The following is a 69,326-nucleotide window of genomic DNA, read 5'->3' as shown; positions in this document are numbered from 1 at the left end:
TAGTTCGGCGCCTCCATCACTCCATCTCAAAGTCTCACAGGCGGTATTTCGTTTGAAGCTTCGAACGAACTCTGGTAGCATTTTCCTCTCTCCGACGATCTTCCTCTCCCCCTTAAGCTGCACACCTCCCACCTCTCCATCTATGCACTCCACCATCGTCGTCTCCGCCACAAGCGCCTGACACGCCACCGATAGGCTGGCCTCCATCTCTCTTCTGACCATCGGCCCTTGTTTCTGAGTTCTAGGTCGTAGGCTCGTAGGCTGTGAGGTGTCTTCCAGAGAATTGATACACTAATTACCGCAGCAGGCTGATCATCTAACTCTTTCCTGATTTCCGATGAAGCTACGGGCATCATAGACAAGGCATCGAGAGAAGAGAGAGAGAGAAAATCTTTGGCTCTCACATTGCTACGTGGTGATTGGCATGGCGAGGGACAAGCGATGCCACTGTGATATCTCGGTTCCTGCATTTATACTCGTCTATCCTCCTAGGTCAGGCAAGGGCAGGACTCAGGAGGCTCGACAGTCGGCAAGGAAAGAGTCCATCCTTTTCCCCTCTGCATGCCTCGAGCAATGATCGATAGACGCTAGTGGGGGCTTAAGCACATGATCTTGTACAACTGGCACATGCCATAACTACTACAGGACAAATTAGGTTCAACCAAAGTAAAGAGAAAAAGTAATCTGTTTATGTGACGCGTTACCATTGCCGCCAATTATCCCACACAACGGCTACATGCTAAAAAGTACGATTCCCCATATCTCTCTCCCCTTCTTTTTGTTGCTTTCGAGACCCTTTTATTTCCTTCTCTTTTTTTTGTTTCCAGTTTTTCGGTTTTTCTTCCCAAACGCATCCCCACTGCCCAGCACCAACGGTGCATGGTCAATTGGTCCATGGCCCATGATCCCGCCGGAGCCCATTATCCCAATTTCGTGCCACGCTCCCCCTCGGCCTAGCATGCTGTTTGCATTTTCTAAAAGTTAAAATACTTTGGCGTTGACGAGGGAAAACATTTAATTTGGACCAGATTAGGTCCAATCCGGCCCATTTGCATTTCAATTGGATTGGACTGGGTCTGATTCGTATGGAGTTTAGACCAAATTTGGTATAGTTCATTTATAAATGGACCAATATTGGTCAGCTGGTTCTTACTTTTCATTGTTCACTGCCGCTGAAATTTCTCCTCTCTTGCTCAAACGGACAGAGGTCACCCAGAAATTTCTCCCTTCTAGCACAAAGGGATCTTTCCCCTTCTCAAACGAAAATTCTCTGCAAGGTTCACTCTGGAAAGAGAACCTTTGTCGAACATTAAAGACTTTGCGCGGGAGAATAAATATTTTGCCTCCCCATGTTAGACCAGTTCGTTGTAAAATCCACCAAATATATTAGTATAGACCGCCGTGTCAACTATTAAAACCAATGTTAAATATCCTTATAGTGGCGGTCACATAGACCGTCGGCTCTAAACCACCGGGTTAGACTATTTTTCTTGTAGAGTTTGAACACTAATGAAAACCCCAGTTTTTTTTTCAGAAAATTGAAAACCCCAATTGAAGGTGTAGGTATTTTTTTTATTTCTATTAACAAATGGCAGTCTCTAGGCTTCTTCCATGAAACTACAAGTTGGTAAGGTGAACATTAAATCATAAAACCTAACGCATGGAGCATAAGGTGGGCAATGGATTTTGATCCAATAACATAAGAGCATTCTGCTCGAGTCCAAATAAAGAGTACATATCAAAGAGACTATATGCATCCAATGTTCAAGACAATTGAAACTTTCTATGGAGATTTGGATAGTGGAGTATATTCAATATTTAGATAGTTGCCTTGATAATGATGAAGGAAATCTCCAAGTTCCGTGTTGTCATTCTCTTGGAATTCGGAAAGCTTCACCCATAGATGTTAGTCTTGTCCTTTAGGGAGCATTTGGTATAAGTAACTTTCAACTGATTATCAGTAACAAAAATAAACAAGAAAAAAAAAAGTAACTTTGTTTTCCCATTTCCCATTCATAAAGTAGCTTTTGATAAAGTAAATCAGCCAAGAGCCTAGTGAATAAAGTTATCCAATTAGCAAATAATCACTAAACTTTAATATAAATATGATACATCCACTTTTATCCTTTGAGTAATGCTATTTTCACACTTACATGTATAGTCGTGTATGGACTACTGCTTACGTGTTTATTTCTAATTGGGTGTACCGGCCCATGAATTATTATCATTCATTTGATGCAAAAAGCAAGACGTCAACGATTTTTTGTTGTCAAAATTGCAAAGCCAATGACTTGTGAGCGATTTTGACCATTTATTAATGATAATGTGCAATTTAGATGCTCCTACTTGCAGGGCAGTTTGGACGTCGGTCACTTAATTGGCGGGTTGAACCGCAAAAGAAGAGATGCTCAGAGGATCTGGGGTGGCTGATCCGTTGTGGTCGCTCCAATGCTTAAATCAATGAATGTCATTTATATAAGATGGAACATAAATAAAATACTATTTTATTTTAGATAACATGAAACAATTTTATGTCGTAAACTAATATCTGTTGCCTTTTATCAGAAATGATACATCGACAATTTGCTAAATTGTTGGATGACAACAAACTTAAGAAACCTAATTATGTTGATGGGTACCGTAACCTTAATCTGGTCCTTACGTTCGAGAAATTGGACAAGGTTGCCAAGAACCCAGCTCCGGAACGTCCGGATGACAGGGCTTCTAAAGCACGTAGGAGAGAATATCAGGAATGAGAAGAGAAGAATTCTTTGGCTCGTTGTTACATTGTAGCATCTTTAGATAATGCTATCCGGAGACAATTCGATAATATTGAAGTTTGTAAAGACATTCTGGATAGTCTAAAGACTATGTATAAAGAGCATAATCGTTTTGCCAAATAGAATGCCCTCAAACTGTTGATGACCATGAGGATGCCTGAGTGCCAACCGATTCATGACCACGTCATGCAGATGATGGGGTACATTAACGAACTATAGGCACTTGGGTCCCAACTCGACAATGACACAAAGACTGATGCCACATTCTAAACTCTCTGTCTCATTCTTTCAATCAGTTTGTCATGAACTACAATATGAACAAGCTAAAAGTTAACTTTCAAGAACTCAACAATATGTTGCAGATGGCTGAAAAACTGATCAATAAGGATAAGCCGGTAGACGTGCTTGTTGAAGGTGGAAAATCGGGCAAAAGAAAGAGGAAGGGCAAGAAGAGGTCTCAAAAGAAAGCAGGCAAGTCGAAAAGGCAGAAGAAAGACAAATCATCTGATGAGTGTCACTTCTGCAAGCAGATTGGACACTAGAAGAGGAACTGTCCTCAATATATGGAACCCAAGAACAAAGAAGGTAATTTCGAATCTCTTGTCATAGTGACCAATTTGTTTGTCACTTTTGCATCCTAGTGTATTGACTCTGGGGCTTCTATTCATGCATGTAATACATTGCGGGGGTTCAGAGAAAGCAAAATGTTGAATGACGATAAGGTAATTCTTTACATAGGGACTTCTACAACAGTTGTAGCTATATCTATAGGAATTATAGATCTAATTTTCAGAGAAGGAATTGTAACTCTTAAAGATTGTCTTTATGTGTTGTTACTAGAAGAAATTTGATTTCAGTTTCAAAATTGTGTAAGGATGGTTATTTTGTTTTATTTAGTGATAAGATTACTATTAAATTGAAAAACAAATTCCTTACTTATTGAGAACTTGGGAATGGTCTCTATGTCCCCTGTCTGTCTCTAGAAATGAACATAACTGAAACTATGTTGAAAATAATCCCCAAGAAAATATCATGTGATACGGTTAATCCCATGTGCCTATGGCATTATCGACTTGGTTATATTAACATAGATCGTATCACAAGATTGGTAAAGGATAATCCTTTAGATTTTCTAACTATAGAAGATCTTCCAACTTGTGAGCTTTGCCTTTAGGGTAAGATGATGAAGCGACCATTTATAGGTAAGTCTGAAAGATTTACGGGAACACTTGACCTGATACATACTGATGTATGTGGTTCCATGAATGTTAGGACATACAACCAGCATTGTTATTTCATAACTTTCACTGATGATTATTCTCTGTACGACATGTACATAATGAGACATAAGTCTGAATCCTTTGAAAATTTCAAGGAGTTTAGAGAAGAAGTCGAGAAATAGTTGGAGAGACACATCAAAACCCTTTGATCAAATTGAGGAGGTGAATATCTCTCTGACAAATTCAAGGACTACCTTAAGGACAATGGGATTATATCATAGTTGTCTCCTCCTACTACACCACAATTAAATGTTGTGTTAGAGAGGAGAAACCAGACTCTATTAGATATGGTCCAATCACTTCTCGTCCATTCAGAACTACCTATATCCTTTTGGAGACATGCATTGGTGACTGTTATATACGTGTTGAACCGGGTTCAAACCAAATCCATTCCAAAGACTACCTATGAGCTATATACGTGCTGAACTGGGTTCAAACCAAATACCTTTTCTATGACTCTAGAAAGCAAAAAACGTTTTGTAATCCAAATCCCTACTTCTTAGAAGAAGATTACATCTTGGATTATCGTCAGGAAATTATTCTTGATAAGGAGAGCTTAGAAGTAGTCGGAGATGCCCCACAAGTTCTAGATAATGCCCAACTTAGAAGATCTACCCGGGTATCTAGGCCTCTAGTTCGTTACGACTTTGATCAAGAAAGTTACTTGATGGAAGTCAGGAACAGTGAGGAAGATCCTGTGACTTATGCGGAAGCTATGTTGGACATAGATTCCTTGAAGTGGGTAGATGCCATGAAAGTTGAGATGAAATCAATGAAAACCAACAGAGTTTGGACTCTCGTAGACCCACTCTTTGGGGTGAAAGCAATTTGTTGCAAATGGATCTATAAGAGGAAGAAGGGCCCTGGTGGAAAGGTTGAGACCTATAAAGCTTGTCTTGCAGCGAAATGGTACACTCAGAAACAGGAAGTCGATTATGAGGAAACCTTTTCGCTTGTGGCCATACTTAAATCCATACAAATCCTGCTAATTGTAGTAACACACTATGATTATGAGATTTTGAATATGGATGTCAAAACCGTGTTCCTGAATAGAGATCTTACTGAAGATATATCTATATGCAACAATTGCAATGATTTATTGCAGTTGATCAAGAACACATGGTGTGTAAACTGAATAGATCCATCTATGGATTAAAGCAAATTTCTAGAAGTTGGAACATCCGATTTGACTCTATGGCCAAATAGTTTAACTTTGAGCAGAATACCAGATGAACCCTATGTTTATAGGAAATCAATGGGAGATAAGGTTACGTTCCTTGTTCTGTACGTAGACGACATTCTATTCATTAGGAATGATGTACGAATGTTGACTACGGTGAAGATATGGCTTTCACAGTAATTTTCCATGAAAGACCCTAGGGAAGTCTCCTACATCTTGGGACTTTGACTCTATAGAGATAGATCGAAGATAATAATAAGATTACCCCAATCTACTTACATTGACAAGATTGTCAATAGATACAACATGGAGAACTCTAAGAAAGGATTTATCTCTTTCAAACATGGAGCCACTTTCTCCAAGGATATATTTCCTAAAACTCACAAGGAAATTGAGGGCATGAGAGAGGTTCCCTATGCCTCTACCGTACGGAGCATCATGTATGCCATGTTGTGCACTCGGCTAGACATTGCTCAGGCTATGAGTGTAGTAAGTAGATATTAGTTTAACCCAGGACAGGAGCATTGGACTATTGTGAAAAGCATACTCAAATACCTTCGAAGGATAAAATAGTTTTGTCTTGTCTTCGATGGTAGTTCACTATAGATCATCGGGTATACTGATGTCAACTTCCAGTCAGACCCAGATGATAGAAAGTCTACATTTGGTTACATCTTTACAATGGGGTCCTATGCAGTTAGCTAGAAAAACAACAAACAAGGGTCCACAACAAATTCCACAACTAAGGTTGAATACATTGCTGCAAGTAAAACTGCCAAAGAAGCTGTGTGAATGAAAAAATTCATTCATGAATTATGAGTAGTTCCATCTAGCACATCACTCATTCCACTATTATGTGACAACACTAGAGCCATTGCTCAGGCTAAGGAGGCAAGAGCCCACTCAAAGTCAAAGCACATCGAGAGGAAGTATCATGTACTTTAGGAGATTGTTGGTAGAGGGGACGTTCAGATTCAGAAGGTAGCATCAGCGGAGAATGTGACAGACCCATTGACTAAGCCACTTATACAGAAAGTGTTTGAGAAACACATAGACAATATGAGATTCAGGCTTGTACCAGATTGGACCTAAGTGCAAGTGGGAGCTGTTAGACAGTGTATGCACTTAGCTCCAATTAGATTGATGAACTGATACATTTATTGTAAATGAATAAAAGTACATAATTTTTTCATGCTATAATTGGTTTATTTGTTTAATTACCCTTAAACTAGACACTTGTGAGTCTCATGTTAGTTTAGGACATTCTTAGCCATTGGACAGACTTGGGGAAGTTTATCCTTCTAAGGCTGACACTGATGTGTTTTCAAGAAGGTTGGGGTGACTTGTCTCAACTGATAGGGTTGGACCCAAAGCACACGTAGTGTGTGTTTGTTCGAAACACTGAATTCGAACCATTTTCTAGTTATGCCCTAGACCTTGATACTGGTGGGCAAAACTGAAAAGTTACACCTAACCCCTAGACTCGATTATGGTACTGCATTGGGTGTCGGATTGGGTTATCTTTGATATGCCAATCAATGAAATCCTTTAGGGGTCAAAACTTCAGCATGTTGGGATAGTCTGAGAATTCACTCGAGTGGGTGATCATAGTGACATGATCATTCCCTTTGTCAAACAAAGTGAATGATTGGGACTGCGCTCTTTGATGGAAACCAAAATTGTTGGCAATTGATTTCAACCGTGTTTGAGATTTGTTTTGCAAAATATACTTATATGATAATATATATATATATATATATATATATTATGTTTTAAGAAAAAAAATGTTTGCAAATGGTTTTAATTTCTGAGAGCTAAGGGAGAGGTCTTCCCTGTCAGGCAGTGTTTGATCATTAAGGGCTGAGAGGTTAAGTGTAAGAGACCATTTAGGGCTATTTACCTGATGGGTTATATCCTACTTAAGTCCATTATCCTTGAGCCTTCATAAGATGACTGGACTCAAGGATCATTGAATGTAAATGTTGGGCCCATTAAGAACCCAACTGATGGACTTAGGGTTCACTATGCTTGACAATGAACTCAGCTAGGCTTTTTCATAAATGTTACGCCGATCCCATATTGGTTTATGTAGGGTCATTGTTGGGGTCCCATGCCATACAAAGTGAACCAAATGGGCCAGTAACTACCTAGGGACGTGAGCCACTTGCTTAAGGGGCCTAAAGCCTAAGATTAATTGGATTAATTAAGTGGTCACATGACAACTTAAGCGGTCATGTGACTTAGGCAAATATGGGTTTGGATAAGGGTATGGATCAACCATTAGGATAAGATGATAAGTCTTATACACTTAAAGAGTCCAAATCCAAATAAAGATTTGGATTAGAAACCTCCTAATTCAATTAGGAGTGGTGATCCTTAAGGCTAAGAAAAGAGAAGATCGATATTTGCTTTAGATCACTCTACTCCCAGATCTCTCTCTCTGCTCTTGTTGCTCTAGAAACCCTAGTTCATTCTCTGCCTTGTGGCTGATTTTGATTAGTCTTGATTTCTGATTTTTGCAAGAAAACATCAGAACAATTTTGTGCTCACCTCCCTTGTTCGATCCAAGGTGTTGGATCACAATTTTGCTGAAAACTGTATTGCTGAACTAGCTTCAATTCAAGCTACTCCATTTTTAGTGGAAACTGGTTTTGGTACTCTCTTTGGGCGTGAACTACCACTTTGGGAGCTATATTTGTGGAATCCATATCAAGTATACTTCTCCCATTGTATTGGTTTCAAATATAGTCCGGTTTTGGTGCAAGAACGATTTTAGAAAAATATAGTTTTTCTAAAATTGGGAATATGATTTCTAGAAGGGTGAAAGAAAAGATTTAAAATTCCATCCAGTCATCTAGCATGGTTCAACCATCCATATGATGGATTTCCCCTTCCTTCAAATTTCTCATAGTATACCTAGCTTTATTTTAGGTGTTCTCGTGCTAAAATGCCTAACGAATATTTTAAGAAAGATCTTACCTCTTAATTTGAGAAGTTTGTGGTTTTTCATCAAAGATCCTATATTTGTATTCCACAAAACAAATGGAGTAGCTTTTAGGAAAAACCGACACATTATGGAAGTTAGGGATGCAAACGGATTGGATTGGATTCAAATCTGAGTATATTCTAATTTGATTCGACATTGTTCATGTTGGATCTGATCGGATCTGATAGGACTCGATTTGAATTTTAGTCCTATCGGATCTTCTAATCTGATTTGGTCCGACTTGTTTTCTTTAAAAAATAATAAATTATTAAAAGAAAAAATAAATATACCAATATAAATAAAGAAAAAATAAAAAATACAAATATTTTTTAATTATTTTCTTCATATAAATACATGTTTTTATAAAATAATAAATAATATAAAAATTTTACAAAAATACAATATAAATAATATATTTATAAATAAATAAATTACATATTTTTATCATATATTTATGTATATTTATAAATATAGAACACATTGGATTGGATAGGGGTGATCTGAATTTGACCAAATAGGATTGGATCTTGGATTAGATTGAATCATGATCTTATCCATTTGCACTCCTAATGGAAGTTTCTAGGAGCATCATTTTTTCCACCTATGTCCTTGCGAGATTTTGGGATGATGCTGTCATGACAACCACCTATCTTAGTAATTGTATACTTAGGTCTTGGGGCTCAAGTCTCCCTTTGGTGTTTTTTTTTCCAAACGTGATATCTTTTGTATTCCTCGAGTATTTGGTTGCACCTGTTATGTACACATTCTTATCTCTCAAAGACCCAAATTTGAACCCAAGGCTCAAAAGTGTATTTTCCTTGGTTATGCCTCCATACAAAAGGGCTACTATTGTTTTGATCCTATGAATAGTACTTAGTTTGTTTCTATGAATGTCACTTTTACAAGGCCCATTCCATATTTTATATTCATTCTTTTGAGGATGAGTGTTCCTTCAAGATATTTGCTTCACCCCTTCCCTTACCATCTGCTATTGAACCTTGTGTTGTGTCCTCTATAGCTTTCTATTATTGCAATTGAGTCTTCCTCTCTTCCTAGTTCTCCCATTCATTTTCTTCCTACAATTGAATCTTCCCACAATAGATTTTTATATATGAGGAAATAGGAATAAACATTGAGGGATATGTAGCAACATTCCAAAAAATATAGTGTTTTAGCTTCTATTGCCCTAGTGATGAACTCAGTGCCAACACATTATTAACTACTTACCCAACTATTCTATTTGTTTAACTAATATCTATTAACAAAAATTCAGGCATGCAAGCATAATGGATAAATGAATTATAAATTTTAACTAGGAAAACTGAAAATAGTAAGAAAATACCAATAATAATGTGTCCAAGTAATACCAAATGAATGCGGCTTCGATGTATAGATACAGACATAAACTGTATATGTGCACGTAACCCCATATATCAAAGATTTTACTAGATCCTAGATGCTATCATCCTTATAAAATCCCCGGCCAAGAAAATAACCAAGTTGTGTGCCAATCTCAAATCACAATGGCAATGATGTGTGAATTGTTCATCAACATTGGGTTTTAATAGTGAATTATTTGCCCACACAACAATAGTTCAATGTGATGGTGTACTCTACCTTAATCTTAATTCCCAAGAAGGATGAGGTGGAATTGGTGAATGATCTTAGACCTATTGGCCTTACAAATGTGGCTTATAAGGTTGTATCCCTCTATAACAGTACATGGATTCCCTCATTACCCCATTCCAAAATGCCTTCTCACCCGATAGACAAATTCATGGCAACAGAGTGATAGCCTCAGAGGTTTTGCCTTCAACAAAGAAAGCAAGGAACAAAGTTGGCAATTTTATGCTCAAAGTGAATGTATCCAAGGCTTACAACAGGGTGGAATGGAATTTTCTATTAAGGAGCATTCAGTGTAGGGGTTTCTCCACTCAATTCCATGGTCTTATTAAGGCTTGCATATCTACAACATTGTACTCAATTCTGTTGAATGGAGAACTAGAAACTGATTTTAAACCCGAGAGAGGAATAAAACAGGGCTGCCCCCTCTCCCCATATCTCTTCATTCTCTATATGGATCTCCTCTCTCGTTGCCTCCACAAACACTTGGAAACCGGCTTCCTTGTTTGGTGCTAAATTAGCTTGTTACTGCCGAAAAATGAACCACTTGTTGTTTGTTGATGACATCTGAAGTTTTGATTGAAGCTCTGAAGAGGAAACCAATACTGTGAAGAATAGTACTCTGCAATTTGGAGCCTGGTCAAGTCAGGAACTAAACCTTTCTAAGTTTCCTATACATTGTAGTCCTAATACACATCGCAGGAGAAGGAAGGAGCTTGCCACCCTTATGGGGGTATGGATCATGCAAGGTAAGGATAATTACTTGGGTGCACCTTTACTCCTTAATCATGGTAAGGCATCCCCATCTGGAATTTTGTTGTACAAAAATGTAAAAATAAACTCAAATCTTGGAAGCCCCACTGGCTCTCTCATGCAGGGAGAGAAATTTTGGTAAAATCCATGATCACAGCCATACCTTCTTACTTCATGGCAACTAAAATCCACATGCTAAAAAATAAACTCAGTTGCTAGGAACTTTTGGTGGGGATTCTCTGCTTAGAGCTCATCATATCTATTTACAGAGGTCGGGCAAATTCTTAATGAGTAAAGAAAATGGAGGATTCAGTCAAGATGTAACCATTTCTAACAGAACAAGATAGACTTTGGGCATAAATGCCCTTCCATAAATACATTGCACTCAAAATTCCTTTTGGACTAATGAGCAGAGAAAGTCATATTCCCTACTGTGGCAAGGGATGTTGGATTCTAGGAGGGATGTTGCTTAGTTGTGCAAATGAAGAAAAGAGATTAAGAAGTACAAGATGTCTAATAATTTCATAGAAAATTGCTAGCATAGATTTTTACCAATGGATGACCGACAGTTAATGTCTATTGGCATAAGTTTTCACAACAACGATGGGGTAGTGAAAATCTAAATAATGGCGACTTTTGAGACCTAGGTGAGTGGTTCATGACGGTCAACATAGAGTTTCTTTGAAGAATGAAAAATGAATAACGTGGAGCACAATTATTTTCCATATTGCTGCAAGTTCATTTTTTGTGTCATAGACTCAATTTTTTATTCTAAAATGAATGAGATCCAGGGTAAAAATTTGTAACCAAACTTCCTCATGTAATTCATTCTTAGCCAAAATGAATAAGAAGAGACGGAATCTTTCCCCCACAAGCACATCCCCGCTGTGTATTAGGAATATCTCCCAATGATAACATCATCATTCCAGATATTATCATCAAGATATGTTCCCAATACATGGTAGAAATGTGCTGTGAGACGTCGTAGGAGTAATCTTGTGAGGGGCTGATTTCAACTCGAATATGAATAGAAAAAATGAAACCTATGGCAGCAAACCAAAGATAGCCTTGGAATTTAGTTTCATCCTTTACCCTACCTTATATTGATACGAATTCCATTTTAAGACAACCTTGTTATGTAGACCATTTTATTCTACCACTTGAAATTTGGGTTTTCTTTGTCTATGGCACAACTGAAGAATGAGTACTCGAAGAGAATCTATTAAAAAAAGAACAACGTATCCAATGTAAAAACAATTGACACTTTATACGGAGATTCGGGTCGTGGAGAATATAGAGGTAGTTCTCTTGATAACGATGAAGGATATCTCCCATAAGGTTCAATGCTGTCATTCTCTATGATCGAAGTAAAAAAAGTAACTTTGGTTCCCCACTTCCCATCCATAAAGTAGCTTTTGATAAAGTAAATCAGGCAAGGGAAAAACTGATGTATCTTTTGGGTAACGTTAGAAAGAACACTTGCATAGTCATTTTTATCAGCCCATGAATTTTTATCATTCATTTGATGGAAAAAAAAAGCAAGAAAGCAATTTTTTATCGTCAAAATTTAAAGCCAATGAATTATGAGTGTCGTAGGGTTATTATATTTATAAAATATCTAATTATTGTGTAATTTATGGAAAATCACTCAATTTTTAAAAATTTTAAATAAATATTAATTACTTTATTTTCCGTGTCAACCACTGAAGTCTGATCCACTATATTATCAAAAAAAAAAAAAAAACTGTTGACTTAGTCGTTAACTCATCAACCCGGATGCTTAAATTATTGACCATCTAACCCATTCAATGGGCAACTTTGTTCTTATTATATCATATTGTTTAGTAACTTTCTATATTAATAACATCATGGATTGACCCGGAAAATTGAACTGCTGACCCATTGGCCCTAAGGGTTCTTATTCGGATCTTAAAACTTTGATTCTAAAATATAAATCTTGCTGACAGAGTTAATTCTCCAACCCATCAAAGAAGTAAACAGTGTTTCTTCACGGATAAACTATTTTTAAGGATTCTTCAGCCGATTAACCGGAATACCTACCAAACCAACTACAAATACAAGAGTTTTAATAACAGGGCACCGCGAGAAATCCGCTACATCCTTTGACGTAGGATTGCGCTAAAACCATGATACTACACGGCTTTGTATGGCGCACGCAACGTCATTTCATTCGATTAAAGATGGCGCATGTAAAGTGGGCTGCCTTCCCCAATGAAATATTTGGAGGTTGATCTTGGTCAACCCTGGGCTAAGTTGAGTTATATAATAAATTAAAAAAATTGTTTATTTTATTAATATATTATATAATTATTATATAAATATATGTATATATATATATATAATATACAGATTGTGTCACAGGCCGAGCTGCGGGCTAGATTACATTGGCCTGTGGACCTAAAACCCGAGCCTAATATGGCACATGGACCATCGTACCAGATCGTGCTAGGCCGGGTCATAAGCGACACGGCCAGATTAACGGTTTTAGCCCAATGCTACATCCATTGGCATGGCAGATATTTCTAGCGTACCCCGCGTGCAACGAATCAAGGTAAGGTACCTTGGTGGTTTGGACTTTGAAGCTTCAACCGCGTTTTCTCAACAATAATGAGGACATACGTTTAAATGGGGGACCCACACCGAGAGTTTCCTTGAAATATATACTGGGCTGGTGGCAGTGGGGGCCCACAAGGACTAATGGAAAAAAAAAGGCCGCAATGACCGTCGAAGTCATTCTGGCAGGGAAAAAAAAAAAAGAAGGAAAAAAAGCGTTTGTAAGTCAGTCAGTCAACTCTTTAGGGTCCAGTCAACGGCACCCATTCTCCGTTTTTGTGCAGTTTTCCACAAGCTCACAGTATCCAACAAACGCCACAAAATTCCTTCTCTCTGGTTTCCCTCCTTCCTCCTCCCCTGCTCTGCTCTGCTATTCTCTTCTTCTCTACAAAGGATGAGGTAGAGCTCAGCAAACTACGTTTGGACTCGGAAACTTGAATCTGGAAAACAAAATCAAGCACATCTGAGCATGTGATTGACCTGCTAAGATGAGCAGGTATGTTCATGGGTCTTCGCTTCTTTTCTTTTTCTCTTACTTGCCTGTGGTGTTGTCTCTACTCCCTCAAAACCAGATGAAAATCATGGCCAATCTCAACAACACTCTTTTTAAGGAAGCAAACCCAAATCCTTGTTCATGGCAACGAGTCACTTGCGACAAGAACAATAGCACCGTAATCAGTATTTCGCTCTCTGGTTTGGGTCTCTCTACATCTGAATTTCTGAATAGTACATGTCAGATTGATTCACTACAGTCTCTTGATGTTTCCAGCAATTCTCTAAGCTCTATCCCTGAAGAGTTTCTCAAAAATTGTGGAAAGCTTAATGGCTTAAGGGCCTTGAACTTCAGCCATAATTTGTTGTCTGATGTTTTGCCTACCTTTGCTGGTTTTGCTGGGTTGCAGTCCTTGGATTTGTCCTATAATTCATTGCGCGGAAGTATTAGTTCTCAATTAGAAAGGTTGGTTGGACTTAGAAGCTTGAACCTGAGCACAAACATGTTTACTGGTTTTGTTCCTACCAACCTTGGTAACTCAACGGTTTTGGAAGAACTGGAGCTCTCAATCAATGTGTTTAGTGGTCCAATCCCTGAAGAACTCATGGTTTACAAAAACCTTATTTTACTTGATCTCAGCAGAAATAATCTTTCAGGGCCTATTACAGAAAGGATAGGGGAGCTTTCGAAGTTGGAGACCCTCCTTTTGTCCTCTAATTATCTAGCTGGAGAAATCCCTGAGAATCTTTCTACAATTCAGACTCTGCGGTGGCTCAGTGCAAACCAAAACAAATTTTCAGGTAAAATTCCTCATGGAGTTTCAAGCTATGTGAAGATTTTGGACCTGAGTTTCAATATGTTAAATGGGTCAATTCCGTCAGACTTTTTCTCACCTCCAAATTTGCAGTCTGTCGATCTGTCTAACAATTTACTAGAAGGGACAATTCCAACGAACATTTCCCAGAGTATAATCCGTCTGCGACTCGGAAGCAACTTACTTAATGGGACCATCCCTGCCATACCCAATGGAACGTTTATGAAGTTGACCTATCTTGAGCTCGATAGTAACAGATTAAGCGGGGAGATACCCCCAGAACTGGGAGGCTGCAAGAGTTTAGCACTATTGAATCTCGCCCAAAATCAGCTGACGGGTTCATTGCCAAAAGAGTTGGGTAATCTTTCCCATCTTCAAGTTTTGAAGCTACAGTCTAACAAGCTGGTTGGAGAAATTCCTGATCAACTTTCCCAGTTACGGAACTTGTTGACATTAAATATCAGCCAAAATTCACTTACTGGTTCAATCCCATCAACAATATCCAGCTTAACGAATCTTACAAATCTCAATCTGAACAACAACAAGCTCAGTGGTTCGTTACCTGATTCAATTGCCAACTTGAATTCACTGTTAGAACTCCAGTTAGGGGCCAATGAACTGAGTGGAAATATTCCAAAGATGCCAAGTAGCTTGCAGATAACACTCAACCTCAGCAGAAACCTCTTTGAAGGAACTATCCCAGACACTCTCGCTGAACTGTCTAGTTTGGAGGTTTTAGATCTGTCAAATAACAAATTTACTGGTAACATCCCAGGCTCTCTGACCAGAATGCTTAGCCTAACAACGCTGTTGCTTTCCAATAATCAGCTATCTGGAAGTGTTCCAAAGTTTCGGCAACAGAACATGATTCTCGAAACAGATGGAAATAAGGGTCTAATATTTGATACTCCGGCAACCCCAAAACCTACCAAGAAAAGTAATTCACGGGTGGTGGTAGCTGTTATTGCAGTTGTCTGTTCAGTACTCGCTGTTGGGGTTATTGGGGTCATTTTTGTTCTGGTTTCAAGGCGCTACCACAGGATCAATGATGAGATCCCACAACTAGAACATTTTCCTTTTCCTCGGGTTATTGACTATTGTATGATTACTGGAAGCAGCATTCACAGATCAAATATCGACTTCAATTTAGCCATGGAAGCAGTTGTTAATCCAGCCAATATCATACTGAAGAGTAGGTTCTCTACCTACTACAAGGCTGTCATGCCCAGTGATACAACTTATTACATCAAGAAGCTTAATTGGAGTGATAAGATATTCCAACTAGGGAGCCATGAGAAATTCAGAGAAGAGCTAGAGATTCTAGGAAGGCTGAACAATTCAAATATCATGATTCCTCTAGCCTATGTCTTGACTGATGAGAGTGCTTATCTGTTCTATGAATATGCCCAGATGGGAACCGTCTTTGATGTTCTCCATGGAAATTTGGGAAGTACTTTGGATTGGGAAAGCCGTTATAGTATTGCTGTTGGTGTAGCTCAGGGTCTGGCATTTCTCCATGGTTGCACCAGTGGCCCAATTTTCCTCCTTGACCTTTCAACCAAAAGCATCCTACTGGAATCCCTGAAGGAGCCCCTAGTTGGGGATATTGAACTTTGTAAGGTAATTGATCCTACAAAGAGTACTGGAAGCCTTTCAACTATTGCTGGTTCTGTTGGGTTCATTCCTCCAGGTGAATCATCCTAACATTTTACTATCTCAAATCCTATATTTGTTTGAACTGGTGTACACTAATTACTTCAATATTTGTTTTCTAAATATTGTATCTTGTTGTTTCATGGTTTTCAGAGTATGCTTACACAATGAGGGTGACAATGCCTGGGAACGTCTACAGCTTTGGTGTTGTACTTCTGGAATTGCTGACTGGTAAACCAGCAGTCACCGAAGGAACTGAGTTGGCTAAGTGGGTAATGAGTAATTCAGCACAACGTGAGAAATGGGATAAGATCCTTGATCCTAGTATCAGTAAAATATCAGTTGGAGTTCGAAATCAGATGCTATCAGTTCTGAAGGTTGCTTTAGGTTGTGTCAGTGTCTCTCCAGAAGCAAGGCCAAAGATGAAGAATGTGCTAAAGATGCTGCTTAATGCAAGATAAGCACTCTCAAAGGCATTTATATAATATAAAAGTTTGAAGGCTCATACATATTAAATCCAATTTGTGGTTGTGTGTGTGTTTTCCTTTCATGAGAAGAAATTTGTTAGTTTTGTGCTTATGTGTCTGTAAGAATGGATAAACAATTTTCTGTTCTATACATAATACATACACCAAGCTTGGTTTCAGCTGTGATCCATTCATTTACACCCTATTTCACTAACCCCTTCATTTCATTGAATCTTGGAATATGAATCCTTCCCTCTGGCTTGAAATAAATCAATGTGCTGGATCATAACTGGACATCTGAACTGAACAATGCTGGATCATAACAGGAGAGTCCATTTTCAGCTGGAGTTTTAGAGGGACGTTTTCAGGCTAGTTACAGAAAAGCAGGGAGGGCAAACCATCTCTAAACTTTAAATGAAATGCCCAAGACGAAAGAAACAATTCATTAATCGGGTATTTATAGATACAGATCACCGACTAACCCACTTGTTGCCACTTGTGTTTACAATGTAACTACCTAACCATATTTGGCATAAATATTTCGACACATGTAATACCATCTTCGTTTAATCATTTTCTTAAGCATCACTATAATGGGTGTGCCCCATCTCTTGGTTCATCAACATTGACATCCGCACATTCTCACCTGCTTTAATAGACAGCCATATGATCGGAATACAAGTAATCATCCATCTCCAAACCAAACCATGTGTAGAATATATACTGTATGTAGTATCATATATACTGCACTGTGCATATGTTACTGTTGTCTGTTATTTAGGTTTGTTTTGTGGTAATAATTCAATACATGAGTTAACAACATGCACTGAACAGATTGGAATGGTATAACAGGATTTATGTACTAAAACCTGAAGAGTTGGGGTAAGACTTAGTTCAATTGGGTTAAAAGCATATGCAAATCATTCCATATTGAAAACTCCTTGAGAAAGCTGCAGAGTATTGATGCGTAGTAGCACTTCTACAGAAGTATATTTCTTGAGCATTGCTACCAATTAGCTATACAGTAAGTCTCATCTGAAGGCCTGGGTGAAGAGTAATAGCTCACAGATTCCCAGCCTGTAGTAGAGTTTGTTTTAGCAATGACTAAAGAAAGTTGATACATTTCCTCTTACTTTTCATTTACAGAGTGTTCCTTTAGAAGTCCACTATAGCATGATTTGGGTTTCACATTTCAGTGCCATATGCAATCGATTTTTCAATTTAAGTCCACATGGGCCTTGGATGAGTGGATCCATCAATGTTAATTAATATTTGACTTTTGAGGCCTGATCTCCTTGCTTCTCTAAGACAAATAGAAGGCATAGTCAGCTTGCATTAATCGGCCCTTTCGAATAAAGGGCAGAATAATACAATACATGTTGGAGCTAAAAAAATGAACAATACAATCCATGCTTTCTCTTTAAGCTAGGTTAAACAAGATCATTTCCTTTTAGTTCTTATTCAACTTCTGCTCTAGATTTTTCATCAGATGGGTTTAAACAGTAAGATGACAATATTAGAAAGAGCAAATGGAGAGAACTGCTATCTTCATGATGGAAAATTTTCTAGAGCAAGTACGATTCGCAGGGGCAAACTTGCACCTTCAAAAATGAAGATGATAGCAGAACATCGGAATATGTAAAATTCTAATAAAGTCAGAATGGTAAGGGAATTACCCTCCAATATTGAAGCTTTTTGGATCCAGCCACTCTCATGGATTATGCTCTACATTCAATGCTGAGTATAATTAAGAAAAAAATAATTAACCTTAAAGTGGCATGAATCATTCATACAGATAAGACAGATTGGAGTAGGAAAATCTAATGTTGATTGTTTAAAACTTCAAATGAAAAGAAGTGAAAAAAGGGCTTCAAAAAAGGAAAAAGAGAAAAAGAATCTAAACATCAATTGCTTGTCAGAACTCCACTCTTCATTCCTGTTCAAACTGCCAACGGACTGATGCTAACAAAATAAGTCTATTCTGTCGCCATTGCACATCAGCAACAAAGCAACTTGATAATGGCAGCCTTAACATTAGAAGATCATCTTGAATAACAGAAAACAATATGACCCAATTCAGTCCCCATGCAGCGAAGTTAGAAGGTGAGATCTTTAGGATCCTCAATAATGTTTGCCAGAGTTTGCAAAAATGCTGCCAGATCAGCACCATATATGATACGATGATCAGCTGTAACATTTACCTGCAAAATTTAGAATGAATTTTTCCATGTAAGAACTTGTTGCAGATAGCCTATTGTGATAAAGAAGCATTACATAAGATGTCTAATCATCCTCACCTGCATCTGACTTTTCATACCAATCCGGCCATCCTTGGTAGCAACTACAGTAGGCTGAGATGCTCCAACAGCCATGATTGCTCCCTGAGTCAAATCCAAATCACATGATGAATCAACATAGAAATTTAATAGCCAATTCGTAATGCCTGCTTGAGTGAATTACTTAAAGAGGCAATTGTCCAAAAATTCAGAGTTATCACTTACAGTTCCAGGAGGCAAAATGGCATCAAAACGATCCACGCCAAACATCCCAAGATTTGAAAGAGTGAATGTCCCTGGAAACCAATGAAATGATCTAGTTAGCTACCAACAAATAAGGTTCTTGAAATGGTAAACCAGCTATAATGGAATATTCACAGAAAAAACCAGTGAACTTTTACCCAATTTCCAGTGATCTAATAACACACCCACAAGAAAGCAACCATATATTCAGAAAAAAAAAATGAAAAAGGAAAACCAATAGTCAAAGGGCATTCAGGAACGAAGCTGTAGTTGGAGGGAAAGGAGGAAGTTTCCATCCATATGTGCATGGTTGGAGGTTAGGAATTTATGTTCCTGACTCCAAAACATGGTCAATGGGTTAAAAGCAAGCAAAAATAGCTCACAGGAAGCAAATTTTCTGTGTGAAATTTATAGCGGTGAATGGAAAAAATTATTGAAGTTACAGAAATAGAAACTTCAGGAATCTAGCATGACATTTTGGGAGATGATGGAAAATATTTTTAGTAAAATATCTAATCACTGATTCCCTGCTTGTTCTTTTAGGAAATATTTAAAAAAATTATGATTATTTTTATGAAATATTGAAAAGTTTTAATAATACTCTAAAATTTTAAACTTTAAATATATAATTTATCAATGAAATTTCAAATATTGCCAACATATTGGCAAAATATCGGGGATATTTGGGAAAAAAAATTCCTGAAAGATTTCGTATCACACTTAGCAAATGAAGATATATCGGGGATATTTCGCCAAATATCATTGATATTGTGAACCATGGTTCTCAGCCACCCTATAACCCAAGTCCAATGGTCCAAATCTGATTTATGTCTATCAGGGTTTTGGGCCCAACATTTGCAACATGATCTTTCAACCATTAATAATATAACATTAGGAATCAGAGAGGAATTATTCCCTTAACACAGCCCAATGTCATACTCTCCTTTACAATGGATCCAAGGAAAGAATGATTTGCAAAACCATTTCTAAAATAAACTATTTATAATATAATATACTTTTAAAAACTGATTCCAAGACGATCTAAAATCTACCATCGATAGCTTTAGTCCTTCCATTGGAGAGAGTATGTTCATAGATATTCTCTTTGTCTGACAAAGTAATTGATCCTATCACAATGATCCCATGCCCAAACAACTCAAATACCTGCTCCAACATACCCAAGTGTTGATCCCAGAAGAATCTCATTAATTGGCATATCAAAAAAGTAGCTCTGCCTAATACCCAACGGAGTAATATTATCATGTCAAGGATCACATGATGCTTCAGTTGTTCAAACTATCACAAAGTTCCGGGAACAATCTGAAACTGGTATGTTTCAAGTGTTTCAGGTAAACACCCATTCTCACACCTTGGGTCATAACCCTTTTAGTTGAGACCAACCATAACATAGGTGGCGTGAGAATGCTGACCTTGTCAGGATTAGACCACCTAAGTTTATCCACTGGTTGAGAACATTTAGACTACATGCTGACTATGATATCTTAAAAAATAAAACCAGTAGCACATGACACAATCCTAAAATGTAGTACAAGGGTAATTTGCATAAATGCACCACATGACACATGAATAAAAAATTGCACTTTTTTTCACAATAAAAGTCAACTACAACATCTATTGGAGCTAAGGGCATACGCTGTCTAAAATTTCCAACTCCTTGTTTCAATTCAGAATTTTGAATGGCACTTGTGTAGATCCAAATTGTTTCAAAATTTCTTCTATAACCCTAAATCTAGACCTGTTCCAAATCTTTAAACTCCTCTTATATCTTTTCAACTTATGTATGAGATGGTCTATTCCATTCTTGTTAAACAAGAAAGGCCAGTTCTCTTCAATTATATTTTTACACTCATCTTCCTCTACCCACATAGGAAGTGAAATTGTTTAGGACCAAACACAATAGTTAGATTTATGCTTAAAATTAAAACAGAATGGTCCAAAAAATACAAAGGAGAAAGATTGGATTTTAGCTTCCAATTTCTTAGAGCATGACCAGGTAGTAGCTAAACCACAGTCAAGCTTTTCTTTTACTAACCTTTTTCCCCCTTGTCCATTGATCCAAGTGAAACGGTTACCCACCATTTGAATCAGTTTGAGCATATGAGACTAAATTGATGTTTGAAGTGCTTTGGATGTTTATTAGAGGACTCTCTACTCCCTTGATAACCATCACAATCAATTACATCATTCAGATCCCCCAACATCATCTAGTGTGAATGATCTTCTATGAATGCAAAAAAATTCCCCCAGAACTTAGGTCTTTTCTTCTGACCAAGATGACCATAAACTAAACACAACAACCACCTTCCCTCATTTTGACCCACTGATATGTTTGCAACTATCAGTCATCTTTTGAAACAAATATCCAATCCCATATTATGTTTTCAGGCACAATATAACCCCCTAGCCAGTCCCTGCATTGGCACTCCACAGTATTCAGAATATTGAAGTTTTCTACCCAATAACTTGCATTTATTTGCAGACATCATAGTTTCTGATAGGGAAACAATGTCCGGGTTATGAATGTGATAGATCCTTTTCAAGAATCTTAAAGTCCTAGGGCTGTTACACCCTTGGACATTCCAAGATAGGATTTTTTATCAGCAACACAAAGAAGAAATTTTATTGATTGGAAGAATAAAGGGCAGATTACAAGGTACATATTGTTTCTTTGAACCCCTTGCTTAGCTAAGCTGTCAACCAAGCTATTCTCCTAATCCATCTGATTTGGATATAAAATCCTTTGATAGCTGTCACCCAAGCTATTCCAAGATAAGATTTTCATCATTCAGGAAGCTTCACCAGAACAACTATAAGATACAAATGCATTGTCAATAGCTCACAAGAAATGATAACGGAATACCTGAGTCGAGCCAAAAAATGGTAGGCAGATGCAAATATGCTGTAAAAGCTGAGAATTCTTGGTCCAACCAAATTGGTTGGATTAGTCAGTTAAACCAGGGATGATAGAAGTGTCTTAAATTCTCTTCTAGATGTCCCACAGTTTTTCTATTTTTTTCAAAACAGGTAAAGTATAATATTCAATAAAGGCAAAAAACATGTACAACAAGGAGCTGTACACAGGGATTTACAAAAAAGCTGCACAAGCAGAACTATACCCCCAAACCCTGATTTACAAAAAGATTCCCAACAGAAAAAAAAGAACTAAAATTTCTATCCTTAAACACACTGTTTACAGCTAACCATGAGAGCATTTTCCCCAAAATTTCCTGAAAAACTGTGTTTGAAGAGCTGCGCTGATTCTTGAAAATCCTTGCATTCCTCTCCTGCCATATGCACCAAAAAACAGCAGCAGGAGTCAGGTTGCACGCCAACTTTCCCTCTTTTGAGAGGCCTTTGACTCTCCAACTCTTCACAAAATCTGCTATTGGTTCAGGGCAACAACTATTTACCTCAAACAAGTTCCTGACCTTAATCCAAATCTCATAGGAAAAACAACAATAAAGTAACAAATGATTGACTGACCGACTCAGTATGATTCTGACAAAGCACACAAGCAGTTGTGTCCAGCAGCATACCTTTCTCCAGAATATCATCCCTAGTCAGAGTCCTGTTCAAGTAGGCTGTCCAAACAAAAAATGCCACCTTTATGGGCACACTCTTACACCACACAAAAGAAATGCCACCTTCACTGTTTAGTGGAGTATATGACTAATCAATAGATTAGGGAAGGTATTGCCACCAGTTATAAGAACATGTCATGCCTTGCAGTTACAAATATTGCAACCATGTGTATATTGGAGTAATGCATGCTAGAGATGTAGACTTTAGAAGGTAAAGACTGTTCATCTTCCGAGTGAGTGAGTTATCTTCCCGAGTTTGATTCACTCATGTCTACACAGCTAACAATCATGGAACATAAGTTTCCATTTCCAATCACCATTGATGAAAACCATGCTGACCTTATGGGCGCACTTGAAACTTATTTGATTGAATCAAGCAAGTTGATATATGTTGACTCGAGGGATTCATTCACTCATCTGCTTTCTGTTAACCCAAGCCTTGTAGTGAATCTTTTTATTAGTGAGAAAAGTTACATGCAGGCTTGACCCACTACAGACTTTTGATGCCAGTTGTAGTCTCAGCTCCATAAAATCCTCACTCACCTTACCAGAAAACCAGGTTACAGGTTTGATGTCGTAGCAAATGTTAAGATACAGACTTGATTCTGATTACAGGCTTGACACTCATACTCAAAACTTTATATGCATGCCATCAGGCTTTTTTTTTTTGATAAATGAGTGGTATTTTATTAAGCCTAGAATAGAAAAGGTGTACAATCAGCACAAAAGGAGGCACGAGATGTTACCTCCCTTTAGAGCTAAGCAGTTAAGCACACACTATATCCTGAATTACAATTATAAGGTAGCACATAACAGAATGCCCCTTGATACCCCTTGTTTAGCCAAACAATCAGCCATGGCATTTGCCGATCTGCTGACCCACTGAAAACTGACATATTCCTTGTAAGACAATGAACTTTCTTCAAAAGATCCCCGAAAACTGACATATTCCTTGGAGTCAACATATATGTTGACTCGAGGGATTCATTCACTCATCTGCTTTCTGTTAACCCAAGCCTTGTAGTGAATCTTTTTATTAGTGAGAAAAGTTACATGCAGGCTTGACCCACTACAGACTTTTGATGCCAGTTGTAGTCTCAGCTCCATAAAATCCTCACTCACCTTACCAGAAAACCAGGTTACAGGTTTGATGTCGTAGCAAATGTTAAGATACAGACTTGATTCTGATTACAGGCTTGACACTCATATTCAAAACTTTATATGCATGCCATCAGGCTTTTTTTTGATAAATGAGTGGTATTTTATTAAGCCTAGAATAGAAAAGGTGTACAATCAGCACAAAAGGAGGTACGAGATGTTACCTCCCTTTAGAGCTAAGCAGTTAAGCACACACTATATCCTGAATTACAATTATAAGGTAGCACATAACAGAATGCCTCTTGATACCCCTTGTTTAGCCAAACAATCAGCCATGGCATTTGCCGATCTGCTGACCCACTGAAAACTGACATATTCCCTGTAAGACAATGAACTTTCTTCAAAAGATCCCTGAAAACTGACATATTCCTTGGAGTCAACATATATGTTGACTCGAGGGATTCATTCACTCATCTGCTTTCTGTTAACCCAAGCCTTGTAGTGAATCTTTTTATTAGTGAGAAAAGTTACATGCAGGCTTGACCCGCTACAGACTTTTGATGCCAGTTGTAGTCTCAGCTCCATAAAATCCTCACTCACCTTAACAGAAAACCAGGTTACAGGTTTGATGTTGTAGCAAATGTTAAGATACAGACTTGATTCTGATTACAGGCTTGACACTCATACTCAAAACTTTATATGCATGCCATCAGGCTTTTTTTTTTGATAAATGAGTGGTATTTTATTAAGCCTAGAATAGAAAAGGTGTACAATCAGCACAAAAGGAGGCACGAGATGTTACCTCCCTTTAGAGCTAAGCAGTTAAACACACACTATATCCTGAATTACAATTATAAGGTAGCAGATAACAGAATGCCCCTTGATACCCCTTGTTTAGCCAAACAATCAGCCATGGCATTTGCCGATCTGCTGACCCACTGAAAACTGACATATTCCTTGTAAGACAATGAACTTTCTTCAAAAGATCCCTGAAAACTGACATATTCCTTGGAGTCCCCTTCAACTATTAGGTCCTCCAGTGCAACATGTATTCCTTGTACCATGGCTAGCATCTCAGCCCTTGTAGAGTCACCAATTCCCACTGGTCTTGAGAATAAAGATATTATGTTGCCATCCTTATTTTTTAGAATCCCTCCTATACCTGAGGACCCTGGATTACCTTGACTGCTTCCGACTTCATTTTTACCACACCTTCCAGGGGAGATTTCCATTCTGCTTGTAGAGTAATCTTCCTTATTAGTTCAGGTTTTAAGTCTTTGAGGGTTCAATACAGCATTTAGCAATGTTTGTGTTGATTAAACCCTAATAAATAAGAAAATAATAAAAAGAAATTAGTATATAAACACACAAAATGATTACTTTAGTTTAATAATGTCTATTTTATAATTATAATCTCAAAAAAGAATGAATAAAAAAGTTTTTTATAGTAGGAAGTAGAAAACTGCTTGGCGATTAGGCGAGGCGAGCCTCAAAGGGTGTCTTGTCGCCTAGGCGTTGCCTTGACAACTATGCTTACCTCTTATCCGAGATTTTCACCAATTGTCACAGATCTGGGTATTTTGTTTTTCTTAATACATGGACTAATGTATAATGGCTTGTTCAATTGCAGGCTTTCTTTTCTTCTTAAATGATTAATACTACTTTGAATGAGAAGCCAACAACTAATCAACTAAATTGTTTTTCCTGTTTGATCCAACGGATTCCAAGTCAGGACTCAAGTGTTCATTGTTCAACCATGAAGCATGCAAGTATGAAATAATTTTTATCAACGTTCATTAATCAGTAATATTAATTATTAAATATACAAGTTGACTCCAACTGAATTTGAACCAAATTCAAATCAAATATTCACTTACTTAATTGATTCAAATTAGAATTAGTAAACCTACATATTTGTCAAATTCAAATCAAATTCAGATGTCACATTATTCTTATTTAATCAAATTTGGATAATTGCTATTCTAATTCGATTAAATCTGTTTGCAGCCCTAGTCTTTTCTTCCTTGTCTCTATTTGAAGAAACTTAATTCTATACAGTAAGAACATCCATCTACAAATTGTTCATGAAACTTGGCTAATTATAACCCCCTACCCAATGCTAATTAAATTCTATGTGGGAGATAAAAACCATATATAGCCTTGCTCATGAAACTTGGTTGATTACGGTTCCTCAGACCAAAATCTAATTAAATTTTTCATCTTGTGGGGGAGAAAAACATCTACAGCCTTTTTTATGAAACTTAGTTAATTATGGTTCCCTACACCTCATTAAATCATAAACTCCTACAAAATCTTGATTCTGTGTGGGGGATGAAACCATCTAGAGCCTTGTTCATGTAACCTGGCTGATTATGCTCCCTATAGAATTTATTTCTTTTCGTTTCTCTCAAATCAAGGAGGGAATCAGGGAATGCATATCACAATTTTCATTAGAAAATTTCGTAGTTAAAATCTATTTAATCTACTCCACTCATTTATTCTACACTAGTCCGAATCAAAAGGTTGTCTTTGCCCCTAGAGAGACGTAATTAAGAGAATGTCTATAAGACATCTATGAAAGAAGTCCAGTCGAACTGAGATAGAAAAGAGAGAAGAGAGAGAAGAAGAAGAAGAAGAAGAAGAAGAAGAAGAAGCAGAAAAAGAAGAGAAAAGTGTCGAACAGAGAAGACAAAGAGTCTCACCCAGTCAACCATCTATTTATATTTATCAAAACAGTATACAGGGTCAAAAATGCCCCTACATATGTATGGAACATATACATAACACATTACTTAAATGGAAAAGACTATAATACCCCTCTTTAGCCAACTCTAACACTCCCCCTCAAGCTGGAAAGTATATATATCATATAATCTCAGCTTGTTACATATATAGCTCACTCTTCCCGAACTCAACCCTTTTGTGAACAGATCTACCCACTGATCACCTATTCTCACATGCTCTATGCTTATGACAACATTGATGACTTTTTCCCTTACAAAATGACAATCTACCTCTATGTGTTTAGTTCTCTCGTGAAAAACTGGGTTGGATGAAATGTGAATTGCAACTTGGTTGTCACAGTATAGTTTCATGGATTTGCTTATTGAGAACCTAATTTCCTACAGCATATTCTTCAACCACTAGTTCACATGTAGTGTGTGCCATGACCCTGATTTCTGCTTTTGCACTGCTCCTTGCTACCACAGTTTGCTTCTTGCTCTTCCATGTCACTAGATTTCCTCCAAGAAAGGTGCGATAACTTGTAGTGCATCTCTTGTCTGATACTAAGCCAACCCAATATGTGTCGATATAGCCAATTATTTCAAGATCACCTCCTGGCTTGTACTAACCCACGGTCTAGAGCCCCCTTCAAATACCGCACAATCCTAAGTGTCCCAGTAAGGCACTCGAGGACTCTACATAAACTGACTTACCACATTGACAACGAATGAGATATCAGGCCTAGTGATAGTTAGATAATTCAGTTTTCCCACTAGCCTTCTATACCTTCAAAGATTATCAAATAATTCACATATATCACTTCCCAACTTCACATTCGGTTCCATGGAAGTTTTAGCTGGTTTAGCACCTAGTAGTCCTATTTCTTCCAATAGGTAAAGAGCAGATTTCCGCTAACATAGGTTTATGCCTTGCTTTGATCTAACAACTTCTATACCCAGGAAATACTTCAACTTTCCAAGATCTTTTGTCTGAAAGTGATCTTGTAGAAATGTCTTCAGTCTATCAATCCCAATTCTATCGCTGCCAGTTATGACTATGTCATGCACATAAACTACTAGCAAGGTCTTCCCAGCCTCAGAGCCATAGCTAAATATTGAGTGGTCAAGTTGACATTGTCTCATTCCAAACTCCTTCACTACTTCACTAAATTTTCCAAACCAAGCACGGGAAGACTATTTGAACCCATAGATCGCCTTTTTGAGCTTACACACCTTACTATCCTCTCCCTGAACAACAAACCTTGGTGGTTGCTCCATGTACACTTCCTCTAGAAGATCACCATGAAGAAAGGCATTTTTAATATCAAGCTGAAATAGAGGCCAATCATGCATGACAGTTAAGGAAATCAACACACGTACTGAGCCAATCTTCACAATAGGGGAAATGGTTTCTACATAGTCTACACCATAAAGTTGAAGTACCCTTTTGCAACTAAACGGGCTTTTAGGCCCTCCACTCTCCCATCTCGTAGATACTTAATAGTATATGCTCATTTACAACCAACAACATGCTTACTTGGGGGAAGATTGGTGAGTTCCCATGTATGATTGTGATGAAGAGCAGAGAATTCCTCTTCCAATGATTTTCGCCATCCTGGCGAGGTAAGAGCCTCCTAAACATCCTTAGGTGTAGATACAAAGGATAATAGAGAAATAAACTCACGATGGGAAGTGGAAAGGTGAGATACAGAAACATAATTGGATATGGGGTGTGAAGTGCAACTACGTTTACCTTTCTACAATGCAATAGGAAGGTCAAGATTAGAAGGCAATTCGGGTGTGGAAGGAGTTGGATCTACAGGCGGAATAAAAGTTGGTGGAAGTGTTGGTCTCTGTCGATGAGTATACACTTGACAGAATGGTGGTCTTTCAGTATGTTCCTACATTGGGAAAGGTGGAAACTTAGTCACAATGGGAACAACATGAATGGAATTGTCAACCAAAAGAGGAAGAGGAACCTCTTTGGAAGGAGGGATATCAGGACCTAAGAAGTACAGGACAGATTCAAAGAATGTAATATCAGGACAAACAAAGGATTTCCGAGTAATAGGTTGTAGCATTTATACCCTTTCTAGGCCCTAGAGTAGCCAAGGAAGATACATCTAATGAAGCATGCATCCAACTTGTCTAGACTAGGACCAAGATTCTGAACAAAGCACACACACACCCAAAGATCTTGGGAGTCAGGGGATATGGAGACAAGGTGGGAAATAAGATTGAGAACGGAGAACAACCATCAAGAATGAACGAGGGTATGCGATTAATGAGAAAGCACGTAGTAAGTACTGCATCATTCCAAAAACGTTTAGGAACATTCATATGATGAAGAAGAGACCGAGTTGTTTCAAGTAGATATCGGTTCTTCCTCTCAACCACCCCATTTTTTTAGGGGTGTGGGCACAAGATGTTTAATGAATAATACCATGTTGTTCCAAGAACTGCTGAAATGAAGAAAGAAAATACTCTTTGCCATTGTTGGAACGAAGAATTTTAATTGAAACACCAAATTGTGTACGCACTTCAGCATGAAACTTTTGGAAAATGGAAAATAATTTGCTTCTTTCTTTCATTAAATAAAGCCATGTCATTCTTGAACAGTCATCAACAAAGACAACAAAACATCTATAACCATTATAAGACCCAATTCTAATTGGACCCCAAACATTTGAATGAACTAAATCAAAAGGACTCCACATACAACTATCAATTCTAGGACTAAAGGAAACCCGATGGTGTTTCCCATACTGACACGACTCAACTGCAAAGAAGACAGACGACTCAATGACAAAACAAGGAGCTTGAGAGCTTTAAGAGATGGATGGCCGAGTCTACAATGCCACTGAAGAGGAGTCAAAGAGGTTTGAAGTGCAATTGTAGAACCACCACCGTCAAGGTAATTCAATCCGCCAACTTCATGTTCTCCACCAATCTTCTTACCTGTAGTTAGATCCTGAAAAACACAAGAGGAATTGTACAATGTGATAGAACAATTGAGGGATTTGGTTAGTTTACTAACAGACACAAGATTAAAAGGAAACTTGGGAACATATAAAACAGAAGACAAGGAAAGAGATGTTGTGTTAACATTACCAACACCGTAAATGGGGAAGTAGATCCATTGGCAAGGGTAACATTATTTGATGTGAAGGTTGGAGAAAGGGAGGAAAACACGCCTGGAGTCCTAGTCATGTGATCAAAGGCTTTAGATTCAATTATCCAAGGTGAAAGTTTGGATGCTAGGCAAGCCATACCTAAATGAGCAAGGGTGGCAATATTCTAATGTGAAGTGGCCTGAAGAAATCTCTCATACTCCTCTTTTGGAATATTCATCATCTCTTTCCCAGAAGTAGTTGTGACTATAGAGGGTGTTGGATCAATTGGTTGAGTATCACTGACTTCACTACCACCAACAGCTGCATGATTAGCCCATGTGGATGGTAGGCCATGCAAATCATAATAGAAGTTAACTGTGTGTCCATCTCTCCCACAAATGTGTGCATTTCCTAGTAGTGCTTCCTCTTCCTCTGTCACAGCCTCCCCTTGAATCACAACCTCCTCCACTGCTACGACCAACCATAGGGTTACCACGGCCTCCCTTAACTGTGTGACCACCTCCTCTATGCCCATAAGAACCGCCTCGAGTGCCAACAAGTGCTGATCTGTCAAGAGGTATGTTACTCTCTGTGGGACTAAGAGATATCCTACGGAACAAGCAAACACTTCTTCTAGAGTAGGGAGAGCAGACACCCCCCCCAATATCTGTCTCTGATAGGCTCATACTCTGCTTTCAGCCCCACCAAGAACCGGGTAACATCTAGTTGCTCCCTTTGTTGTTACTAAATTTTGACATCCGAAGTTAAGGGATGATAGACATTAAGTTCATTTCGAAGATTTTTTCATATTGGCATAATATTCTTCAAAGGTCTGATTTCCCTATTGCAAATTGAAGTATTCCTGATAAAGTTGATAAACCCTTGTAGTGTTGTCTTGTCCAGAATAGAGTTTCTTGTCATATTCCCATATATTCGAGCATCCTCTTGCTTCCAATCATTGAAACCCGGAGATTCAGCAATAGGTTTCTCCTCCTGTACATGTTTCACTTTCTTCTTAGCCTTAAGAAATACTTCCATCGACTTAGCCCATGGAACGTAGTTTTCACCATTGAGTTTGATGGATGTCATCTGCACACTTAAAAAATTAGAGGAAATCATTACACTCGATTTCTGGTTACCACTCACATCATCCATCAATGCCATTTCAATCTACAAAGTTGGTTCTACCCGTCACAAAATAATAATAATAATAATAATAATAATAATAATAATAATAATAATAATAATTCAGTTCCAAACACTGCAACTATTGTTCTTCGAACACTACACCAACACACTCATAACCACCATGAACTTGCCCAAGCATGCATTCAGCCACTTTCAACACTATTGTACTGGGAATAGAGAGTTTTATAACCATAGAAAATCCCTCTTGAAATTGCTCATTACAGGGTTTAAACCACCATGACGATAACCACTCGACCACCACAGCTATCACGTATGGTGACAGTAGTCCACAAAAAAAAGAGTTCTTTTTTCTTTCTTTCAATAGGACTGTCACACTCTCCCCCTTTCACCAGTAATCAAGCCACCATAACCCTTGGACTGTCAAATGGATTGCCACAGATATTATTTGGGGTTTGTCGCAGCCTTCTCCACCACCTATTCCAGATTGCGCAGACCAGGAAAAAAAAACGAAAATAAAAAAGAAGAGGAAGAGTTGATCGACTGAAGCTGTAATCTTCCTTTATTAGTGGTGCTCTGATACCATGTGAAAGAAGTCCAGTCGAACTAAGATAGAAAAGAGAGAAGAGAGAGAAGGGAGAGAAAAAGAAGAAGAAGAGAAAAGTGTTGAACAGAGAAGGCAAAGAGTCTCACCTAGTTGACCACCTATTTATATTTATCAAAACAATATATAAAGTCAAAAATGCCCCTACATATGTATGGGAAATATACATAACGCATTACTTAAATGGAAAAGACTGGAATACCCCTCTTTAGTCGACTCTACAACATCCTTAACTAGAGTTACCCAAATATTAAAAACCCAGTTACTGTCTAACTGACTGAATCATGTTATGTGAGAAATCTACCATATTTTTCCACTAACATCCACATATTGTAGAAGTGTGACATTAGGTCTATGAGGACCTAAATTGAAATCTCCAACCAGCCTCACTTCATTTAGGGGCTGTTTGGCAAGTCTTTTTTGAAAGATCTTCTAGAAGCTTTGACTGTCAAAAGACAAAATGAGCTTTTGCATCAAAATCTTAGCATCTTGAAGATCGTTTGGTTAAGGCATGTCTATTCATGTGTCTTTCCGCATGGAGACAAGTTGAAAAAAAAAGGCAAAAAGCTCCATTTGGAGCTTCCCGAAAATAGCCCAAAATGGGCTTTCCACATCTTTTCAGGGCTGCAGCTTTCAGCGGCTAGATCTTTTCCCAACCAAACGGGAAAAGACCAAAACACGGGCTGCCAAGCTTCTAAAAAGCCGACAGCCCACGTGAAAAGATGCGCCAAACAGGGCCTTAATCATCAAGTTCGGATCTAGTCCCAATGGCCACTGCAGTCGTGCATTTGGAACATTTCCCTTGTCCTTTATGGAGAGATGTTCCCAATGTACAACTGCAATAGCCATTGGGACCAAATCTAGACTCTTAATCAGCAATCTACTTAATTAACACCTCAACCACCAATACAAACAGCATGGGAAGAGGGGATCCTCTTGCATCAAGACTCTTGAAGCATGAAAATATTCAATAGGAGATCCATATTCGTTTATCAACAATGAAAAATACATTGAAGGCATGCAGGCAAGCATCCGGCTTCTTCATTTTTCTCCAAAGTTTATCCTATTCATTACTTATGCTAGGAAACCCCACTCAGTATGATCATAATTCTTTTCTAGGCCAATATTACATAAGAATCCAGCTTCTCCACTCCTTATTCCAGCATCCACAAGCTCACAAGCCACAAGAACCCCATCCAAAAACTAACTTCCTTCACTAGCCTCCTTACTCATAGAGTTTAATAAGGAACCTTGAAACCATAATTTCTACATTGATGCTTAAAATGGAAAAAAAAAACAAAGAAATGTGACAAGGAAATGATGTTGCAGAGACAGACTGCTAAAAATAACTTAGTTAAACTCTATGTTTGCAAACTATGTGTTCTACTGCCACTTGCATCTATATTGGGCATATGGTAGAACAACTAAGGTAGTAAGTTACAGAAAAGAATTTCTCCTTGTAGTAAAAAGCAAAATGCAATCTAACTTGGACAGTGTCTAAAACTAGATATCAATAAACTAAAGCATGGTGAACATGCTAACACTGGTTGTGAGCCAACAGATTCAGAAAACAAGACTGTGTTCTCTTAGTCCGTAGTTTTAATCGAACATGGAAAACCTAAAAATGACTGACTTTTCACAAAAATCAGAAGTGAGCCATAGTTTCTTTTCTTTACTGGAAACTGCTTTCTAAAACAAAAAAGAAAAGGCAGCATCAAGACTATTTGTGAGGAAAAAAATTATGAACCGTGCAGATAAAAATCATGAAAGCAAACGAGCAATGGGGATAGAGAGATATTACTTGGGTAAAGCAGGGAACATGTAACGAGTCTTACCTCTATTGTACTCATGAGGTTGCAGCTGCTTTGCACGGGCCTTGTCAACCAATTCTTTCCATTTTCTTGACAATGAGTAGATATCAAGCTACAAAAAAACCCATTGAAAAAGAAGTTCCTTTAGAATTAGAACAATTTTAATTGTTGCGGTTTTCAGCCAGATAATGACCCCCATGCCCCCCCCCCCCAACCCCCCCACCCAAAAAAAAAAAAAAAAAAACTTTCAGCTAGTCAATCAGAGCGCTAAGAACCTTGTCAGCATCCTGAAGAACTGGTGTGATCAACCCGCCATCCATAGCTACAGCAACAGCAATGTTTATGCTACTATTGTATGTAAAGCTCTTACCATCCCTACAGCTAGAATTCACAACTGGGTGTTTGACCAAAGCAAGTGCAGTTGCCTTTGCAAGCAATGCTGTCATGGTTACTCCCTTTGATTTAATCTGGAACATTGCCAAGTTCATTAAAATAGAAAACAACAACAAATTGCAAACGAATTGATTATTTCATTACCATTTCCTAATTAAGAAAAAGAAGTTATGGGTGATCAGAGAAACTTACTTTCTTGTATAGTTGGTCCAGGGCATCTGTAGTAATTGTATATCCAACTCTAAACGTTGGCACCGTGAGGCTCTGAACCATGTTTCTACTAACAGCACCCTGCATTGTCGTGAACGGGACAACAGTACCCAATTCAATGCCCGGGGTGGTAGAAACCTTGGCAGGGGAGGGAGCAGGAGAAGCAGCTGGTTTTGGCCTCTCAGTCAAAACAGCAGCAGCAGCAGCCGCCTCGACATCTTTGGCAACAATTCTCCCCATCGGTCCACTCCCAACCAGAGAACCCAAATCCACCTTCAACTCCTTTGCGAGCTTCTTTGCATACGGAGAGGCAACAATCCTCTTTCCCCCTTCAGAGGCCGGATGAACTGAAGATGCAGCAACAACAGAAGGCGCAGAAGCTTGCTTGGATAGAGACGGAGCAGGACTTGAAGCTACAGCTTCTGGGGTTTTCTCCTGCGGTGGCTTCGAAGCCACAGTCGACGAAGAAGCAGAAGAAGAAGAAGAAGAAGAAGAAGAAGAAGAAGAAGAAGAAGAAGAAGAATTGGCCTTCGATCTGGCCTCAGCTATCTCCTCCTCAGTCTCTGCAAGGAGAGCAATAGCGGATCCAACAGCCGCCACACCACCCTCCTCGACCATGATTGCAGCCAAGTAGCCATCGTAGAAAGTCTCGACGTCCATATCAGCCTTGTCGGATTCGACAACAACGACACTCTCCCCTTTGGCGAGCTTATCGCCTTCGGACTTCACCCAGGAAACAATCTTCCCTTCCGTCATCGTCGAACTCAGTGCAGGCATGAAGATCTCCCGGATCTTGGCCTGGATAAGGGTTCTATTGGAGGGATTGTTTCTATTAGCTGGAGGCAAAGAGCTAGGGTATCGGAGGAGTTTCGAGGTGGAGGAAGAAGGGATGAAGGAGGTTCCAATGTTGAGTAAACCCGCCATTGTTTTCTTGGCGAGAGATGGAATTGAAGAAGATCGAAGAAATGTGGAAATGCAGAAGAAGTTGGGGTTTATTTCAGATTGCTGTCTGTGTAGTTATTCTTCTCGAATGCATCGAAGGCAGGCGGAGGTCTCAAAGCTCAACTACTTCCTCGCTGGTGCGTGTCCCTCTGTTTTCCTCTGGTGTTTATGTTGAGTGGAATGACTGTAGTAGCCGGTAGGGCTGTGATTCTGTGAATGGACTCCGAAAGTCCGACCCCGATATGGGGCGCAGATCTGATCCGATTATTTTGGATTGAAGCGGAGATCAGATCTGCGCCCCACATCCACGTCTCAGCGTGCATGGGGAGCATCTCCCGAAATTGTCAGTGGAGGGATTTTACACGGTTGGGATATGTTGTGAGGCGTTTATGAGGGCGCATATGTGAATTCTATTTACCGTATCCGTTTGGAGATCGGATTCCTAGGACAAGTCAATGTTCACACCATCCCAACAGCCTCTTGCACCTTTGCTTTGGGAATATCTTCCCATGAAATAAAATATACAAGTATAGAGATATTCCCAATGTAAGATTGTAAAGACTGTTCAAATGGGTGTTGCCCTGATGGAAGTCAAACTCTCGGTTTGGGAGGGATTTTACACAGAGTGGCTTTGCATTTTGAAAGTCGGCATGCCATCGAAAATTGGGATTTGCTTCTCACATATTGCACCTCACACCGATTTTAAGCCTTATCCCATCGTGTATTCGAAATATCTCCCTATAAATAATAACACAAAGTTTGGGAAATATTCCCCAAGTGGGGTTGGGAGGCATCATTAGGTTGGTGTGAGGAGAACTCTTTGAGGGGTCTCGATGGCAAGCCAAAGAGCTATGTTTATAGCCTAAAATATAGTTGGGATAGGCTCCTCACACCAACTTCACAATATGTTTCAATCACACATTAGGAATATTTCGCGTATTTAGGTAATTATTCATGGGAGATGTTCCCAATACATAGGAGGATGTGGCTATGAGGTTGGTGTAACAAATCCCAATTCAAAATATAGTTTCAGTTAGGTTGTATTTGGTTTGAAGGAAAAGATAAGGAAAAAAAAGGGTCTCTTCCTTCAAACCAAATATAGCCTTAGCCAAAACAATACAATGAAGGGCTTGGATTCTCTCTCTACAAAATTTTGCACACACCCTGAAACACCGACATCCATACACATTGGGAATATCTCTTGTACATGTGTTGAATTCATGGGAAGATGTTCCTGCAAGTGGATACCAATGCTTATAGGGTGCATACAGAGTTTTTGTTGGGAGGAGATCCCATGTATACTTTGTGAAAGCACCTATATCAAAGTTAAAGCCTTCCCAAATGGGCCAATTAATTCGATTTTAAAAGCTATATCTGATTAATATTCGGATTCAATGTAAATTGTTAAGTTATGAGTCAGTAAGGACCCATTTGCAAGGGCTGAACTGAAGATTCAGCTGAATTGATTCAATTGATTCAACCCACTATGGATAAGCTATTTTAAAGAGGTTGAAGCATACAACCCTTCAAATGACTAGCCGGCTCTCCTAATCTTTCAACAAATAGCTTATAGGATGTTTGTGTAGGGACTAGCTTACAAAACCAAAAGTCACTATACTTCAACCCTCACTAATGGGCACTAAATAAAATTTCAATTCAATATGTTCATGCCTCGAAAACTGTTAAAATGGACCTTATGTGACCCTACTTTGTTCCTAGCCTTGCCCCCTTGATTGTAGAACAGCAATTTTTAGAGTAAATCTATGATGCCATATCCAAAGAGCTTTGATCAATTCTCCCACCACGACCCCCCAATGAACATTAATTGGTTACATTTCTATGATACGGGTTGATTGGTTATAAGATTTATCTGGTATTATAGTTAAATCCCAGTTTCTATAATGTTCAGAAGGTTTGATACTAAATGAATTTTGACAAATTAGAACTTTTACATAAATTTTGATGAATATTAGATTAGTAGATAATAGGTTATCATTTCTATGATACCCCTGATCATAGGATTGTTAATTTTGACTTTAACCCATTTGATTCACCCAATCTACCCATTTGAGTAGTGGGTTAGTATGGATCAAGTGACCCATTCCAAGCTCTCTGATTTCATTCTTTGCAAACTGCAACCTTTACCTCCATTTCACCATTTGAAAACCTTGCACAAAAGAATCAAAGACTAAAATCACAGCATAGCAACCTTATGTTATGGTGCCTCTAGTCTCCAATCTTTACCTCCACTTTGTTTGAAGTTTGTAGAAATAAAGCTTTTATATCATTTTCAGGTTTAAAGCTTCTTCTTCTTCTTTCCAATTTTTTCTACGCCTGTCTCGTCTTGCCTTTTAATCTCTATATATCTCTATTTTTTTTTTCATGTATTTTGTTTTCAAATCATAGGAGAATAAAGAAGAGAGTGGTGGCTCCCTTGCAAATTAATTAGGAAACAAATTAATTGGAAAAAAAAGGCCATGACATGTTGTGTTCAAACCACGCAGATGGGATCAAGAAACAATTCCTTCGTCCTCAAACTAGAGAAACCCTTTTCTTCTTTTGATGCAATTCTTTTCCTATCTCCAGTAGGGGTGTCCATGGTTCGGTTAATCAAACCATGGCACTTTTTTGTAAACCGAACTGGTGGTACCAGTTTTTCTAATTCTTCAAACCGAAACCAAATAGGTACCACCGGTTAACCGGTCCTCCGATTTTAGTTTTTGACCAATCGGTTCTTCGATTTTTCGTTTTTTATATTTATAATATATATTATTCAAATATATGTATAATATTATATAATAAATAATAAATGATACATAATATATTATAAATATTTGAAAAAATATATAATATATTTATAAATAGATCATTATAAATATAATATAAGTATATATATTTATATATATATATATATAATGAATATATATTTATAATATAATACACAAAAAATATGTCATATATTAAAAATATATATAAAATATACATAAAAACATATATACCGGTCGGTTCGGTTAACCGCCGATTTTTTATAGATTAATCGAAAATTGAACCAGTCTTACCGTTTTTCAAAAATCCCAAACCGATCAATTTGGTTAACCGCATTTTATGGTTCGGTTTTCTCAAATTGATTCGGACATATCAACCCTCAAGTTATAATGTTGGAGATCCGCTCGAAGAAGGTTTTCAGCAATCTATAGGATGCCGAAGAAGGAAGAAAAAAATGTTTGATCCTCTAATGCAGTAATGCCCTTGTTTATTGATGGGTTTCACTTATATGGCTGATGGCAGTTACAATTGATCATGGAGTGGTTGACAAGGATTATAATCAATGAGCATCATCATTCTGCATCCATCTAGACATCTTGGTGGCATCGATCCTCTATTCCTTGACAATGTACCAGAGGAGCTATCAATGAGTTGCAATGTACCACATTAATTGATAACTTGCACAGATTAAACATGGATGTTTTCCAAATCAAATATGTTTGAATGGTTGTCAATTGTGAAGGTCACAAGGGAAGAGTCTACAGTGCAGCCCATGAAGTGGTGATTGGCTCTAGTGATGGTTGAGATAATGAGGTATTGTAGAGAGTGTTCTTTGTTCCAAACGCAGGTGAGAGTAAATCAATTGTCTGGTGTTTGAGTGGTGACTTGTACAAAGTGAGAATGACTAGTGACATGGCTGCTTGGAGCAATGTATTTACCCACTTCCTCAATGAGGGGTTAGAGAAAATCCAACTTTCTAAGGGAAGGAGGGATGTTCCTATCATAGTAGTGGCAATGGTGATCACCGTATCATATTGATCCATCATCATCCCTTTGAGGATTAGAGACCCCGCAGTCGCTATGTCAGTGGAGCCTATAGGTTTTGAAGCCACATCCCGCCCGTAATGAACTGAAGTGACTGAACAACTCGGTTATTGGTGCACCAACAACAGGAGTGACTCTTCGGATGCTCATCGTTGGTTCAGTCGGGATTTTCTACTCACTTTTCCTATCCATTCTCTATCCGCCGTGAATCTCTGTTAAGTGGGTTAGGGTATGTTCCTAACCCTTTTCGAGTCTACTAAGACAAGCTTCAAGCTGGGACTAGACCTTTTCATGGGCCGGGAAGGGCTGGGCTTTCACTCTGTATTAATAGATTTTTCTAAGGCCCGAGCCCAAGCCCAGCCCTCATAAAAAGCCCGAAGCCCGGGCCTGGGCCCGGGCCCAAAATTTATCTCATGGTGTTACTACTGCTGAAGTGGCTGAATAGAGAGAGAGAGAGTGAGAGAGAAATAATAAAGAAAAAAATAAAAAAATGTATATATTATATTATATAAATATTATATTATTTATATATTTTAATTAATATATAAAATGCATATTATATATTTTATAAAATATATAATGCTGAGTTGGGCCAGATCGGGCTTTTTTGACAAATCCCGAGTCCAATCCGTAACACAGTTGGGCTTACTGTGTTAGGCCCGAGGTCAGACCCGCGGGCCTAATTACATGACGAAGCCCGACCGAGGTGCGGGCTGGGCCATCGGTCTACCCAGCCCATGAACAGGTCTAGCTGGGACATTCTCATGCCCTAGGCTCATCAATTTGGAAGGAATATAAATACAAATATGTATTGTGCAAATACATACAAAATAGTTCAAAAGACAAGGTTTTACACTCTATGTATTTGTATTTATACTCCTTTCAAACTAAGTCCTAGGAATTGATTTACTTTGATACCATTTGACGCAATACCTTTCCCCATCATTAACCTGAGCCCGGATATCCTCCACATTTATTCCTACACATTTTCCTGCACAATCTTTTATGGAACAAGCTGGTATGACATGCCCAATAAACACAAAGGTCCATAACAGTATAACACCTTCTTCCCTATTCAATGCCACCATAAAACCACCAACTCCCCTTTAAATTGTTCTCTTCCTCAACATATTCAAATCTATTATCAACAAGAATTTCCCCTTTCGTCATATCACCATGTCTATTTCCGGTATCCTTATTCCAACCAATCAATGATTCAAATTCTTCAACTCTTTCTTTCAATTTTTACTCTCTTTCTCTCTCTCATCAAGCTAAAACCCTTCATCCCTTTTGTTAAGCTCTACAATACTCACAAAACTATTCAAGCTTCTTTGACCTCGAATGAGAAATTACAAACCAATGGTTCTAGTAGTGGTCCCCAAGGAGCAAAGCTCATCCTCTTTGCCATTGGAGTGATTGTTTAATTCTTCATTCCAAAACTAGTTGAGGACTCTACAATCATGGCAATTTCTTGCCATCTTCTTGTCAACCATCGTTGGATTGGTTTTGAAGTCTTCTGATCTTTGTGCTTTTTCCTTTGCAATTTTGGAAAGTTCTTTAGCATTTTCTATAATATATATATATATAATTTCTATGGTAATTCAAGATGCAATGAAGGGTTTTGATTGAAAATTATTATGTAAATCACAATTTTATTTTGAATTTTTCATCAACTTTGCTTTTCTTTTTTGGTTGAAATATATACTTTTTTGCATTTTGTATCAATTTATATATTTTCTACATATTTTTACTTTTTTTATTGAAATATATATTTTTGAAATTTCTTCTTTTTTGCTAAAATGTATAATTTATTAGTTTTCACCAAATTTTGTATTTCGTATTTTGAAAAAAAAAAATAGTGTAGTGGATAAGAGGGTCAATATGGTGAGTAGACCTATCATGGGCCAAGCTTAGACCTAGCTTTTGCCAAAATTTGAATGGGCTTGGCCCAAAACCTGAGCTCGATATAGTGTAAAGTCAGGCCCAAAGCCCAGCCCGTGAACAGGTCTATGGACTAGTGAAGGTCTGGGTGGATTGTGACCCACTAAGATACTTAAATATGGGTGGCATCAATATTAGTGGCTTGGTACTCAACTCTCACCTAACCCAATCCAATACACCCATTTTAGTTATTAGTTTTTGGGTATCATATCTTTTTTGTACCATAATCAAACTTCTACTATCCCTATATTCGATTGCATTTTATATTAAACTCAAATTGATCAAATTAGGGTGAGGAGAGAGAGGAAAATAAATGAAGTAAATTTTTTGTGTGGTCAAGGCTGCAAATGGATTGGATTTAATCCAATAAAATTTGAATTTGAATTTGATATGTTCAAGTCAAATTCAGATATTTTTTTTTATTTAGGGTTGGTTTGGTTCACAGTCAAAATTGGAATTGGAACTGAAATGGTCTAGTACTCTTGCCTATTTGGTTTAGAGGCAAGAATCAGAATCAGAATTGGAATTGAAATTGACTGAAATGGATTCTCATTCCCAAGAGAGAGGAAGGGAATGACCATTTCCATCAAATGGGGAAATGGTAAAATGCCATTCTAGTAGTAATGGGAATCAGATTACGATTCCATGCACCCAATCAAATAGTTGGAATCAAAATGGACCATTCCAATTGCAATGCTAGACCTCTATTCTATGAACCAAAGGTTTACAATTAGAATCAGAATCAAAATCCCTTAGAATTGGAATCGGAATGATCTATCCCCATAATCCGTTTGGTTTAAACATGAATTTGAATTGGAATAGGCTGCAATGGGATTTCATTCCCATGGGAGTGGAAGGAATGGCCATTCCCTTAAATGAGGGAATTCTATTCCAATACGAATGAGAATGAAATTTTGATTCCGTTCAACCAAACAATTGAAATTAGAAGGATCCATTCCAATCTGATTCTAGACCCCTATTCTCACAAACCAAATGATCCCTTAATTAATTTAGCTACAATTGGGTTGAATTGTTCTGAAAATGTCTTCCATTTGTTAATTGGACCAAATCCAAATATTGATTGATACAATCGAATAAGATATAACCTAATAAAGACCCTTTTGAAAATTTAGTGTAAAATTATTTAAAATTAAGTAGATTTTGGGATTTAGAACAACTTATCTCTTTTTATTTATAGTACATATTTTTTGTTTCATATTTAACTTTATAAATTTATGTTGCCTTCATATAGATATGCCGATATTTGAATTGAATCATATTCAAATCGAATATCTAGATACACAAATGAATTGAATTGGAATTCAACTTTTAAATATCCATTAAATATCGAATCAAATTCAGATCTCTTGTATTCTAATCAAATTAGATCCAAATACACCCTTGTTCAAATTTAATATGATCCATTTGCACATCTATGCAGTATGCATGGTTGTTTGGATTTCCCTTGCCCTTTATGCCTAGACCACCATGTGAAAATTTTAGTATATTTATTTTCCTAACTCCACTACTCATCTCCAAGCATAATAGAGATTAAATTAAGATTGATCAAAACTTCTTTAGGCATTAATTTGATTGGATTGACCATTATTATTTTAAAAACCAATCTAGATGCTAAACCATTTTGGCTATACACATGTACTAGTGTAAGAGCATGTGTTACACAAATGTGTAGGGATGGCCATAATGGGGTGGGGATTCCTTGATCCTAAATGGGGACTAAGGGTGCAATTTGGGTTGGCCCAAGTTAATATTTTACATTACTTCGGGCTTGGGCTTCAAGTCAAGCCAATTCTAGTTTTGACAAAATTCCAAAGCTAACTATCCAAGTTATACCCCTAATGAGGATAGAGTAGGGTTGGGGAGAATTTTTCTACCTTGAATCAATGGTGGGGCAAGGATGAAGTTTGTATATAATTCACACCCAACCTAGTAGTAAATTACTAAAATACCCCTAGATTTAACATTAATTTGTAAAATACCCTTATATATATAAGGTGACTCAAGGTTCTCATAATCTCATTTGCCCCAAATTCCCAAAACCTTAGTATCCCATAATCCCATTTGCAAAATATTCATAGGTTTAATGTATTTTTGGGTGGATGCCTCATGGTGGGAAAAGTCGGGGATTTCCTATCCCCTTGCCCTACTAGTGGCAATGGGGTAGGGGCAAGGTAGGGGGTTTTGGCTAAGGGCAGGAATGGGGGAGGGGGTGCCCCATCCCATACCCACCTTGTTGTCACTTCTATATATGTGATGTATATATATATATATATATATATATATATATATATATATATATATATATATATATATATATATATATATATATATATATATATATATACATACGTTGCGCATGAGAAAATTTTCTCTATAATAATTTTTTAATTTTAGATATAGCATAGTTAAGATAGAAATTGAAAATTAACAAAAGTAACAATATGATTAAAAATAAACTTAAATGCTTATAGAAAATAACAATTACTATTATTATTATTGTTATTAAATTTTGTATTCCATTTCTATCATAAATAAAAATAACTTTTATTTTAACAATTATTTTTATATAATATGATGAATATATAACATTAGAAATGTTCTCGACAAAATTCTATACATTTTCATTTTTCATGTTCTATCTTTTTTTAAATATTTAATATTCAATTATGACATCATGGGTTTCTTTGAAAAGTTGGACCATTGATGGATAGATCTCAAAATTCCGAGTCCAACAGTACCAAGATCATCCAATTCTGACATCGTTAACCCATCCATCTTGAGACTCGATGCTAAATTCAATTCGGGCCTTCTGTTTGGAATCCCCTTTACTACAACTTTGAGCCTAGGGAATCACATGACCAAACCTTTCTCCCATCCTCTAGAATCATTCTAAAATCCAAAATTTGTCCAGCAGAGCCTCCAATCAATCAATCCAATCACCTAAACTCAGAATGTCCAATTCAAGTAAATTGGTAAAATCTCCCACTCATTATCATGATTGATTAAGAGGATCTCTCTCAAAGTTGTCTTAACAGCCCATTCTCTCAATCAATCTCCCTCCAAAAACCCTTTTAAACTTCAGCCTTGATCTCCCTTGTCTCCCAATCTCGACCATTCATTCCCTTATAGAATCCTCCCAAAAAATCTATAAATACCACCCCTTTCTCACATTCTAGACAAGACAATCTAGCTTAAGGAGAGAACTCTACCCCCATTAGCCTAGAAAATACCCCCCTTCACATCCCAAGCAGCTCCAAGCTTCCCTAACCCATGTCCAAACTCATGAGAAAACTCTACCTCCATTAGTTTAGAGATACCTCCTTTCACATCCCAAGACCTTTCCCACTCACTCTCCAATGTCCCTAGAGTCCCCCATACATGTCTAAAGTTTTAAAACCTCCCTAGGTCAAGGTACATTAAAGAAGAACGCTGAAGCATTCTTGAAGTTTAAAGTTATTGCAAAAATATTGAAGACCTAGCATATATCGTTTCTACACCAATCAGGCCATATTTCCAACCATGTGAACGCCTATGAGTGTAGAACTTTCTCTTATATTTCATCTTTTAAATCATGTAAAATAGTTGATAATTCTTAGACTCATATTTAAGTTTATTCTCACTGTAGACACTTTAGCATTATCGTTAACTTTGTATTTTTGTTTAGATTTGTCTTATGCATTGAAGTTCTTTTTTTCTTTTTATACTATTTCTAGTTCTGCATTAGAACTTTTATATACCTTTCACTTTTAAACCTTTGATAAGTTCTGCTTAATAGGACACTTCATTCTTGAAACTTAGTATTGCTCATTTTCTCATATCGTGTGTTCCTGATTCCATCCACTAATTAGGTGTTTAGTTTGATCATATGATTCACTTAGCTTTAGTGATATCATTCCTCTTTAATATTTTAGTAAGAAAGGGTTGCATTTGGTCTCAATGTTTTTTTTCTCTTTGTTTTTTTTTTTCATTTCTTTTCCCCTTTTAGTAGTCAAGTGGCATTCGAAGATGAATTTGTAGGACCTCTAAAAGCTAATGAAATATGCATCATGTCTTTAATTTGTTCAATTTAGTAGTGACTTAATACTAGAGATTTTTATTTCCTTTAGGTAGCTTGTTTTTTAGTTGGTGCTATTCTTATCCTCTATTAACAGTCCCATCCTTGTTATTTTAAATGAATCAATCCGACCTATATTCTGCATTAATTTAGAATTTTTATATATAGTTTCATGAGTTTTTGTTTTGACATTTTTTTTTAGTTTTTGGTGCATTAATAGGGTAGTTCAATTCATTTCAGTTTTCAGGTTCATAAAAAAAGGAATAGTTAAATGTTCACTAGTTTGTATAGCTAAATTCTTGTCTCTTCTTGTTGTAGTTTGGCTCATCACTTAACTAGTTCATTAATTCTCTTTTTGGTCTTTTCTTTTCCATTATGATTCATTTAATTTGTCAATAATCTCTTTTCATAAAGTATCCAATCATCACATTTAGACGTTATGCAATCATTCAATTACTTTTCTTTTTACAATTATAATTGTTAGGTTGTCTTAGTGTGATGTTCTCATTGATTTTCATTTAATTTTATGCTTGTCTATTTAATTTATCATGTCTAGTGATTGTGTATTAATTTCAATAAAAAATCTAAGCCCAAAAATTAAAATTTTCCTTGGAAATTGGTGAAGTAGAGGCTGATTTAACCGAAAGAACTTGCCTAACACCTTCCCACGCCATACCTTGGCCCCTAGATCGAAAGAATCTCATCCCCATTGAGCAACGAGTCACCAAGAAAACAAAAATATTTTTCTTGAAAAATCTCGAGTTTTCCTAAATTCCCATTTTCTAAAAATTTAGGTGGCGATTCTATCCATAATCTATATTCCATTTCGTCCCCCCTCAAGATTGGATAGCCACACTCCCATCTATTTCATTGGTGTGCTTGGAATAGATTGGCTCGACCTAAAGGTTTCGGGGGTCTTGGCTTCAAGATAACTATAACTATAATCTTGGTCTTATTAAAATAAAAAATTGTCTTAGCATTTTATAAGTGAACAACATAAGTTATGGGCCCAACTTTGGAAATTTATATACCTACAAGGCAATTCCCTATTTCCTTATTCCATCAAGACAACTAGTTCAATTTTTCGGAAGTCTATGGCTCTCTTGTGAATTCTAACTCATTTGTGGAAATTAACCTAGTTCCTTGGGTAAACAAAAATAATAATTTTCAGCTGTTTGTCCCATCATGTTATCTTAACCCTGTCAAATATCCCAATTTCAGCTTTTCACCATGGATGGTTATTGGAATCAATAGTTGCTCCAACATCATTTTAGTAATGTGGATCTTCTACATATCCTTAGTACTCTTATTTTTCCATAGGACAACTTTGTTTCTTGGGTTTGGACTCTACATTCTTCAGGAAAATTCTCTACTAAACATGCTTACTTCCAAGCCAAGCAAAACCAATTCATTCATATCTCATCAACTCAAAAAATATGTTTTAAATGCATTTGAAAGATTCTTATTCCTCCAAGATATCATTTGTGTATTTGGCAGGTAGCTAACAACCTTATTCTAGTAAAGCAACTCTTTTTATGACCCTTCAAGATCAACAATGCAATCTAGGCAAACATGATATTGAGATAATTAATCATTTATTTTTTGAATGTCTATTTTCTAAATCCATCTTGTCTATTGTCCCTTGGAATATTAACCTTTAGAATCTTTTTCAAGGGTCCTAGTTAAATTGTTTGAATTCTCTAATATCCTATTTTCCTAATCGTAATATGATTTTAGCTATCATAAGTTGGTACGACACTACTCTTTACTATATTTGGTATGCAAGGAATGAAGTTATTTACCCACCAGGGAGATGGTTATCATACCTAGGAAAATAAACTTTCCCTAGTCCCCACATAAATCTAAAAAAAGAATATGGATTTCTTGGTCAATGGGATGCACATTGACCAACATTCCCCCTATCACAATCCAAAAAATGAACGCCCCCGAAGGGTGAATTCAAATGTTGACTTAATTATTTTTGCTGATGGAGGTACAATATCCTCAAATATTGGTTTTTTTAGTGTTATATGTTAGAATGAAATCTTTTAAAATTAAATATATTGATTTATGGTCTTACGACTGACCATTGCTAAGTTTTTAGAAGGGTATGGTATTGTTGCACAGTATATTATGCTCAAGATTCCCTAACAAAATGAATTCTACATTACCAGAATCCCTTTGGGGGAAGCTTTAAAGATTGTTCCATACATCTTGAATCATGTCCCTAGTAAGGTAGTTTGCAAGACAACATGTGTACTATGGATTGGGAAAAAACATAGTCTAAGTCATTTGCATGTTTGGAGGTGTAAAGTAGAAGATAGAATGTATAAACTCTAAGAGAAGTTAAATCCTAAAATAGTGAGTTGCTACTTTATAAGATACCTTGAGATATCTAAATCGTACAGATTTTATTCTCCATCATGCCCAACTTGAATTATAAAAATTGGAAATGCAAAATTTATTGAGGATGAGCTTATTGATGATGATGTGCTTGATCAGCATATTGAGAGAGATCTACATCAGTTATTGTGCTAGAATTCCAAAGTTATGTTCTGCCTATTCTAAATGGCTAGATGCCATGATTGATGAGATGGAATCAATGAAGAAAAATGAAGTTTGGGATCTCATAGGATTTCCTAATGGAGCCAAACCAGTTGGTTGCAAGTGGGTATATAAAAATAAATGAGATTTAAATGGAAACATAGAAAGGTATAGAGCTTGACTAATGGCAAAGGGCTTCACTTAGAAGGAAGGTGTTGATTATAAATAAACCTTCTCTCTTGTCTTTAAGAAGGATTATTTCAAGATTGGTATGACTCTTGTGGCTCATTTTGATATAGAATTACATTAAGTGGACATCAAAACAACATTTCTAAATGGTGTATTAAATGAAGATGTGTACATGATTGAACCTAAAGGATTCAAAGTAAAAGGCAAGAAAAACCTTATATGAAAATTGAAGAAATCAATTTATGGCCTAAAACAAGCACTAAGGAAATGGTACATAAGTTTTGATGAAGTCATAACCTCTTTTGCTTTAAAAGAAAATGTAGTTGATGAATGCATCTATCTCAAGATTAGTGAGAGCAAGTTTGTTATATGGGTCCTTTATTTCAATGACATCTTACTTACAAATAGTGACATGGGACTGCTTTTGAAAACTAAACAGTTTTTAACAGATAATTTTGACATGAATGACCTTGGAGAAGCATCTTTTGTCATTGGTATCTAGATATATCGTGATTGGATTAGGGGCATGTTGGGATTATCTTAAAGAACCTATGTTGACAAAATTCTCAAGAGGTATGGCATGGACCACTATTCACCTAGAGATGTTTCAATCACTAAAGGTGAGAAATTCAACAAAAAACAATGTTTAAAGGCTGAATTAGAAGTTGAAGAGATGAAGAAAATAATGAATAAATTCTCTTATGACTCAATTGTTGGGAGTCCTGCATGTACTCTCAAGTTTACCCGGATGGATATTGCTTTTGTAGTTACTGTACTTAGCGGATATCAAAGTAATCTTAGAAAGGCTCACTACAAAGTAGCAAAGAAAGTTTTTAGGTATGTTTAAAGAACCAAGGATTTCATGCTCACATATAATAGATCCAATACCTTTGAGGTAATTGGGTATATACGTTCAGATTTTGTTGGTTATCCAAATGATAGAAAGTTGACATTTGGCTATATTTTCATTCTGGCTAGAGGTGTTATCTCTTGGAAGAGTGCTAAATAGTTACTTATAACTTTGTCGATTATGTAGGCAGAATTTGTGTTTTGCTATGAGGCAACTAAGAAATCCATTTGGCTATAGAACTTTATCTTAGTTTTTTTTGTGTCATGGGAACTATTTTCAAGCCACTAAGAATTTATTGTGACAACTTTGTAGCTGTTTTTTCCTTCAAAAACAACAAGAGTTCGAATGCATCCAAACACATAAACATATAGTTTCTTTTGTGAGAGAGAAGGTTTGGGAATAGAAGATTATTTTGGAGCATATCAATATTACAATTATGATAACTGATCCACTGACCAAATCTCTTACTGTAAAATTGTTCATGGAACATGTAACACATGGGTGTTGTAGAATCATTTGATTCACTTGGTTAGTGGGAATATCTTTTGCTAGCATATAAAGTTGACATTGTTATTCCCATAATAATATACTTTTTCTCCATTTGTTCTGCATAAATTATCTATTTTTCCATTGTAAGGATTCTATTGGGTTGTAAATAATAGAGACCATAAAGGTGGAAGAGATATGATTGATCACTACATCATACGGATCATTTCACATGATCATGGAATGACATTATGTTGTGAGTAAGATATAATGATATTTATAATTTTGTGTGGACAATCTTACTTGTCACAATTTTCTTAAAATATTCCTATACTATATAAATTATATTTTCAACACATGAATTTAACTAAATATTTATCATTGCAAGCAAAAGTGGGAATGGACTTTTAACTGACCATTTAATCTTTCCATAACACCATATCGAGTGTTGCAAATGGTAGTGAATGCCATTATTGAACCGTTCCTTGATGGGTATAGAAACGATCAATGTTATCCTCTATTTAAAGGAGTTTCTAACCTTAAACTCTTTGTGTTCTTGGTGTAAATAAAGGCTTCCCTATCAAGTGACAAGAAGAAGAGGCATCAGGGTTGTGATTTTGCTCAGTTCGAAGAGCTCTTGATTGGGTGAAGAATTGTCATGGCTCCCTCCAATGCAATTTCAAGTATTTTTTCTTAAACATTGTTTGGCCAGACCGACAAAAGAGCATTTTACAACATTTTACATTATATTCTTAACTTAATCTTTATCTTCCCTTGGAATTGTGGGGAGAATATTAAGGAACCTAAGATCAGTGGAAGGTAGGGGGCCCAGGTTGGACTTTTCCTTCATAACAATGGATTTAAGCTAGATCCGGGCCCAACCCGACCCGCATTATGGGCCTAAAAATATAAGCCTGGGCTCAAGCCAAGATTTTGGGCCTAATTATTATATTTTAGTTCCAAAATTAAACAATTCTACTTTTTTTTCACTTATTGTCGTGAAGACTATAGTAACCTGTAAGAAACTTTAAACTTAATATCAAGATAAAATCTTCTAACATGAAAGAAATTAAATAATTATACATTGTAATTTATAAGTTTCAATTGGTCATTAGTATGCTAAAAATGATAGTTTTAACGAATCAATTTTTTTATCAACAAAAAATCAACCTAGAACCTATAATATCTATAAAAAATAAACATCCATTGCCGTGTAATATCCACAAAACAACTTTAAACATTTCTATAAGGGGCTCCATCTTCCATTCATTTCATACAAATAAAAAAGATATTAGCAAAATAAGAAAAAATAGTTCAAATTAATGTAAATAATTAAGTAATAAAATATTGAAAATGGTTTCAATTTTACCCAAAACTGTGCAACCACTCTAAACTTCATATTTATCTTCATCAATGGAGTCTTCATCGCTAGAAGATTCATCTTTTGGTGAGAGAGAGAGAGAGATTGGGTGCAATGGTGATTTTGTGAAATTGGTGAGAGAGAGAGAGCCAAGAATATTAGAGTTTAGTAATTTCCTTTTAATAATATCTATATTTCATTAAATACTAAAATTAGAATTTGGTAAGATCTAAGACCATAGGATTAAAATCTTTAGTCTATATATATATATATATATATATATATATTATAAGCATCTGAGTCGAGCCGGGCCTAAAATATTAGTCCTAAACCTGGCCCTAAATTTTACGGTCCTGATGTGGGCTCGGGCTCGGGCCAGGCCTTAACAAAAAATCTAGGCCCAAGCCCAAAATTTTCAAGTCGAGCTTAGTCAAACCAGATCGAGCCGGGCTGAAATGATCACCCTTAGTGGAGGGGTGGAATTGAATGATATTTTGCAAGGAATCCTTTATGCAACTCAGTTAGCATATCTTGATATGCATAGATTTAGCTAATGTGGTCCAAGCGCCACAATCGGAGACTTCCCATTCTTTTCATAGGTGACATGATAGCTACAAGTTGGAATATTTCAATGGGTTTTTTTAGATATTGGACTGTTGCATGGGTTCCATTATTTCATTTACTAAATTTCTTGATTTCACGACATTTATATTTCCTTTAACATCAATCCATATATGTCCATTCATCATCAATGCTATCATGGAAAAGGTTTTAATCTTTATTGTTATGTTTTTTTATTTTAATTTTTGAGTAACAATTTTTATTGCCATAATTATATATGTACACTTATAAATGACATGAAGGTTTTTATTGCTATGTTATTGGTTACTTGTTATCAAATTTGTTGAAATGACTGATTGTACATGTTATAACCATTATAAATGACATGAAGGTTTGTGTCATCACTAATGAGATCCTTACTATACAGGTAAAGCATTTTTTTATAACCATTAAAGCAACAAAGAACTAAAGAACTAAAAATATATCAAATTTTAATATTTCTATAAACATAAAATTGTGAAACTTAATTATTTTATTTTTGTTACTTAATCTTGATTCTTAGATCGTTCAATAAAAGCTATACCAAGAGATGTTTAAAGTAGTATAGGGAATTAAAAAGAGATATGCACTAGATTGTATAAACTAATTTCTCATAATATTAACATTGACAAATTCATAAAAAATAAGAGGTAAATAGAATAAGTAAAATAAAATATATGCATTTAATTTTATTACATTGTCATAGTAAAATATTGAAAATATGATTGTTAAAAAATAAATATATAACAAAAAAAAAGTGCATAACTCTAGTTTTTATTCAATTCTTTAACTTCTTTTTCTTGGTTGCATTTATTTTTTTAGGATTTTCAATAATCATAATACTCTTGAAGAAGCTCAAATGTCATTCCACATGTTTGGAATTTTGTTTCTAAATTCATAATATGAATATCTTCATGTTTGGTTGTCTTGTTTCACAATGTTTATTAATTCTTTATCATATGTTTTGTTTCATATTTTCTTAAATTTTGTATTTGACCTCTAATGACGATTCTTACTTTTTGATTTATTTGGAAGAACATAATAAAATTATAAAATTTTGTTAAACATTAGCATTTTCATAAACAATAAATTGAATAATTATTTAGCAAAATTGTTAACTAATCCAGTAATCAAGATTTTAATATGGGAAAAGGAGAACCACCTAGTAATTGATAAAAGTTTTGCTATAAACTAAACATTTTTTTAAATAAATATTTGGGTAAATTTCTTAAACTACCCTTATGGTTTAACTAATTGTCTAATGCTACCCTTACTATTTCTGACAATTGACTAACTCTACTCTTACTGTTAAGATCCGTTAATATTCCGTTACACGTGATATATTATTTTTTGAAAAACCCAATTTTACCCTTCATCCCTCTCCTTCTCCCTTCTTCTCCTCCTGATTATTCATCGTCTTCTTCAAGAGGCCCACTGGTTCCAGGAAGCAACAGTTCCAAGGAATTCTTTCACTACTCTTCTCAGACTTCCGACCACTCAAGTAATGGAACTCCTCCAGGAGCCACAATTCGCGAGAATTGCATGTCTTGAAGTTCTTTTTTTTTTTACCTTGGTGGACTGAGAATAGAAGTCACACAACCTATCGGAGTAGTAGATTGGAGTCGTGTGGAGCTTCCTACTCCATGGCATTTATTCTCTAAACCGGTGAGAGAAAACGAAGGAAATCAAAAGATGATATAGTGTTCCAGGAGTTAAGCATCATCTATGTGCTAATGGCGATTTCCAAGGCCGAAGTCAAGAGGATGAGGGGGAAATTTATTGAATTGATACCTAGGATTATGTACAGGAGTCATGGAAGCTCCCTAAGTTTAACAGTGGAAGAGTGAGTAATCGGAATAGTTGATGAAGAGATTGAGATTAAAGTGGAAAGAGAGTTTCTTGACGTGGGCCCAACGCCCAACGCATTTGGCTCTTGGTTATCTAATCCTACTTGTTGGTAAGAAGCAACGAGGTGAACCATAAATAGGAGAAAAAGGGTAAGAGATAGAAAATGTGTGTGGATTTAGTGCTAGAGAACATGATGGAAAAGGAGAAAGGAGAGCGAGTGAAGCTATAGATTCAAATCATTTGGCTAGTTTTCTCTTCTTCATTTTATCATTACAATGCCCACATTGGTGTGAATGAAGATGAATATGAAAGTAGATTAGAATTTACTATGCTCACATCTCCGAAACATCATCGTCCTAGCTGCCGTTGCTAAAAGGTTGTAGTAGCGGCGATAATGAAACAAGGGCGAGAAAGAGAATGGATAGACAGAAAGAGAAAAAAAGAGGTCGTGTGGAGGGGTTCGTTGCTACTATAAATTGCAACAATGGTGGTGATAAAACAAAGGCAAAAGGGAAAGATAAAAAAGGGGTGCGGACAAAGAAAGAAAGAGAGGGTCGTGTGGAGGGGTCTGTCGCTACTATAGCAATAGTGATGAAACAGGACGAAAGGGACTTGCGCGTTGAGGAAGACGAAGAAGAAGAAATGAACTTTCATGTAAGGGCTAAATAGACATTTCAACCATGCTATTAATATTTTAACGGTAATAGTAATCTTTTTGAAATAGTAGGGGTAGTATTAGACAATATTCAAATATTAGGGGTAATAGTAATCTTTTTGAAATCGTAGGGGTAGTATTAGACAATATTCAAATATTAGGGGTATACTTAGTCAATTAGCTAAACCATAAGGGTAGTTTAAGAAATTTTAATGGTAATAGTAATTTTTTTGAAACCGTAGGGATAGTATTAGACAATATTCAAATAGTAGGGGTATACTTAGTCAATTAGCTAAACCATAAGAGTGGTTTAAGAAATTTTAACGGTAATAATAATTTCTTTGAAACCGTAGGGTAGTATTAGACAATATTCAAATAATAGAGGTATACTTAGTCTATTAGCTAAATCATAAGTATAATTTAAGAAATTTACCCTAAATAGTTTTGGTTACAAATTTCATTGTCATTCCTTTTTTTAATCAATAATGTGAGTCATACATCAATAACATAAAACATGAAAAAGAAAAAAAAAGGATTATAAATGTCTTTTTATGGATAAAAATATTTATTTCGTAGTAACTTTTTTTCTCGATTACAAGTCCATATTGTTATAACCATGTAAGTTTACTTGCACGTTATTGATATACTTGTTTAATTATGTAAATATATTTACGCATTATTAATATATTTGCTATAATTATATAAATACATTTATACCTTATTGACTTCCTTATTACTATGTAACTATATAAGTATAATTATACATTAAGGTTTGTGCAAATACCTAAGAAAACCTTATTATATAACTAAAATATTTTTTTTAGCAACCACTAAAACAACAAAAAATTAAATAACTAAAAAATGTATCAAAATTTGGTCTTTTAATAAACAAATAATTGTAAGTATTATTATTATTTTTTATTTTCATTATTAAGTCTTGATTCTTAGATCGTTCAATAAAATCTCTACTAGGAAAATTTTAAAGTAGTATAGGAATAATAAAATACATATACAATATATTATATAAACTGATTTCTCATAACATTAGCATAGGTAAATTTCTTAAAAAAAAGGAGATAAAACATATGTAATTAAATTTTATTACACTATCATAATAAAATACTAAAAATATGAGTGTTGAAATGGAACAATTTATAGGATTGATGATTATAATATTTTTATAGAAATTTAAAAGTTTTGTAACATGTAACATTTTATTTCTGAACACATAATATGAGTATTCTCAAATCTTATTGGTTTCTTCTTATCATGTTTATTAATTTTTTATGGTACATTTTATTTTATTTTTCTTAAATTGTATATTTGTTTTATGATGGTGATTCTCATTTTTTTACTCATCTTGAAGGAACCCACATTTTATTGGTTTCCTCTCATCTTGTTCATTAATTCTTTATAGTATATTTCGTTTTATGTTTTTCTTAAATTCTATACTTAATTTCTAATTGTAGTTCTTATTTTTTTTTTTACTCATATAAAAGGAATCCACATTTTATTGGCTTCTTCTTAAATTTTATATTTGATTTTCGATGGCGATTCTTTTTTTTTTCTGACTCATTTTGAATGTCATAACAAAGACTATTAAATATTAACATTTTTCTAAATAATAATTTGAATAATTATACATTATTGATATACTTATTATAACTAAAATATGCTTTTAATGACAAATAATAAACACCATTAAAAGCTTGGGAAATGTCATGAAAAAAGTTTTTGTAACATTTGCATCATTGTCACAATTGTGAATGTTGTTAAAACATTTGTGATGATTATCACGATTGTTACAATTGCAAATGTCACTAAATTTTTTAAAAAGCTACTTATTTTATACAACGGTAACATTTAAATTTTTTTAATGATACTTACCAAAGGTCATTAAAAAATACTTTTAACAACATTTGTTAAATGTCACCAATAAAATTACTTTTTATGACATTTCTCAAACGTTACCAAAAAATATTTATAATAATATTTCATAAATGCCATAACAATATATTCAATATCATTAATCTAAAGTCACTAAGAAGATAAATGTAGGCACATTAATGTTTATGGCAACATTTAGGAAAATGTCACAAAAAATACTTTCAGCGACAATTATTTATAATTTCACTAAAATGATATATTTTTTAGTTTTAATGACTTTTGTAGTACAAGTTGTAAATAAATATATTCTGTAATACGTAATAATGTGATGCATTATTACATTTACATATAACAATTAAATAATGTGATGTATTATTACGTATACATATTATAATTAAATAATATAATGCATTATTACGTATACATATAACAATTAAATAACGTGATGCATTAAATATTAAAATTTAATATTCAAAATATAGTGTATATTTATAATCAAAGTGTTATTTACATTTTATAAAAAAAAGTTAAAATAACACTAAATATTTCAATAAAATAAGGTCTTCTTCTTCCTCTTCCATTTCTCTTTACTCTTTTCCGTCCTATTCCCCCATTGCATGCACTTGAAATGAACATATTATTGAACATCTACTGTAAAAAACAAATGAATATAATTTAATATTATTTGCATGATAAAATATGTGAATAAATAAAAAATAAAATTAAACTTGCAATTAGTTATTGAGATTGTTGATGATTTTACAACAATGTGATCTCCACATTTTTATCTAAAACAAATTAGAGATACTTGATTTTTGTTGTCATATGTGCCACTACAAAACAAGGAGAGAAGAACCATCAATTGACTAAAATTAGGTAAGTAAATTCAATTAAAGTATCATATAAAAAAATTTCATAAAATCTATATAAGTTATTCTTAGTAGTGTTACAAACAAACTTATGAATGAATTTTTCATTACAAAAAATTTAGTTAAAGGTGGGGTTTTAGAGCCGGCAGTCTTAATGACCGCCGTTAGTGTGATATCTGAGGAGGTGGTTTTTTTAACACCGCCGCTTACATCAATTTTAGAAATTAATGCGGTGGTCTTTTACAACGAGGGAGGCAAAAAAAATTATTATATTGAACAAATTTCACTAGACGAGACAAAGGTTCTCTACAAAGAAGAGAATTTGTAGAGAAATTTTAAAGAAGACAAACTCTTTTTTCATGAACAAGAAAAATAACAGAGAATAATCATTATTCATGGAGAAGTTGGGCATGAAATCTAGGGTTACAAGTGTTGTTTGTTGAGAAGGGGAGAGATATTTTTAAATTCTTGGGCAAAAAAATAATAAAGAAAATTCATTCTAAATGCATGTTAAATAACTTGGTTTGAAGTTCTTCATATCTCATTTCAAAAATTGAATGGGGTATAAATATATCAACTTTTAAAAGTTTTTAGGTTTCTAATGATGACGAAGTGAAGGCATTATTCAAGCAAGTCCATGGTCAAGTTCCTGGCTCTCCAATATTTATAGCGAATGTTGCTTCCCAAGTATGACCATCATCATTTTATCTGGTTAACTTATTTCTTTTTTTCTATAGTTTCAAAAGTTAATTTTGTCCTGATAGTAAACATGTTTATTCATCTAGAGCCACCACTTAGAAGTCCAATTACTATATGATCAATATGACAATGTTGTAGCCCTGTATAGTTATGATTGCAATGTTTAGGGGCAACACCAAAAGGTGTTTCTTTCATTTCAACTCGGGTGATTTTTATAACATTTTTCTTTTTATTTCATTTTTACGACTTTCTTCTAGTGGGGAATTGCTTCTCTCTAATTTCTTTTTTCACCAGAATATTTTCATCGTAAGGCATTAACATTATCATTTATGCTAAATAGGTTATATGTTTGTAATAGTACATGTATGTTAGACATTAATGACAGTAAATTGTGTTATTGTATTCAATGTTGCATCATTATTTGCTTGTGTTAAAATGGAGGAAATGTATGTTATAGAGTGGGTTTTAGAGTGACTTAAACATAGAAAATTAAATAGTAAATTTTAAGAAATGTGGGTTATAGAGTGGCTTTGACAATAGACATAGTTGCAGTCATTTAGGGTTTTAAACTGTCAATTCTCTAAAGCTAGAGTAATGTGGATGTGGAAGTGACTATGTAACTGCTATTTCATGTCTGGATGTTCTTAAGGAACCACCTTGGAGATTCAGGATTTTGGTTAGGAAATCCAAAGTTTTTGGGAACAGATTGAATTACTTGTTCAAGTGGGTTCCCAGGTTGGCCAACTCCCTACCTAACAACTTAGCCAAGGCAGGGAAAGAAAATCAAAGATTTTATTGGTGTTTACCAAAGCCATGTTTTAAATTGTATACATTATATAATTTTTATTTGTACTATGAGATGGGCAGTTGTCCTTAGATGTAATAGCCTTGTTCTTTTTGGCAATTTAGGGACAATATTTTTCTTTTTATGATAGGAAATGCATACAAGTTATTTCATAAAAAATGAAAATAATAAAATTATGATTTTTCTCTGGATTTAATTGTTTTAATACCTTTTGGAAGTCTTTTATGCCTATCTAAATCCTTCAGAAAATACTTATTCCTTAACACTAATATTTTCATGTTTTCTCTCATAATTTTTTATTTATGTTATGTTCTTTTATTTAAATTTACTAACTCGAATTATCAATTGATTAAGGGTGTCCCATTTTGCAATAATTTGATTGGATTGCACCTTTTGGCTTTTATTCTTGGACATACAATCTGAATACCTTTTTCTTTTTACACTCATTGGTATCCATTGCTAAATCATTAATTTATATCTCAATTGTTAGGTGCTACAAGACATTCAATGGTGATTCAATCAATAATTGAAGATTATAACTTGAATGTAATTTATGGAAAACAAATTTGCACAATTCTCAATGAAGCTTGGCTAGTGCCTAATTACCAAATTTGTTTACTTTCATCTAAAATGATAGGCATGGATGGAAAATACAGAAAAAGGGTAATAAGGCCAGAAAGACACTTTAAATCCTTAATTAATAGTAGAGAGAGATCAACCAATTTTAGAAGCATGTGAAGGTGATTATTTGCAACAAACACCACATAGTCCCAAGCCACAAAAGAAAGGCAGTGGCAATAAGAAGCTAAGTAGCATTGGTTAATAATAGTCATAGGAATTATTTTATTGTGTTATAGTATCTACAACAGAAAAGAACAAAGAAGCTTCTTCTTCTTGGACTTCTTGGAACTATGAAGTTTTATTTTTTGCTACCAACAAAGCTGAGTTAACTGGTTCATCTACTAATTTAGATCAATCACCTCATGACCTAATTCAACTTAGGGTCTCTAGAGTCGAGTCAAGCCTGAGTTTATAATTAAACTCACTCAGCTAAAAAAAGCCTGAGCCAAATTTAGATGTGGTTGGTTTTGATATGTAATTTTAAAGATGTTGAACTTCAAGATTCTATATATCCAAGTTAAAAAATTTTATACTTTTTTGGTTAAATAATGTTGAAGAGCTTTATTTACAGTTTTCACATGCCTATTTTGGTGTAGCTTTCCTTCCGCATTTGATATACTATATCCTTTTCTTTATGCTATATTATCCCTATATAAAAGCAATAAAAATACCGAAAGGTAGATACTGATATGTTAATTGTCATGCAGAAATTAACAGGTGGTGTGTTACTGCTTAAAAACAAGTATTGCACTGTCATATACCACGGGAAAGATTTCCTCCCAACAATTTGGCTTTTGCCTTAGTAGAAAGATAAGAATTGACAAAAGAAATTCAAGATGTTGAAGAGAAGGCATGTAGTGGAGCAATTGTATCTGTCCATGTGGAAGAAATTGGAGGACAAGCACTCGCAGGTCTCAACTCAATATGTAATCTGATATCTCTGCTATTTTATTTATGGTTCTATCTTTAAAGGTTATCTTGTTTTCTCCTTCCACAAACCCTAGAGTATGCAAAATACACCACTTGTCACGAATTGGACAATGGACTTTTAAGAATATCATGAGAAGTTTTATGGCATTGTCTCTCCACCCTAAATGATGACAAAAAAAGATCCCAAGGATTTTCAATACAATCAAGCATATATATTAACACCAGTTTTTAAGACATGAGGCAAGGTGTTTCTATTACCTAATGCATGTGCACAAGTGCATTAATTATCCAAATTAATAATTTATCATCATCATTTTTTATGAATACATCACCATTATTACCATCACCATTTTGCAATGATAATGTATAACTGCATTGCTACATTTAAGAAACTACAAATATGTACACATGAATTCCTCTACAATTAGTTGCTATACATTTAGAGCTAGATTTTACAAGGAAATCTTTGAATTCCTTTCCAAACTATGGATCTATTGGAAACCCTTGAATTCATTGCTCCTCAAAACACCCAAAAATATGGTTATCCCTCCTTTTACTTAGCTCGAAGTTTCCATATCCATAGCATTCCCTGAACGATATGTAGGAAGCAAAATTTAATGTCAAATATGACTGAATGGTGGGCCCATTACACTGTATTAGATTTACTATTTATGAATTATCTCCCATTTGTTTGCACAAAACATAACCTATGATTGGTCAATCCGTGAGTAGAAGAAGGTCCTAGGCTCCTAGCAGTTAGCATTGGTGGAGTAGAAGGGTGAGAAAGAAAAAATTAAGATCTAATATAGAGGAAGAAAGGGAAAATAAGGTCTCTCAAAACATGATGGATTCAAAGATCTTGGTCTTGTTGGATGGATAACTCAATAACCAATTTAATGAGGCTGAAATAAAAGTGATGCAACTTAAACTACTACACAACTATTTAAGATGCTTAAACTTATTCTTGAGACACCAACAAACTAGAAACTAGCTTTTAAAAGGCTCAAATTAATCAAATTTAGAACCACCCAAAAATTACAAAATTTACATTGGATAGGAAGTCAGGAGAACATTGATATCTTGATTTATGGATCCATTTCTTGATTCTATGTTTGCATAATCATTAAACCAAACCATTGTGCTTTCAGTCCACCTTTGACCCTAGAGGTTGAACAAGAGACATGAATAGTTTATCATATCCCAGGTTTTTTATGATTTTGATTTGACCAGTTGGTTGGGACCATCAAACCTACCACCAGCTAGCTTTTTGGGTCAACATCTGTATTGGATTTTAAAGCATTTCCCAAACTTAAACGCTACCTTGGGACTTGTGTTTCCTGTATCTGTAAATTTGGAAATTCTACTTTCACAACAGATTTCTCTTATGCATCTTTGTAAAAAACCAAATTAGAAGGTAGAGATGAGAGTTGTCAACTTTAATCTGTTTCTGAATTTTGTATGATGACATCTAAAAAAATCTCTAATCCATCCTATAAGCAGACCTTGAAATGGCATCCAGAGGCAAAAAGTGAATTTTCCATGGGTTCTACTCTCAACTCTTCTAAAATTAGATTTCTAGACCACATTGTTTACACCTATCTAGTAACAGTATCTTACATTGTCATTTGGCAGTAATATGCAAAGGTGGAGGAAAATGCCATTAAGAGGTCAAAGATTGCACTAAGTATCCATGTCGAATTGAAATCTAGAGACATTTCCCTATCTATATCTAACTTCTTTTATGAATTCTTCCTTGCTTAATTTCGGAACAATAAGTAACTTTCATAGGTCACATCTTAGGTGTGTCAAGCCATATGTGGTAGCTATGATTCATCTCCATGGACTATCTGTTATTGACCAAACATGTAGAATATTTAAAATTTACTTTTTAGTTTGTGATCAGTGTTCGAATTCCAATTATAAGTGATGCATTGCTAGTATGCCCTTATGGATGCTATAGAATATTTTGAACTACTATTGATATTCCGACTAATTGCTTAGAATTCAGCCCATGTAAATTTTAGTTACCATTCCTGTTTTTATAGTTAAAATACTTGAATATAATTCTAATATTTATATTTTTTGGTTTGCATGTTCAACCAACATGTTAAGTGGATTTGCATTGGAAGATGTGTTGCATTATTAGAGAATTTGATTATTTTTTTAAGTTCTTATACTATTTATATGTCAATTGGATATTGTATTTGAACAACGTCTTTTGGATATTTTAATATATAATCTTTGAATTAGTAGATTTCATTTTAAATTGATTTTTATCAAATGGTTTTGTTGTATCAAACAGGTACATAAATGCTAAATCAATAAGCAATTTAGGTACCACAAAAATGTTGCAATTAAGCGGGTATATGAATTTTTTTTTGAAAAAAATAGGTATATACCAATGACCGTTGGCTTAGCTATCAACATGACAAAAAAATTGTTAGAATTAACCTGGTATAAATAAAAATGGAAAAAATATCTAACCCAACGATCATGCAACCGCCGGTTTAGCCACAAACAACACCTAAGATGGCGATCATTTAACACCTAAGCCGGCCATTCGGACCGCCACCTAAGAACACGAGGGAGTTTGACAGAAATCTAAGGCGGCAGTAGTTTGGTATCTAAGTCGGCGGTCAAAACCACCGCCTGATTAATGCTAAGTTGACGGCTCGCTGTGACTGCCGCTTCAAAGCAATTTAAACCGATTTCAACCGTCCATCTAAGGCGGTGGTCTTCTACATTTAAGCCAGCGGTCCTAATCTAGGGCGGCAGCTGATAAGGGGGCAGACGCTTGAGCGCTGCCTTAGATCTAAGGCAACGGTCTGAAGGCCTAAGCCAATGGTTATAGGGTTGTTGGCTTTGACCATTTTTCTTGTAGTGCTTGAATCTTGATTATTTGTTGGAGCCTCCAAGGACCCTCATTTTTATTAACTTGGTATAAATAAAAATGAAAAAAATATCTAACCCGATGATCATGCAACCGCCAGTTTAGCCACAAACAACACCTAAGACGGCGATCATTTAACACCTAAGTTGGCCATTCAGACCGCCACCTAAGAACACAAGGGAGTTTGATAGAAATCTAAGGCGACAGTCTTTTGGTATCTAAGTCGGCAGTCAAAACCGTCGCCTGATTAATGCTAAGCTGACGGCTCGCTGTGATTGCCGCTTCAAAGCAATTTAAACTGATTTCAACCGTCCATCTAAGGCGGCGGTCTTCTACATTTAAGCCAGCGATCCTAATCTAGGGCGGCAGCTGATAAGGGGGCGGACGCTTGAGCGCTGCCTTAGATCTAAGGCAACGGTCTAAAGGCCTAAGCCAATGGTTATAGGATTGTTGGCTTTGACCATTTTTTAAATATTTAATAATATGTAATAGCTTTAAATAAATAAAATTCAAATAACATAAATTTTTAAATATATTATAGATTATTTAAATATTTAAATAACTAAATATTTATCATAACTAGATTTTAAATAGTTAAAATAATGCAATTATGTAATAAATTTAAAAAAAAATCTTCAAAGTAGAAAAATAATTATAACATAATATTTAAATTAATAATAATTTAATATATTACAAATTAAATAATGAAATTATGCAATCATAGTATAAATTATGGTTTTATGGAAATTAAATTCAATAAATAATTAATATTTTAACATGAAAATATTTTACATATTATTTAAGTACTAAATTATAATAGTTAAAATAAATAAATTATGTAATAAATTTAAAAAAAAATCTAAAAAGTAGAAAGATAGTTATAACATAATATTGCAATTAATAATAATTTAATATTTTTACATAATATTGTAAATAATTAATTTCACTTATATCAAGTAATAATTCGAGAAAATAACTTTCAAAAAAATAATATTTATTAATAATAATTTTAAACTCTTAACCTATATTTATTATATAATTATATATACTAAAATTAATATTTATTGTATTTTATGATAAATGTATTGTCAATAAGTATGTATAAATTTATTTTGTTAAGTTATTCAATAGAAAACTTTCTTTAAATATTGGAGATTAAATTACTATTATTGAAAATTTTTAATTTAATTTATTGTACTTAATGTATTTATTAAGTTAATATACTTTTAGTACTTATTTTATTTTTGTAATTTTTGTAATTATTGTAGTTTTCATTATCAATATATTTTTAATAATTGTGTATTTTAGCTATAAATTTTTAATGATTAGGGGAGATTAAACTATTGTTATTTATTAGAGATAAAACTATTAATTTAGCTAAAATTATGAGTGTTCATGAGTTGGTTTAGTGTGCTTGTAGGCTATTTGGCCAACCAAATTGACCTGGTCAAGTTAAGGAGTTGGTCAACTAAAACTGACTAACATTTTGTGAAAACCGATCCACTCATGTTATATTGGTTTAGATCGATTTTTTGGTTTAGTCAGTCTATTCAAAAGATTTAAACTTAAAATTTTAATTTAATTTTAAAAATTACAGTGTGATTATTAAATAATAAATTTAAAAAAATAGATTTATGATATAAAACATTTTAGACCAAGATATATGGGAAAAGTCCCACTTTTTCATATTAAAATTATATTTAAAATAATATATATATATATATATATATTAGGTCGATGGGAAAAGTCCCACTTTTTCATATTAATTTTATATCATATTTAAAATAATATGATATAAAACATTTTAGACCAAGAAATAATAAATTTTAAAAATAATATATATATATATATATCCATGGTTAGGTCGTTCAGTTTTGGTCGGCTTACAAATGGCCAAAGTGGAGTTGATCCAACTTGGTCGAATTGCAAAACTTTTTAACTAAAGACAACCTAAAATACTAGAAAATCAACCAACTTGGCTCGAGTTAATTGGGTTGTTTGGTTTCATCAGTTTGATAAATAAACTTAACTGAAATTAATTATTTTTATTTTGTATTATAAAAAATTTATTAAAATTAGTATATAAAATACGAATAATTGTTAATTATTTAAAAAGTTGAAAATATAAGACAATTGTATACTCTTATCTATTTCTATTAGGGTTATTTATTAGAACACACTTTTAGGAATGGTAATTTTTCCCATCCCCAATGGGACCTAACTTCCTCGACCCAATGGGGTTGGGGATGGGGATTGAGGTCCCCACCCACCCCGACCCCAATTATATATATATATATCAAAATATATTTAAAATATTATTTATAATTTATAATTTTTATTTATTTTAAAAAAATACTATTATCTGAAAACATTTTAGGGATTCGGGTCCCCACGGGGAACCCATCCCCGTTAGGGATCGGGGATGGAGGTTAATTTCAGAGTGGAGGTCGGGGCCTTAGGCCTACGATTTCATTATGGAGTGCTTGTTTTGCCCTTAGGCCCATGATTTTTTATTCCAAAAATACCTCTAATTTTTTTTTATATAAAAAATAAAATTGAACAACTGTAGCCAATAGAGTGGTTGCACATGTCTTATTAAGGGAAAAAATGAAAATTTTATTTTTATTTTCTTTTGATTAAATTTATTTAAATGAACACTAGGGTCAATACTATCATTTTTCATTCTCATCTAATGGAAGATTGATTAAATCCATTGCAAATTATAAGTGGTGTTTTAGTAAAATGCTAACTATAAGGTAGATTTTAGTAAATCCATGAAACTATATGGGGTATTTTAGTGTATGACTATTTTTATTATTTAGCTTTCTCTTAATAAATCCCCTGTACCGCACGAATTCCCACTAGTAGAGAAAAAAAGGGGAATGAAATGTTTTTCCCTCTTTTGGTGGTTTTGGTGGATTAGGCTTATCGTTAGCCGCTTAGGGTTACATTCAAGAACTTAAAAAAAAAAAAAATCATTCAAAAACATTAGCTAAATGACTTTTTGTACTCCCCCCCCCCCCCCCCCCCCCCCATGAGTGTTCATGAGTTGGTTTAGTGTGCTTGTAGGCTATTTGGCCAACCAAATTGACCTGGTCAAGTTAAGGAGTTGGTCAACTAAAACTGACTAACATTTTGTGAAAATCGATCCACTCATGTTATATTGGTTTAGATCGATTTTTTGGTTTAGTCAGTCTATTCAAAAGATTTAAACTTAAAATTTTAATTTAATTTTAAAAATTACAGTGTGATTATTAAATAATAAATTTAAAAAAATAGATTTATGATATAAAACATTTTAGACCAAGAAATATGGGAAAAGTCCCACTTTTTCATATTAAAATTATATTTAATGGTTAGGTCGTTCAGTTTTGGTCGGCTTACAAATGGCCAAAGTGGAGTTGATCCAACTTGGTCGAATTGAAAAACTTTTTAACCAAAGACAACCTAAAATACTAGAAAATCAACCAACTTGGCTCGAGTTAATTGGGTTGTTTGGTTTCATCAGTTTGATAAATAAACTTAACTGAAATTAATTATTTTTATTTTGTATTATAAAAAATTTATTAAAAGTAGTATATAAAATATGAATAATTATTAATTATTTAAAAAGTTGAAAATATAAGACAATTGTATACTCTTATCTATTTCTATTAGGGTTATTTATTAGAACACACTTTTAGGAATGGTAATTTTTCCCATCCCCAATGGGACCTAACTTCCTCGACCCAATGGGGTTGGGGATGGGGATTGAGGTCCCCACCCACCCCGACCCTAATTATATATATATATATATCAAAATATATTTAAAATATTATTTATAATTTATAATTTTTATTTATTTTAAAAAAATACTATTATCTGAAAACATTTTAGGGATTCGGGTCCCCACGGGGAACCCATCCCCGTTAGGGATCGGGGATGGAGGTTAATTTCAGAGTGGAGGTCGGGGCCTTAGGCCTACGATTTCATTATGGAGTGCTTGTTTTGCCCTTAGGCCCATGATTTTTTATTCCAAAAATACCTCTAATTTTTTTTATATAAAAAATAAAATTGAACAACTGTAGCCAATAGAGTGGTTGCACATGTCTTATTAAGGGAAAAAATGAAAATTTTATTTTTATTTTCTTTTGATTAAATTTATTTAAATGAACACTAGGGTCAACACTATCATTTTTCATTCTCATCTAATGGAAGATTGATTAAATCCATTGCAAATTATAAGTGGTGTTTTAGTAAAATGCTAACTATAAGGTAGATTTTAGTAAATCCATGAAACTATATGGGGTATTTTAGTGTATGACTATTTTTATTATTTAGCTTTCTCTTAATAAATCCCCTGTACCGCACGAATTCCCACTAGTAGAGAAAAAAAAGGGGAATGAAATGTTTTTCCCTCTTTTGGTGGTTTTGGTGGATTAGGCTTATCGTTAGCCGCTTAGTGTTACATTCAAGAACTTAAAAAAAAAAAAAATCATTCAAAAACATTAGCTAAATGACTTTTTGTAACCCCCCCCCCCCCGCTCCACTGTATTTTACTAAACGGGAATGGTTTAAAATTAATATGGTAACCTAGAGCTAGCAAGGACCACAATATAATCATTCCCATTCCATTTATGCTCCTATGGCTACAACCTAAGTTCCCCCTTCTTTCATTATCTAATTAATTAATTAGATAATTAAGTAATAAATTACTAATAATTAATAGATAATAATAATAATAATAATAAAATCCACAATAATGTAAAACATTACTGATTAATAGGGTTGCAAACGGATCATATCAAATTCGATAAGGGTATATTTGATCCAATCTATTAAGAAAATCTGACTAATAAGAATCTATTGGATTTTCAATAGTATGATTCAATTTCAAATCGAATATATTATCGTATACCTGATTTTATTATAATTGTAATAAAAAACTTGATGATGTAATATAAATAATATAGTATATTTATATAATATAATAATATATTATATTTATATAATATAATAATATATTAAAATATGTAATACATAAATTATATACAGAATATATATATATATATATATATATATATATATATATATATAATTCGTAAATAATATATAATATATAATATTTCATAACTAATGGATCAAATCAAGTCATGACAGATTGGATTGGTCTATATTTGAATTCGATATGTTAACGGATCAGCTTCTTTTTATCCAATCCAATTTGTTAGCATTAAGAGGAGTATCCAAATCTGCTTCTTATTGGATTGGATCTGATTTATTTGCAATCCTACTGATTAATTAATTAATAATCAAAATTAATTAAAGTGATATTTAATATTCAATTAATTCATAACCAAATAACTAATTGTTAGCATTGATCAATTAACTATTTAATTAATAAATAATACAAAACATTGATTCTTTGACCCCGATTCAATTTGGACTGAGTTTAGGTTTAGGCTGATGCGCCTGAGGCAAGCTAGGTCAAGTTCAAGTAAACCCTTAACCTACCATGAGATTTGGAACCTGTTAACACTAACCCTAACCCAAGTTGATATTGATCTAGGATGGAGTTCAATCCTCCTTCCGCAACCTTTTTTATGGGTCCATTTGATCCACAATCAAGACCAAGATTGGAATCAGAATCGAAATCCCTAGAATTAGAATTGGAATGACCTATTCCCAACACCTATTTGGTTTAGATGGGAAATCTAGCCAGATTCCAATTGTTGTCGTTTGGTTAATCAGAGTTACTTAGAATCAACTGAAAATTTTTAATTTTGTTTTAGTTTTATTAGCATTTAATTACTTAGAATCAACTGAAAATTTTTAATTTTGTTTTAGTTTTATTAGCATTTAATTATTATTGTTTTATTATTTTTTTATTATTATATTATTAAATAATTACTAAATTAATTACATTTTATTAATATATTATTGTTTTGTTATTACTCTCTACTAACATTTTATAATTAGTCTAAATAATAATTTCTTGTTTTTTATTTATCATTATTATTTTATTAAAATTTTATTTTATTATGTTCACAATACTTTATTGTCATTTAATTACTAATGTATTATAATTTTGGTTATATTTTATTAATATATATTTTTTTATTTGTAAAGAGTTAGTTGACTTTTTTGAGAATGCATCTTGAATGGGAATCCCAATCTCGAGGGGGTGGGGGGCTCGTATGGTCATGTTGACCAAGGCTAGGAATGGCAACGGGGCAGGTTCGGGGCAGGGACTACATTCCCCATCCCCGACCCCGACCCCGACCCCCAATCCTCGGTGGGGAAAGGAATCCCCCCTCCATCCCAAACGAACTAGAGACTGAGTTTGAGTCTCTAAGAGACTCAGAATGAGAGAGAGAGAGAGAGAGAGAGAGAGAGAGAGAGAGAGAGAGAGAGAGAGAGACCGTTTCGAGAGCTGAGGTCGGCGATGAGAGAGAATCTGAAGAGCGAGGCGACGACGACGGTGGTTGGCAATGATGATGAAGGTTGAAGGAAGATTAAAGAACTAAAACTCTTCTTTGAGTATCTCTTCTCCATCCTTTGTCGAGACTCGATTATCTCTGTCTTTTGTCCGATGTCTGAAGCGATGGGTGAGTGGCGATAGTCAACGACGATGGTCGGCGGTCGGCGAATCGGCGATGAAGATGAACTGACGAAGGAAGAGAAACTTAGGGTTCTATCGAAGATGAACTGACAAGCCTTTTACTGTTTAAGTGTTTTTTAAGTTTTAATCTTTTAAAAAATGAATAATAATTATTATAATATATAATATTATATTATATATAATACATAATTATATATATTAATCGGGGATAGGTCGGGGCGGGGACTGCATTTCCCATCCCTGTCCCCATCCCCGATCAGGGATTCAGGGGTAGCCCCATCCCCGACCCCAACCCCGCCAAAGTACCCTCCATCCCCGACCCGATGGGGTCGGGGAGCTCAAATACCCGTTAAGGACGGGGAAAATTGCCATCCCTAACCAAGGCCTTAACCTTAACCCAACCCGAACTTAAGTTATGTTCAAACTTTTCAGCCTCGACCGTAACTCGAACTTCAATCTAACCCAACATCACTTGTTGACTCATTTTGGATACATAGGGTTTGGATTAAATAAATGGCTTTTAAGTTTTCAAAAATATATTAAAAAAATAAATTTAAAAGATTTTTTGTCAAATAAACAAAAATAAAATTAAAAGGTTGTGGATAGGGTCAAGTTGAAATTAGATCCTATTAAGGTGGGCTAGTTTGAAAATTACATGTTATTGAGTTGGCTCAGGTTGTGTTTACATGAGAACATCGGAGAGAGTCGAGTTAAAGTTGAGGCAAACCTACACCAAATCAGGCCTATATATATTTCCATCCTTAGCTACAAGCAATCCTTCAAGGTTAAATAGTCAATTGATTAATTGATAATTACTAATAAAATATAAATTAGTAAAAAAGAATTTTAATTCATAAATTATTCAATAATAATTAATTAAAATAATATTTAATATATAATTA

The 69,326-nt window shown here is 35.0% G+C and overlaps 2 protein-coding genes and 1 long non-coding RNA gene across 6 annotated transcripts; 1 reads left to right on the top strand and 2 right to left on the bottom strand.

Annotated features, from left to right (window-relative positions):
* Positions 1 to 13,372: 13,372 nt before the first annotated feature.
* On the top strand, positions 13,373 to 16,782 carry LOC148852476 (leucine-rich repeat transmembrane protein kinase family protein). The gene is made up of 2 exons (XM_088944036.1): positions 13,373 to 16,173; positions 16,290 to 16,782. The coding sequence occupies exons 1-2, from the start codon at positions 13,665 to 13,667 to the stop codon at positions 16,595 to 16,597; spliced, it is 2,817 nt and encodes a 938-aa protein (XP_088800162.1). The 5' UTR covers positions 13,373 to 13,664; the 3' UTR covers positions 16,598 to 16,782.
* Positions 16,783 to 18,312: 1,530 nt separating this feature from the next.
* EMB3003 (2-oxoacid dehydrogenases acyltransferase family protein) lies at positions 18,313 to 35,100 on the bottom strand. 4 transcript variants are annotated; one of them, XM_088944034.1, is made up of 6 exons: positions 33,805 to 35,100; positions 33,495 to 33,686; positions 33,244 to 33,331; positions 19,105 to 19,175; positions 18,901 to 18,984; positions 18,313 to 18,804 (listed from the first exon to the last, which is right to left on the bottom strand). In XM_088944034.1, the coding sequence occupies exons 1-6, from the start codon at positions 34,744 to 34,746 to the stop codon at positions 18,700 to 18,702; spliced, it is 1,482 nt and encodes a 493-aa protein (XP_088800160.1). In that variant the 5' UTR covers positions 34,747 to 35,100; the 3' UTR covers positions 18,313 to 18,699. The 4 variants fall into 4 exon arrangements, 2 of the variants coding, with proteins under 2 accessions (XP_088800160.1, XP_088800161.1); XR_016099091.1 differs by lacking the exons at positions 18,313 to 18,804; positions 18,901 to 18,984; positions 19,105 to 19,175 and adding exons at positions 22,118 to 22,522; positions 22,627 to 25,145; XR_016099092.1 differs by lacking the exons at positions 18,313 to 18,804; positions 18,901 to 18,984; positions 19,105 to 19,175 and adding exons at positions 22,118 to 22,427; positions 22,627 to 25,145.
* LOC148852475 (uncharacterized) lies at positions 29,099 to 33,229 on the bottom strand. Its single transcript, XR_016099093.1, has 2 exons — positions 29,657 to 33,229; positions 29,099 to 29,516 (listed from the first exon to the last, which is right to left on the bottom strand). It is a non-coding gene; the product is annotated as an uncharacterized LOC148852475 (long non-coding RNA).
* Positions 35,101 to 69,326: the final 34,226 nt, after the last annotated feature.

The sequence above is a fragment of the Nelumbo lutea genome, chromosome 5, assembly GCF_056320005.1.
Source record: "Nelumbo lutea isolate HS-2025 chromosome 5, American lotus-T2T, whole genome shotgun sequence".
NCBI lineage: Eukaryota > Viridiplantae > Streptophyta > Magnoliopsida > Proteales > Nelumbonaceae > Nelumbo > Nelumbo lutea.
Note: the sequence above shows the minus strand (reverse complement) of the source record. Positions and strands in the feature narration are given on the sequence as shown.

What these genes read in the sequence shown, in the direction of transcription:
- LOC148852476 (XM_088944036.1), top strand. Translation starts at nt 13,665, where the DNA reads ATGAGCAGGTATGTTCATGGGTCTTCGCTTCTTTTCTTTTTCTCTTAC. An exon ending in TGTTGGGTTCATTCCTCCAG is followed by an intron (nt 16,174 to 16,289) that starts GTGAATCATCCT and finishes CATGGTTTTCAG; the next exon opens with AGTATGCTTACACAATGAGG.
- EMB3003 (XM_088944034.1), bottom strand. Translation starts at nt 34,746, where the DNA reads ATGGCGGGTTTACTCAACATTGGAACCTCCTTCATCCCTTCTTCCTCC. An exon ending in CCATTTTGCCTCCTGGAACT is followed by an intron (nt 18,985 to 19,104) that starts GTAAGTGATAAC and finishes GATTTGACTCAG; the next exon opens with GGAGCAATCATGGCTGTTGG. An exon ending in GTATGAAAAGTCAGATGCAG is followed by an intron (nt 18,805 to 18,900) that starts GTGAGGATGATT and finishes TAAATTTTGCAG; the next exon opens with GTAAATGTTACAGCTGATCA.